Below are 72089 nucleotides of genomic sequence, written 5' to 3'. Positions count from 1 at the left end.
GTATACAACATGATTCCTGTGCAGAAACTCCATGGAGGAAGGAAATGAAGCTAGTCAAACAAATTTTTATTTTCATTTTGAGTCCTGAACTTCACTACTTCTTCTTCAACATGCTTCGTGATATATACTAGAACTTCCTAGGGATGAAAATCAAGCTGATGGGTCTATAATTGGAGAAATATTCTTTTTTTTTTCTCTTTTTCAAAAAGTGCACACTATCCCAAGTCTTCAAGGACTCCTCTTTTCTCAAATACATTTCAGCAGTAGCAGCATCACTGGCAATTTCCTTCAGCCCTCAGGATAATATTCATTTAGGACAAGAGACTCAAATTCTTTAAAACTGCAGCATGCTATTTTGTAGTTTCCATGCTCAACTTACTTCTAGATGATCTCTGATATGGTTTGGCTCCGTGTCCCTACCCAAATCTCATCTCAAATTGTAACCCCCACGTGTCAAGGGAGGGACCTGGTGGAAGGTAATCAGATCACAGGGGTGGTTTGCGCTCTCTTCCCTGCCACCATGTAACACGTGCCTTGCTTCCCCTTTACCTTCTGCCATGATTGTAAGTTTCCTGAGGCCTCCACAGCCATGCAGAACTGTGAGTCAATTAAACCTCTTCCCCTTATAAATTACCCAGTCTCAGGCAGTTCTTTATAGCAATGTGAAAATGGAGTAATACATTTTCCAAGATCCTTTGACAACTTCTTCTAAAATTCTACTGATCTCGATTCAAGGTGCTCAGAGTATAAAGTGGAGAAACTAGAACATGCTAGGCTTTCACCTGCATCACTGACTGGTGCAAGTCAGTTTCCCCAACCCATCCTGCCATATGCAAACATGGACATACATGTACATACGTGCACACAGGTACACACATGCACACATGCACTACATTTTTGTAACGGCCACATGATAACACACATAAGGAGCTTTCTGCAGGACTGCTAAAGAGGAGTTACTGTATATAAATTATTATTCTAAGAAAGTGCATTGGCTTGTCACCTACTTAAACTTGTCTAGGAAATCATCTGAGAGAGAATTAATAAAATCCAAGCAGTTGGGAAACTTTAAGCAGAGATAGACTAGGGAGGACAGGGATAGGAAGTGACACATGGTGAACATCTAGGCTGTGCCCAGCATTCTACATACATTGCTTCATTTACTCCCAAGATGGGTGGGTATTACACATGTCGGTATTACACATGGGGAGACCAAGACTCAGGTCAGAGGCAGAGTCAGCGTCCAAGCCACATATACCCTGGATTTTTTTTTCTTTAACATGCAAGTATTTGTTTCTACATACATGTTGAAAGAACAGACAAGAATAACTTTGATATTTCCTTGATTCCTTGCGGTTTGGGGCCAACTGTGCATTCTGGCCCCGAGGTGGTATGACTATGAGGAGAGAACGTGTGTAGATGGTGGTTGATTGTGCCCTGGCCTGGCACCAAGGTCACAGCAACATGGAAATTCACTTTTAGATCATTCCTTCCAGCCCCTACTGCTTTACTGGCCTCAGTGTGAGGGCTGGCATGGTGGAGTCACTGAGATGGTCTGCAGTGCAGGCCCTGGGTCTGTCTGCGGGAGAGACAGTGGCTTGGAGCTTCATCGCTTCCCATTCCCATCACTTTTTAGTGTGTGACCTTGATGAGTTACTTAGTGCCCTTGACCTTGTGAGGCAGGATGGTACTTCAGAGCACACTGGGTTTCTTGCAGATTCAATGAGATGTGTATGGGGCAAGCCTGGCATATAATAGAAACCACAGCATAAGGCAGTGATATGAAGACGTCCTGAGTTTTGATCTGGTTTCTGACTTTGACTTTGTACAAGTCAACCTCCCTGCCCCCCACATCCATACACACACCCCACAAACACACACACATACACACACTCACACACAGATACACACACACCACATATACACACAGAGATGCACACATACACACATGTGCACATAGACTCACACCCTTTACATATACACACACAGAAGCACACATACACACACACATACATACACACTTATACTCACACACCCTACATATACACAGAGAGTCACACACAGACATGCATGTGCACACACACATATACTCACACATGTACATATATACACATACACACATATGCATATACAGACATACACATTCATGTATTTATACTGACACATACACATATGCTCATGCATGCATACTAACACACACATGCATGTACACACACACACATACTCACAGAGTCAGTCACGCACATATATGCATACTCTCATCTCACTGCCACTAATGCCCTATGAGGACTTATACCAACACCATCCAATTAAAATACACACTACACATCATTGAAGTTTTTCTAGTACTCCCATTAAAAAAGGAAAGAGAAATAGGTGAGATTTATTTTAATAATATATTGTGTTTAACCCAATATATCTAAAATATTATCATTCTAACATGTAATATTTAAAAAATATGAATAAGATGCCATATACTCTTTTTTTGCACTAAGATCTTTGAAATTCAGTGTGCATTTTCCACTCACAGCACATCTCACTTCAGATTCGCCATGTTTCCAGTGCTCACTCACCACATGTGGCTCCTGGCAGCTCTGCAACAGACCGTGTTTTTCCCTCCCTCAGCTTTGGTTCCCCCAACCATGCAGTCATGGGGAACCACGTGATCCCCAGACCTCACCAGCTCGTCCTCCAGCTGCAGCCACCTCACCACTTTGCTCCTACCTTACTATCGGGGAGTCCCCACTGTCAGTAGAGAGGATAACGCACAGCCCTTGCTGGGAATTAATGAAGCAGAGCTGCATCAGGCTATGAAAATGTTGTTAGGCAACCCTCCAGCCACGGGGTTAACCAGGGAAGCACTGAGCATGCGCATTGGGGAGATAATCGGCTGTTAATTGCGGCGGAGGTGAAGGGACTGCCTTGAACGCTGACAACACCAGGAGCAGCCGCTGGAGGCTGCGGCTCCCTTGAGGAGGGACACAGGAGACAGGGATTACTCCTGTAACTTTAGTTTTAAAAGGGTAAGAAGAAACACCTCACCAATGGCCAATGAATATTGACAGAGCGGGAGCACCATCATCTCGGACAAACACCACCATGTTAAGTTCCAGCTCCCTTTCTAGCCTCATGCAGTTCAAGGAAATCACTTATCTTCTAACTACAATCAGCCAAAAACAGCAGACAGTAAAACACAAATAAAACAGCCAGAGCACAAAGGAAAGTAGGGAGAAAGTCTCTTGGGTAACTACAACATTTCACCCTCATACAACAGGCCCCAGTAAAACAGTGGGCCTTACTTAATAAGCACATTCCTTTCCCTTCAGGTTCATTAAAATAGGGAAGCTAAAAGCAAACTCGGGGGGTATGCCTGCAGCTGCAAAAACATGTATAGAAACAGACACATAACTCTCCCTCCCAAATAAGCACAACAACAACAATAACAACAACACACACACACAAAACAAAAAACACAGAAGCAGTCCAAGCTTCTAATAAACTCTCCCACCCTAAATCCTTAAAAACTCTTAGTCTGTAAAAAAGTGGGCCTCTAACCTAACTCGGCCAAAGGCTCCTCTCAAGTTTGTTTTCTCTAAAATAAACCTGTCTTAACTGGCAAGCCACCTTTCGTGTTTCTTTCCTCCTTAATTCTTACAAACATGAAAATAGGATTCAGCTCTGCAATAGTCAGAGAAATGCAAATTGAGCCTCAGCAATGCTTATGTGTTTCCACATAGCAAGCTGGCAAAAATGTTTTAGAATGCTAATACTCAGTATGGGTGAGGATGTAGTGAAATGAACAGTCTCATATATTGCCAGTAGGGGTATGTAGATACAGGCTTTCTAAAAAGTGACTGGCAGTATGTATTCACTGTTTTCTAAATATGCAGAAATCCTTCCCCTCTTTCCTAGAGTCTGTCCTTAGGAAATCATCAAAGAGGCTTTATCAGTTAGCCTGTGCTAAGAAATACAACATCCCAAAACTGAAGGGCCTAAGCACTACATTTATCTCACAATTCTCTGAATTGGCTGGGCAGTTCCTCTGGTCTTCGTGGCTTGACTAATCTTTCTTACACATCTGTAGTCAGCTGAAGGCTTGGTTCAACTCTGTTATCAAGGCCCCCACAGTGTGGACGCTAAGGCAAGCCCTCTCCCTGAGAGACACAGGACACCTCTGACAGCCAGCTTCAGCTTGGGGACTCCCTGATGCCTTTGCCAAGGCTTCCTTACTTTGTGCAGCAGTCTAGAATAATTCTTTCCAACCTTCTTTCTCTCCCCACTCCAAGCCAGACCTGCATGGCCATCTGACAGCTCACCCAACCTTTCCCCGCCTCTGCTCCATTTTCTCTCACACAGGCATTTCCCCTGATGCAATCCTTGCACACACTTAATTCTGCTTTTTGGAGGACCCAGATGAACACAGAAAACGCAACTCACGTGTCTGGTAGCTGCCTGGCTGTTCACCATGGTTCTCTCCCACTGGCCTTTCATCCACTCAAGGCTAGCTCAGCGCATTCTTCTGGTGATCTCAAGGAATACCACAGCTACACTTTCTCAAGTCAAATTTTCTATGTCCCTTTGGCCATGCCCAGAATCAGTGTGGTGGAAACAGACTCAAGGGCTGGGTACAGGATTGTGGCTGTGTTTGCAGGCAGCACCACAGAGACATCCAGAGATGAGTCTGCAAGGGCATCCAGTGTGCCATTCATTTACTCATCCAACATATGAGTACTGAACACCCACTATGGGCTGGGCGTCATCCAAGATGCTGGGAATTTAGTTGTGACCAAACCGGAAGGCTCTGCATCCCCCTGGAAACTGTATTCTAGTGGAGAGGGACAGGTGTACGAACAAGCAAGCAAACAAGCCAGAGAAAAATATCAGAGAGTGATAATAATTATTCAGAGAATGCAGAGAATCAAAGTGTGGTGACATGATGGTGAACCGAGGGGAAGGTGCAGGCCATGTAGGCAATCCAGGCAAGAGAACAGATTAGTCAAGGCCCAGAGGCAGGAAAGAGCACAACAGGCTGGAGGAAGAAAAGGAAGAGTGTCATGAGGCTCAGCCCCAGGAGGTGGGTGAGGAGGAGCATGTGACAAGGGCACTGAGGTAAGCCAGGCTGGGACGACAAAGGCCTTCATACACCGGGGAACAGGCTGGACAAATGGTGAGAAACCACTGGAAGGGGTGTGTATTAGTTCTCACACTGCTATGAAGAAATACCCAAGACTAAGTCATTCATAAAGAAAAGAGGTTTAATGGACTCACAGTTCCGCATGGCTAGGGAGGCCTCAGAAACACAATCATGGCAGAAGGGGAAGCAAACATGTTCTTTACACGATGGAGGAAGAGAGAAGAGTGGAGTAAAGGGAGGAAAGCCCCTTATAAAACCAGCAGATCTCATGAGAACTCACTCACTATCTGAAGAACAGCATGGAGGAAACCATCCCCATGATTAACTTGGCTCCCACCTGGTTCCTCCCATGACCTGTGGGGATTATGGGAACTAGAATTCAAGATGAGATTTGGGTGGGGACACAGTCAAACTGTATCAGTGTGTAATGGGGGCAGGGGACATGATCTAAGTTATGTTTTTAGAAGATCACTCTAGATGCTGGGTGGAGATGGGAGGATAGAGCAAGCGTGGAGGCAGGCAGAGCAGTGAAGAGGCAGCTGCAGCCATTCATTGAGACTAGATAAGGGCTTGGATGCAGAGCTGGGGGAGAAAACAGAGAAGTTGGTTGCTTGGGGATACATTTTGAAGGCAAGAGTTGATAAGGTCTTGGATGTGAGAGGTGGGTGAGGGAAAGGGAGGAATCAAGGCAGAGTCCTGGATTTGGGGGCTTCGTGATTCCAGAGGGAAGGAGAAGGAGGAGCTGGCCTCAAGGTGGCAGCTGGAATGGAAAGTTCTGTCAGACGCTTGTGGAATTTGAGTATTGTCAGGCTCCCAGGTGCAGCTGTCACTTATCCTGTTGGGTATACACGTCTACAGTTCCAAAGAGGGGGCAGAGCAGGGGATAGAGACTGAGGGGCTCTTGGTGCATGGTGGGGATATAACACCATTCAAGAGATGGACTCAAGAAGAGAGTGTCACCAAGGGACCCAGGACTCAGCACCAAGGGACTCCCCCACTGGGAGTCAAGCAGCAAAGGAGAAGCCATCCAAGGTGGATGAAAGGATCCAACAGTGAGGGGATGAGCCAGGAAAGCGTAGAAGCTGGGGAGAGAAAGAAAGTCCAGGGTATGCACCTGTGTGCCCAATGCTGCTAAGGTATGAACATCATGAAGACAGAGAAACGATGACTGGCTGTGGCAACTCAGAGATCGCTGCTGCCCTTGTCTAGTGCAGGCTCAGAGGAACGGACTGGAGACACGGGAATTGGCTAAGATAGGAACCCTGCAGGTGGACGTGGCAATTATAGGCCTCTCAGAAGTGCTGTTATGAGGGCAGCAGAGAAGTGAGACCCTGGCTGAAGGGGGAGGTAGTGTCACAGGAGGATTTCTTTTTTTCTTTATTTTTTTTTTTTTCAGAGCAGGTTTCTAACCTGATAGGTTTGACCGGCTGAGATAGAGAAGGTGATTATTCATGAGGTGCAGGAGTGCGCATGAAAGAAGCCCTTGGAAGTGTCTGTGAGGCAGGATGCAGAGCATGAGCCCAGCGCTTGGCCCCTGATGGAGCAGGAAGGGCCGTCGTAGTCGTGTGCAGTAAGACGATGGCATGGGCACACTCGGCAGGGGCTACTGCATTTCTCACCCTGCCTGAGAATCCTGTTTCACGTGTTCCGTCCATGAGACTGGAACTTATAACTTGGTGGGCACATGTCACCCCATTCCCAGCAGCTAGCCCAGCACAGGGTATACTGCACCTGCTCAAAGGATGTTTGCAGAATAAGCAATTTCCAAATCCATTTCCAACGTTGATGTTCCAAGGTAGGAGAATTTTGCTGTACAAATAAACAATATTGGAGATATAGGTAATTCTATTTTTTGCAGGGCCTTCTTCACCCCCAACATCTGCCTGTAAAAGTGCTTCCAGGCCCTTAGCCAGGGCTACCTCTTCCAGGAGTGTTTCCGATTCTTCCCGCTTCAGGGGCCAGCTCCTGTTCTCACACCTGCACCACAGTGTATTTAAATGTCTCTTCTGGCAACTCTTCCATTTGGCCTGAATTCGACTTGCTGTGTTTTTCTCTTGATGGGGTCCTAACCTAACGTTTGTGAATGAATGAAGAGTGGGGCCCCTAAGGATGGAGTCGTATCCTGTTGCTTAGTAGACCTCAATACATCTTCGCTGAATTGAGTTGGATATCTAAGACTTGGCATGGAGTCTTCCTTCTTCTTCCAAGAGCTTGAAACTATTCCACAGAGCTTGAAACTTTTTGCTCTGCAAAAAGAGAAGGAGGCTTAATCACCAGCTCTGTGCAAACAGCCAAGAGATGGGTTCTCAGTTTTCAGTGTATGTCTAATGGGGAAGCTAAGTTAAACAGGGCCCTGCTATAAACCCAGCTAACAAAGGCTGGGTTTCTATCTTATCATGCCTCAAGGTGCTTCCAGACAGGGTCAACCTGAAAGCCTGCTGTTCCTTCTTGCATCCCCCTCACCTGGCACACAGCCTGGCCCAGGGTAGGTCTTCCAAGTATTTGCAGAAGTGTCGAATCCTAGAGCCTGAATGTGGTATTTCCACCACTGTATTCCTTGCATATTAAGTAATCGATGTTTACTGAAAGATGTGCTTGAAAAGGACGTTTTAAAGACCTGACATGAACTCAACTCTGTACCGAAATGCAAGGCAAAAAACAGCTTGGTTAGGACTGACAACTGACTTGGCTGATTCAAGAGAACTTCATGTGGACAGAGATTAGATCAGTTCCATGTGGTTCCAGCAGGGAGAGGCAGGACCCAAGGATAGGGAGAGAACTTACTCAAAGGCAGATTTTGGCTCAGACCTGGGATGAACTCTTTAACAATCCAAGCTTTTCGGGATGGAGCAGGAAGCCTTACAGAGGAGCATCCTCTCTTTGGCCCTCCAGCCGAGCTGCCAAAAAGTGACTCCATGAGTCTTTTTGGCTTTGGAGAGAAAAGGTAGACACCTATGAGGGTCAGCAAGTGCACAGTCCCTGTGCTGAGGGGACCGAGGCCTCCTGCTGTGTGTATCCTCATCGTTATCAGGCTTTAAGGGAGCATGTACGGAATTACCTCTGAACCTCTGTGACATCAACACACTTTAATAAAATTCATGATATCCTCAAGCTTTATTTCATTTTTTATTTCTTTTTAATTTTCTTATTGAGACAGGGTCTCTCACTCTGTCACCCAGGCTGGAGTGCAGTGGCATAATCATAGCTCACTGCAGCCTCGAACTCCTGGGCTCAAGCTATCCTCTTGCCTCAGCCTCCCAAGTAGCTAGGACTACAGGCACATGCCACCATGCCTGGCTAATTATTTTTATTTTTAGTAGAGATGAGGTCTCACTATCTTGCCCATGCTGTTCTTGAACCCCCAAGCTTAAGTGACCCTCCTGCCTCGCCTCAGCCTCCCAAAATACTGAGATTGAAGGTATGAGCCACTGCACCTGGCCCTCTTGCACTTCTTTTTTATTATTATTATACTTTAAGTTCTGGGGTACATGTGCAGAATGTGCAGGTTTGTTACATAGGTATACGTGTGCCATGGTGGTTTGCTGTACCCGTCAACCTGTCATCTACATTAGGTATTTTTCCTAACGCTATCCCTCCCTTAACCCCTCACCCCGCAACAGGCCCCAGTGTGTGATGTTCCCCTCCCTGTGTCCATGTGTTCTCATTGTTCAACTCCCACTTATGAGTGAGAACATGTGGTGTTTGGTTATCTGTTCCTGTGTTAGTTTGCTGAGACTGATGGTTTCCAGATTCATCCATGCCCCTGCAAAGGGCATGAACTCATCCTTTTTTATGGCTGCATAGTATTCTATAGTGTGTATGTGCCACATTTTCTTTATCCAGTGTATCACTGATGGGCATTTGGGTTGGTTCCAAGTCTTTGCTATTGTGAATAGTGCTGCAATAAACATATGCGTGCATATGTCTTTATAGTAGAATGATTTATAATCCTTTGAGTATATATCCAGTAATGGGATTGCCGGGTCAAATGGTATTTCTGGTTCTAGATTGATCCTTGAGGAATCACCACACTGTCTTCTACAATAATTGAACTAATTTACATTCCCACCAACAGTGAAAAAGTGTTCCTATTTCTCCACATCCTCTCCAGCATCTGTTGTTTCCTGACTTTTTAATGATAGCTATTCTAACTGGCGTGAGATGGTATCTCATTGTGGTTTTGATTTGCATTTCTCTAATGACCAGTGATGATGTGTTTTGGCCGCATAAATGTCTTCTTTTGAGAAGTGTCTATTCATATCCTTTGCCCACTTTTTGGTGGAGTATTTTGGTTTTTTTCTTGTAAATTTGTTTAAGTTCTTTGTAGATTCTGGATATTAGCCCTTTGTCAGATGGACAGATTGCAAAAGTTTTCTCCCATTCTGTAGGTTGCCTGTTCACTCTGATGGGTTCTAATTAAACTAAAGAGCTTCTCCACCTCTTGCACTTCTTACACATTAAATAACCAGATCTAATCTAATAACTGGCATAATTTCAAACTAGTGATCAACATATATGATATTTTGAGATATCTATAACACTTTGAACGTAGCATGAAAACATCTGTGATTTCTACTTGTGACAAATTTAGTTATTGAAAATACTACTGTAGTTTTTTTGCCTATAGTCTTAATTGAAGTAAATGCTAAATTTTAATGAGAAATTAGAAAAAATGAACATGTAATTTTTTTCCCATTCAAGTTCATAGGACACTCTAAAGTCTGTCCATGAACCCCCCAGTGCCCACAGATGCCAGGTTAAAACCCTTGAACCTGAGCTTCTGTAGAACCTCTGACATTTTCCGAAGTGTATGTAACATTCTGAGCAGTTTGGTGTCAAAAGCCCTTCTGGTGCCCCTTTGGTAAGTTGTAGCATTTGTTTCTGAAAGCCTTGCCCCCAGCTGATAGTGCTCAGGAATGCTGGACAGTCCCTGGAATGGTCTATTTCTCTGTCAGGCAATAAACGGTAGTGGTCTGTGGGAGACATGGCTGGTGCTCACCCATATTCCCCACCTACTTGCAATTAGGTGGCCTGGAATGGAAGGAAGTAATAGGTGCTGCTTCCAGGATACGCACAGAGAAGCCCCTTCAGAACCCTGCTATCCCTTTCCAGCCAGGTAACACTGAAGTGACACATTGAGAGTCAGCTTCAGAAGAAGCTGGGCTCCTGAGTGACTACATGGAGCAGAGTCCCCTGCTGACTGTATTGCACGGGGAGTGCAGGTGAGATAGTAACCTTTGCAATGGTAAGCTGCTTATGGCGTGGGTTACTTATGGTAAGTGCACTTAGGCGACCGACACTTACAGACCTTCCTCCATGACGACTTTGATTCACAACCCCCATGGTCATTTTTCCTCCCTGCAGTCTTCAGCATCATCTAAGTGGTCTGGACACACACAGTGTATTCTGCCTGAATCTGACCTTTGAGTTTGCTGCAGGGTGCCTTAATCCCAGACTCCTCATTCTTCCACAGAGGGGAGGGAAAGTCTGCCCCACTCCCAGGAGGGAAAAACAGGGGAAGAAAACTTCCAGTCTCCCTGTCTCTTGCTCATTCCTGAAGAAAGAGGAAGAAAGGCTCCTTGGGTTGGTGAATTTGGGAGAAGGGACTGAGCACGTGCAGCCAGCCTGTTTCCCTTCCCTGCCCAGAGCAGCAGCGTCCTGTGCTCAGCCACCTACATCACTGCTGCAGGAGGCACAGATCAGCGCCTGTGTCCCCTGAAGAAGGAGGCCTGCAGAGTGTGAGTGGTGGGAAGTTCAATATAGGGATGAAGATGATGCCTGTGTCAGGAATCAAGTTGATAACTTGATCTCCTTTCACCTGCCTCTCATTTCCTATTTCTCTGCTGGCTCTGAAAGCAGGAAAGGAAAGGAGAATATTATTATTTAGTAGCCTCTGGCCCTGAAAAGTAGAAATCACAGATGTTTCCCTGCTATGTTATAGCTGTTACAGATATCCCAAAATATAATGTACATTGATCTCTAGTTTGAAATTAAGCTAGTTAATAGATTAGATATGGTTGTTTAGTGTGTAAGGAGCACAAAGGGGCCAGGCATGGTGGCTTATACCTGCAACTTCAGCACTCTGGGAGGCTGAGGCAGGAGGATGGCTTGAGGCCAGGAGTTTGAGATTAGCCTGGGAAATGTAGCAAGGCCTTGTCTCTACAAAAAAATTTTTAAAAATATTAGCTTTGTGTGGTGGTACATGCCTGTAGTCCTGGCTACTTGAGAGGCTGAGGGAGAAGGATCACTTAAGTTCAGGAGGTCAAGGCTGCAATGAGCCATGATTGCATCACTGCACTCCAGCTTGGGTGACAGAGTGAGACCCTGTCAAGAAAGAGAAAGGAAGGAAGGAAGGAAGGAAGGAAGGAAGGAAGGAAAGAAGGAAGAGAAGCATATAGTAGTTACTATGTTACATATTTTTGTATTTTGATAACTTTATTTTGATATAATTGGTTTATTTTTAAATTCAATACATTTTGCATTATGCAGGTAAAACCTTGATTCTGAAAAGTTACCATAGGCTTCACCGGATTGCCCTGAGGGCCCATGGGACAAGAACCCCAGGTTTAGATCAGGTTAGTTTACTTAACAGAGAAACCCAGAAAGAGTTTAAGAAAGTATCCATAATGTTTAAAGTCATGAAAAGGCACAAGATGCTGCCTATATGCTAATATTTCTTCAAAGATTTTATTGTTTTCATATTTATAAGGAGCAATTAGATACTATCTAATTACCACCAGTAATTAATTAAGTACATCTAATCAACACCAATAAATGTTTCCTTGTTCACATGTTTATAGAAAGCCTAGGGAGATAGGATTCCAACAAATCCTCATATACAGTGATGCTGGGAAATGTTTAACTGGCTCTTCTGAGGGAAGAGCCTACATTTGTCATGTTTGCCAATTGCCGTGGTGTAAGTGCTCCCACTATAGTTGATTTCAGGCTACCAACCAACATGACAGCCACTAAACACAGAGTTGGAAAGAGAGGTGTGCAGCAACACACTATTGTACAGTGTAGTATTTCCACCATATAGATACAATCGATGTAAATAACTCCAAAAGCACAGGTAATAGTGACATAAAATACAATAACTAGGAAGTGAGGTATTTTGGATATATACTACTTTGGAGGGCAGTAGTACAACCACAACTCACTACAGCCTCAGCTTCCCAGACTCAAGCAATCCTCCTGCCTTGGCCTCCCAAAGTGCTGGGATTACAGGTATAAGCCACCATGCCTGGCCTATATAACTTTGCTTTTAAAATAATCTATTTAATTGTAAATGTCTGTAATACATTTTTCATAATGACCATTTTAATAACCAGCTTGCAAAATACCTCAACATGTAACCATCCACTCTTATGAGCTGGTTGGGTTGGCTCCAACGTACCACTGTTAGAAACCTTTTCTACCACACTGAGAACAGCAACACCTGGGAAAAATTCAAAAGGTGAATTCAGCTGTGAGACAAATCCTAACAAACAACATCTGCTTCTGGCATGTGGCTGATTGGGGAGAGCCCAGGGTAAATGGGGAGCAGGAGGCCAATGCCCCCGCTGCTTTCAAGGGTTTGTTACCGGCACACTCCCATAATTCAGGTCATCCCATCCCCATCATGGGTGCTCAGCACTGCAGCCGGGGAGGCCTCGAGGGTCTGACTGTACCTGAATCAATTCTTGCGCAGACATCAGTCGCCCTGGGGATGGGTCTCCTGAACCAACAGCCACTTGGTGGGATGATCAGAGAGCCTAAAAGTCCAGTTTCCCTGCCCCTCACCCCACCAGAGTTCATCCCTGTCCTGCCCACTTGATCATCAAAGCGTTGCTCTCTGTTCACATGCAAAAACTCCGGGAAGCGGGGAACTTGTGCTCTCTGCCTGTCTCCTGAATGTTCAGGGCCCTCTGTGTTCTGCCCCCAGCTGCTTCTCCTGTCATGACCCACAGCTCTCCTCACTCAGTGACTCGGTTGTCCTCTGTGTGTTGATGTCAGCCAGATCCCCCTTCCAGGCTCTCTGATGCCCACCTGCCTGCCAGACAGCTCCACTTGAGTGCCCTGCAGGCCCTGCAGGTGTGTCCCAGACGGAGCTCACCACCTGGAGCTCACCACCCCTCCACATCCTCCTCCAGCCCCCAGGAAGGGCCCCAGCTTCCCTGAGGCTCAGCCAGAAATCTCACCCTCACCCCACCCTGTCCCCTCTCATCCTCACACCCTGTCCTCATCCTGGCCTCCCCTCATCCTTCCCCTGTCTTCATCCTCATCCCCTCCCCAGCTACCCCTTTTTCTCCTTGACCTGCCCTCGGTGCCTCAGCCACTCACTGCACCCAGGCCTGGACCTCCAGGGCACCCTGCCAGGTCATCCTACCCCCTATCATGGGTGTTCAGCATTGCAGCCAGGGAGGCTCCTTCATTCCCATTTCTCACACCCTGGCTCCGACCCTCCCCACTCCCGCGCTCACCACCCGTAGCCTTTACACTCTGCTCTCTCATTCCACCTTCCAGAGGATCTTCCCTCCACTCACCACCTCTTGCCTCCAGTCTCCTGGCCATCTCTTGCTCATCCTTTGCGGCTTCCACTCCTGCCATCTCCTCCAGGCAGCCTTCTGTGATCTGTCACTCTGGGTTAGGAGTCCTTTCTCCATGTTTCCATATCACCTGACCTGAGCAGCACCCACGGGATTATGTATCATAATTGCCCACTTTTTTTCTCTGCACCCTCCCCTAGACCATTAGTTCTGGCAGGCCAGGGACTTTGTCATGTTCATATGGGATCCTCATGCCTTGTACAGTGCCTGGTGGCTGTTAGGTGCTCATCAAATCCTTGTTGATAGAAGTCAAATTTTGCTAACAGTAAGAGGCAGAATCTTCACAGTTCTTTATCCTTGGCACCACTTCAGGCACTTCATAAATAAAAATTCATCGAGGGCCAGGCACAGTGGTTCACACCTGTAATCCCAGCACTTTGAGAGACTGAGGCGGGCGGATCACGAGGTCAGGAGATTGAAACCATCCTGGCTAACACAGTGAAACCCTATCTCTACTAAAAATACAAAAAATTAACGGGGAGTGGTGGCGGGCGCCTATAGTCCCAGCTACTTGGGAGGCTGAGGCAGGAGAATTGCTCGAACTCGGGAGGCAGAGGTTGAAGTGAGTGGAGATTGCGCCACGGCACCCCAGCCTGCGAGACAGAGTAAGACTCTGTCTCAAAAAAAAAAAAAAAAGGAAAGAAAGAAAAGAAAACTCATCGAGCTCTCACAACAGCCCCATGAGAGAGGCACAACTCTTATTCCCACTTCACAGATGAGAAGACAGAGGCGTAGAAAAATTAAGTGATTCACACAGGTCCACAGGGCTGTTAGTGGCACAGCTGAGATGTGAGTCACAGCAGCCTGACTCCACAATCTGTGCTGATCATAACCGCTGTAATGCCTGGCCACGTGGGGAGTGGGGAGAACACAAAGGCTAGGGTGTTTGCCAACTGAGGGGACAGCCCCTAGGGAGGAGGGAGCAGAACCTGCATCAAAACGAGGGCAGGCCAGGAGTTCCAGGCTGCAGTGGTGAGCTGTAATGGTGCCACTGCACTGGGCAACAGAGCAAGACCTTGTCTTTAAAAAAAAAAAAAAAAAAGGGTGGGGGTGGGAATGATAACAACTGACATGTGACATGTACATGTCCCTTCCATGACACGTGGAGATTATGGAAACTACAATTCAAGATGAGATTTGGATGAGGACACAGCCAAACCATATCATGTAGTTAATAACCATCTTATAGGCAGATATTTGGAGAGTATGTAAATATCTCGTTTCTCATCAAACTTTCACCCCCTTGTTTTTATCTGCCATTGGTAAGTCTTACCAGCATCCATTGTAACTACGATGGTTGTCAAATAGTGAGATGCAGTGTAATTAGTTTCCTGTTGCAGCTATAAAAAATTAGAACATGTTTATTGGCCTAAAACAGAAAAAACGTATAGTTTTTTCTGTTTTACAGAAACTTGAAGAAACTGTAAGAAAACTTACAGTTCTGGAGGTCACAGTCCCAAAACAAGTCTCGCTGGGTTATAATTAAAGTGTCTGCAGGGCTGTGTTCCTTCTGGGGCTCTAGGAAAGAACCCATCTCCTTGTCTTTTCTGGTTCTAGGGTTGGTGTTCCTTCCCCATCCTGTGACCACATCCCTCATCCCTCTGACCAGTGATTCCATCACTGCACAGCCTCTTCTCACTCTGACCCTCCTATATCCCTCTTATGTGGACTTCGGTGATTATGCTGGGCCCACCCAGATAATCCAGGATCATCTTTCCCTCTCAAGATTCTTAGTTTAATCACATCTGCAAAGCTCCTTCTGCCACGGAAAGTAACATCTTCACAGGTTCCAGAGATTAGGAGGTGGACATCTTTGCAGGCTGGGGGTGGCATTAGTTTGCCTACCACATATAGTAATTTCTTAAAAGAGTGCTTCGCTATTGTCTATGGTTCGCCCACACTCTGCAAGCATTGACGTGCTCAAGCAGGAATGAGTGCAACCAGCCAGTGACTGTAAGATGCATTGCAGTCTCAGAGGTATTGAAATGTGATGATAAGCGCCTCACCTACATAATGAGGACATGATGGGGTCCCTCCCATTGATGTCTTTCATGCCATGGTTGCTCACCCTTCAGCAAGGTGTCTGAGCACCTCCCGGGCATCAGCAATTGTACTATATGTGGGGTGTGCAGAGATGAGACACACAGCTCCTACTCTTGAGGGGGTTCTATCTTTCAGTGAGAGAGACAGAGAAGAAAGTCAAAGAAGTGATTTAGCAAAGAGGAGAGAAGTGGAAAGAATGAACATTTAATTTCCTTATTAAACTGGGGTGAGGGATTGCTTGGCTGGGAGGGGCTCTGCAAATGTCCATCCAGGCAGGTGGGCAGAGTCAGAGTAGCCCCAGTGAGGCCAGGGTTCAATCCAGCAGTCTGACTGCACAGCCTCAGGTATAACCCCTACCAAAGGGTCTTTTGTTTGGTGAAGCTGATGTGGAGGAGACTCTTGCAAATGTAAAGTGAACTTTCTGGGTGTGGTGGCTCAAACCTGCAATCTCAGCACTTTGGGAGGCCAAGGTGGGTGGATCACCTGAGGTCAGGAGTTTGAGACCAGCCTGGCCGACATGGTGAAACTTTGTCTCTACTAAAAATACAAAAATTAGCTGGGCATGGTGGCACATTGTACTCCCAGCTATTTGGGAGGCTTCATTTTAGATCCAAACCAAGAGGCTCACTGTGTGGGCTGATATGGTTTGGCTGTGTCCCCACCCAAATCTCAACTTGAATCGTATCTCCCAGAATCCCCACATATTGTGGGAGGGACCCAGGGGGAGGTAATTGAATCATGGGTGCTGCTCTTTCCCTCATTATTCTCATGATAGTGAATAAGTCTTATGAGATCTGATAGGTTTATCAGGGGTTTCCACTTTTTCTTCTTCCTCATTTTTTTTTGTCCTCCCACCATGATTCTGAGGCCTCCCCAGCCATGCAGAATCTGTAAGTCCAATTAAACCTCCTTTTCTTCCCAGTCTTGAATATGTCTCTATCAGCAATGTGAAAATGAACTAATACAGTAAATTGGTACCAGTAGAGTGGGGCATTGCTGAAAAGATACCCAAAAATGTGGAGGCAATTTTGGAACTGGGTAACAGGCAGAGGTTGGAAACATTTGGAGGGCTCAGAATAGGACAGGAAAATGTGGGAAAGTTTGAAACTTCCTAGAGACTTGTTGAATGGCTTAGGTAAAAATGCTGATAGTGATATGAACAATAAGGTCCAGGCTCAGGTGGTCTCAGAAGGAGATGAGGAACTTGTTGGGAACTGGAGCAAAGGTGACTCTTGTTATGTTTTAGCAAACAGACTGGTTTCATTTTGCCCCTGCCCTAGAGATTTGTGGAACTTTGAGCTTGAGAGAGATGATTAAGGGTATCTGGCAGAAGACATTTCTAAGCAGCAAAGCATTCAAGAGGTGACTTGGGTGCTGTTAAAGGCATTCAGTTTTATAAGGGAAGCAGAGCATAAAAGTTTGGAAAATTTGCAACCTGACAATGTGATAGAAAAGAAAAACCCATTTTCTGAGGAGAAATTCAAGCCAGTTGCAGAAATTTGCATGAGTAATGAGGAGCCGAATGTTAATTCCCAAGACAACGGGGAAAATGTCTCCAGGGCATGTCAGAGGTCTTCATGGCAGCCCCTCCCATCACAGGCCTGGAGGCCCAGGAGGAAAAAGTGTTTTCATGGGTTGGGCCCAGGGTCCCCATGCTGTTTGCAGCCTAGGGACTTGGTGCCCTGTATCACAGCCACTCCAGCCATGGCTGACAGGGGCCAATGTAGAGCTCAGACTGTGACTTCAGAAGGTGGAAGCCCGAAGCCTTGGGAGCTTCCACATGGCGTTGAGCCTGCTGGTGCACAGAAGTCAAGAATTGAGGTTTTGGAACCTCCGTCTAGGTTTCAGAAGATGTACGGAAACACCTGGGTGCCCAGGCAAAAGTTTGCTGCAGGGGCAGGGCCCTCATGGAGAACTTCTGCTAGAGCAGTGCAGAAGGGAAATGTGGGGTTGGAACCTCCACACAGGGTCCCTACTGGGGCACTGCACAGTGGAGCTGTGAGAAGAAGGCCACTGTCCTCCAGACCCCAGAATAGTAGATCCACCAACAGCTTGCACCATGCACCTGGACAAGCTGCAAACACTCAACACCAGCTAGTGAAAGCAGCCAGTAGGGAAGCTATACCCTGCAAAGACACAGGGGCGGAGCTGCTCAAGACCATAGGAACCCACCTCTTGCATCAGTGTGATGTAGATGTGACACCTGGAGTCAAAGGAGATCATTTTGGAGTTTTAAAATTGGACTGCCCTGCTGAATTGCAAACTTGCATGGGCCCTGTAACCCATTTGTTTTGGCCAATTTCTCCCATTTGGAATGGCTGTATTTACCCAATACCTGTACCCCCATTGTATCTAGGAAGTAACTAGCTTGCTTTTGATTTTATAGGCTCACAGGCAGAAGGAACTTGCCTTGTTTCAGATGAGACTTTGGACTGCAGACTTTTGGGTTAATGCTGAAATGAGTTAAGACTTTGGGTGACTGCTGGGAAGGTATGATTGGTTCTGAAATGTGAGGAGATGAGATTTGGGTGGGCCAGGGATAGAATGATATGGTTTGGCTCTGTGTCCCCCCTCCCCAAATCTCGACTTGAATTGTATCTCCCAGAATTCCCATAGGTTGTGGGAGGGACCCAGGGGGAGGTAATTGAATCATGGGGGCTGGTCTTCCCTGTACTATTCTCACAACAGTGAATATGTCTCATGAGATCTGAGGGTTTCTCAGTGGTCTCCTCTTTTGCTTCTTCCTCATTTTTCTCTTGCTGCTCCCATGTAAGAAATGCCTTTTGCCTCCTGCCACGATTCTGAGGTCTCTCCAGCTACATGGAGCTGTAAGTCCAATTAAACTTCTTTTTGTTTCCAGTTTCGGGTATGTCTTTATCAGCAGCGTGAAAAACAAACTAATACAGGGTGTGATGGTTAATACTGAGTGTCCACTTGATTGGATTGAAGGATACAAAGTATTAATCCTGGGTGTGTCTGTGAGAGTCTTGCCAAAAAAGACTAACATTTGAGTCAGTGGGCTGGGGAGGGCAGATCCACCCTTAACCTGGTGGGCACAATGTAATCAGCTGCCGGCAGATATAAAGCAGGCAGAAAAACGTGAAAAGGAGAGACTAGCCTAGACTGTCAGCCTGCATCTTTCTCCCTTGCTGGATCCTTCCTGCCCTCCAACATCAGACTCCAAGTTCTTCAGTTTTGGGACTCAGATTAGTTCTCCTTGCTCCTCAGCTTGCAGATGGCCTATTGTGGGACCTTAAGTTAATACTTAATAACTAATATATATATTAGTATATAGTTCTGTCTCTCTAGAGAACCCTGACTAATACACAGAGCTTCCCTCCTGGAGCAAGGACTCCACTCTAGAATGCAAACACAGCTTTGAGCTTTTGAAAGGAAAGTATAGCCTGCTATAAAAATTCTTCTAGAGACCAGTGTCCTCTGGACACCCCAACACACTTGTTGAATGTGTAGTGTGTATCAGGCACTTGCTGGAGAATGCAGAAATGATGATATCAAGAGGTCTAGTTATTCATGTTGGCATGGTACATCACATGCTGACCTCATTAACCCTCGTAGTACCCCTGTGGCTCATGTCATATTCCCATCCCATTTTACAGATGGCTTGGTGGCTGGGCTGTGGGCCCCTTGGCTCAAAATTCCAGACTGCTTTCTCTCCTTTCTCCTCTTGGACATCCTGGGAAGTTTTACAATCCATTCCTACTATGGGGAGCTGCAAGGAAAGCTGAGGTAGGAATATTTATATATATATATGTGTGTGTGTGTGTGTGTGTGTGTATGTGTATATATACGTGTGTGTGTGTGTATATATATTCACTCCTCCCAAATTTCAAGGGCCCACTGTGTGCCAGCCTCGATTCCACACATTTAGGGTATCAAAGCAGGAAAACATCTCTTGCCTTTGCTGAGCTCAAAGTGGGAAGTCAGACAGTTGAGGTGAGGACCCAGGGTGGGCACGGTTAGGGGTGGGTTGACATGATGGGTTGTGAAGTGACCAGTCTAAATAAAGACACAGGGGCCAAGTGCATACCAGAGGCACCACCCAAGGGCAGAGGGGACCAAGAGCCTTTGTCTTAATTGTCTCTGAAGTTCATCAGCTGAGACTGCACTTGGGTGCTTTTCAATGGACATCTGCTTTCATGAAGATGCCTCAGAGTGGAATGAGGGGTCATAGTGGGGTGCAGCCTGCTGCTCATAGAGGCCCAAGACCACCTGCCCAAATGATAGTCTCCAATGTTCAGTGAACAAGCTCCAGACTGAGGGTCACTGTGTCGGCCCTCCAAGGCCTTTGGTAGGCATCAGGCTTTCTCTGAGAGGAGGTGCAGATGTCCTCTTCTCTCCTTCCACAGCTAAGGTCCAGGGACTGGAGGCCAATCCCATTAGCATTCCACCTGGAGCCTGCTGCAGGAATGCTGAACACAGGCATTTAAAATCTGTGGGTGCAAGAATTGCTGGCTGTTCTCCCAAGGCAATCTAAATGTTGGTAGATTGAAGTCCTCAAGTGTTCTAGTCTGCTAACAAGGGACTAAATCACCTCTGAGAAACCAATTATGGTTCTGTAATAGCATCCCCAGGACTGAACCCCAAGTCAAATCCACCCACACGTAGCCTAACAGAGTTTGACACTTGATCCATTCCCGGAGTCATTGAACAAGCATTGGTGGAGTGCCCCTCACAGGCCGAGCGAGGTGTGGGCTCCCAGGCAGGGTGCTGGATAAGACCAAAGGGGGCTGGTACAAACCAGAAACGGCTTTATTTTCCCCAAACACTCTTTTGAATGTCCTTGTTCCTTTCCCAAAGTTCTCTCAGCAAACCCACAGCTTTCCAATCACTTTGTTATTATAAAGTCCAGCTCAGCCCAATTTAAAATTTCACTCTCACGTGTAGTCTACTTCTCATTTACGCCCAAGATACTTCAAAAGGGGCAGGGCATGGTCTGTTCCATAAACTCCAGAGGATAAATCTAGGAGGGTCCTGGTTCTTCTAGAACTAGTAACAGTCTTGGAGTGGGAAGCCCAGCCTTGGAACTTACCAGCTGTGTTACTTTGTGAAAGTAACTCAGCCTCTCAGATCTTCAACCCCTTCTTCTGTAAAAGAGGGAAAGTATTATTTCCTCTTTCCCCACCCTGGAGCTGTGGGGACGCCAAAGTTGATAAATGGAAGGGACCCGGTGGGAGGTAATTGAATCATGGGGGGCTGTTACCCCGATGCTGCTGTTCTCATGATAGGGAGTGAGTGCTCACAAGATCTGATGGTTTTCTAAAGGGCTTTTCCCCCTTTTGCTCAGCACTTCTTGATGCTGACATGTGAAGAAGGATGTGTTTGCTTCTCCTTCTGCCATGATTGTAAGTTTCCTGAGGCCTCCCCAGCCATGCTGAACTGTGAGTCAATTAAACCTCTTTCCTTTATAAATTACCCAGTCTCAAGTATGTCTTTAGTAGCAGCATCAGAACAGACTAATACACTACAAAAGGTAAAATAGTTACTTGACAGCAGTGAAATCTGGCAGTTACCACCTTAGCCAAGTGATCAAAATTAGCCTCCCCTGAATGGGACAAATTGACATCATGTGTCTCTTGACATAATAAGCTGAGAAGGCCATATACTCACCTTTGTGGTAACTGTGCCCCCAAAAATGCAAAACCTGAATCTACTCATAAAGAAATACCAGACAAATCTGAACTGAGAGACTTCATACAAAATGACTGATCTGTACTCTTGAAAAATATCAAGATTGTGAAGGACAAAAGAAGTCTGAGTAGCTGTTCCAGATTAAAAGAACCTGAAGAGACACAACAACTAAATGTAATGTATGATCCTGGATTGAATTCTGAACCAGAAAAAAATATATATGCATAATTATTTATTGTATAATAACATATAAATATTATATTTTAATGAATACATTTATTACATTTATTAAATAGATATATGCATTTATTTATTGTAATAGACATTATTGATAAAATGGTGAATCTGAATAAGATCTGTATGTTATGTAATAGTATTGTACCAATGTTAATTTCTTGGTTTTAATCATTGTTCTATGGTTAGATTAGAAAATGTCCTTTTTTTTGGAGACAGAGTCTCACTCTATCCCCAAGGCTGGAGTGCAGTGGCATGATCTTGGCTTGCTGAAACCTCTGCCTCCCAGGTTCAAGCGATTTTCATGCCTCAGCTTCCCGAGTAACTGGGATTATAGGCGCCTGCCACCACACCTGGCTAATTTTTTTTATATTTTTAGCAGAGACAGGGTTTTGCCATGTTGGCCAGGCTGGTTTTGAACTCCTGACCTCAGGTGATCTGCCCATCTCAGCCTCCCAAAGTGCTGGGATTACAGGCATAAGCCACTGTGCCTGGCCAGAAAATGTCCTTTTTTTCAAAACCAAGCTGAAGTATTTAGGAATAAAGGGACCCATATCTGCAGCTTACTCTGAACCGATTCAGAAAATAGTAATGTACATGGACACATACATGCACACATACACACACACAGATAATCAAAGGTGGTGTAATCAGATAAAAAATGTGGGAATCTGCTGAAGGGTATAAAGGAAATTTTTGTACTATTCTGGCAATTTTTCTCTAAATTTGAAATTGTTCCAAAATATAAAGTTTTTTTAAAAAAATATTGCATTGCCAACACACTTGATCATACAGAGGATACCTATAACTCTGAGTTGGAAAGTTATTTAAAAGAAGTAGGGTTTCTCTATTGAGATAAATATTTTAAAAAAGAAGTAGGGTTTGAATGTGAAGATATTTTCTAAATAATGAACCGATTTATTTCACTCATATTTTCTTTTCTATATATGCAGAAGCACAATAAATAATCAAAGTCTATGTCTAACTAAATTTAAAAGAGCTCTTTATAATGAGTTTACAACAAAAATTCTAAATGCGAAGGAAATACTATATTATAGTTTAATAGCTGTTTTTCTTTCTTTGTGGTACATAAAATAGTGATGCATCCTTGAATTATAAAAACAAAAAAAAAGTACATAAATATTTTTAACTCTAACTTTGCCACTGATTAAAATGTGTGACCTTGGGCAAGTCCTGTGAACACGTTTTCCTCATTAGTAAGACTGGATGACAATATCTTCTGTGCAGAGCTGTTGGTGTTATCAAACCCCAAATTTTAGGTTCATGTACCTGATACACAGCAAACCAAACACTGACACATCAGCACTTAGAAGCAGAGAAAGGTTTATTTGATTCGGCTAAAACAAGAAGGCAGGAGAAGCAGCCTCTCAAATCCAATCTGCCTTTTAACATAACTGGGGGCTTTTATGAGCAAAGTACGTATGCAGAAGATGGGTTCCCCCAACAATCAAAGCTGTTTGAGTTCCTTGGCCAAAACAAACTCCTAGATGCTATCAAGGAGGTCTGCATGACCTAAGGATCCTTGTTCTTTGAAAGAAAAACAGTTCGGCCGGGCGCGGTGGCTCACGCCTGTAATCCCAGCACTTTGGGAGGCCGAGGCGGGCGGATCACAAGGTCAGGAGATCGAGACCACGGTGAAACCCCGTCTCTACTAAAAATACAAAAAATTAGCCGGGCGCGGTTGTGGGCGCCTGTAGTACCAGCTACTCGGGAGGCTGAGGCAGGAGAATGGCGTGAACCCGGGAGGCGGAGCTTGCAGTGAGCCGAGATCGCGCCACTGCACTCCAGCCTGGGCGACAGAGCGAGACTCCGTCTCAAAAAAAAAAAAAAAAAAAAAAAAAAAGAAAGAAAAACAGTTCATCAATCTTGCAGGCAGCCCTGGGGGTTAGGATAGGAAGTTAATCAATTACTAGTGACTTCTCTTGTGCAATCAAGCATGCATGGAGGAAGAAAAGGACAAGGAAATAAGCAAAGTGAACATCTTATGATCTTTATAATAAAGGCTCAATTACATTGGGAGGATTAAAACATCATTGCAACAATAATACCAGTAACAACGACATTTAAACCATTGTGTCTACTTGTCAGGCACTGCACTGTCAAATACCAGCAGCAAGTCTGGCACAAAATAGATGCTCAGTAAATGGTAGCTATTGAATCAGGGCTACACATTTAATTGATATTATGATCAAGATGTTCAAGAAAAAAATACTATTATTTAATGTGGAATAAGTCTAGTCTTTCTCTTGAGCTCCTGCTGGTTAGGAGGCAAAAATGTTACTTGGATCCTGTTTAGAATATTCTCAGATTTGATCCCTCAAATTGTATCAGTCTTACTTATGCACCTGTCCTGTTGGCTGTCCTTGTGCTGCCCCTGACACCTGCCTGCTCCCTAAGGCAACGTGGGGAGAGGAACATATACATTCCAATGTGCTGTAAGGATAGAGATCCTGGCCCGTCCAGGAGAATAGGACCTGGAGGCCAGGAACATAAGGCTGATCCACGCTGACTTCCTAGAACAAAATCAAATGGAATATGAATGCCTTTGTAAACCGCACTTCATCCTCTCCATTTACACCATTTACACTTTGTAATTTCACATTTATCCTCTCCATTTACATCGACTGCACACCTGGTGATATCCTCTCCATTTACATAGACCACACACACCAAGGGATATCCTCTCCATTTACATAAACCGCACACACCAAATAACATCCTCTCCATTTACATAGGGCACATTCGGAGTAAATGACTTGTAACTTCTCTTCATTGTCTTCATTTACACAGAACATATAACAAGTAACCAGTGGAAAATGTCTAGAGAGTATTGAAACCCCAGAAAATTCTGTAACCGGGGCTCACGAGCCCCTATGCTCCGGCCTACTCCCACGCTGTGGGGTGTACTTTCGTTTTCAATAAATCTATGCTTTTGCTTTCCTCACCTTGTGCATTCTGTCCAATTCTTTGTTCAAGATGCCAAGAACCTGGACACCTTCCACCAATAACATCTGGATGTGCCGCTGGCATGCATGGGTCCCCACAGTCACCTCTCCCCCTGGAGCCCCTGGGGGCCAGGGTAACTCTCAGTCTGATCTTGGAGCTTGTTAGAGGTGCAGGATCCCTCCTGGATTGCCATTGCTGTCATCTCCAGCCAGCCCATTGGCCTGAGTGCCACCTTCCCTTGCCCAGGGAAGGCCCTTGGGCAGTTCATTCAGTCTCTGTACGACTCAGGAGAAAGCAAAAACTTAAGGTTCCTCAGCTGACTCTCCTGGCACCTTTCTGAAAGTGGGCTCCAGGACCAGAGGCAACAGCCCCCTCCTTGCCATGAATATCCTCATGGTTCCAACACCCTATCTTCCAGCCTTGGGCCCAGGAAGAAGAATCAGAAAACAAGCTTCTGCCTCATTGGCCTTCCAACCTCTAGCACCTCCTCCTTTCTCTCCCATGACTCTCCAGGTTCCCACGGGGCTGGCTGCTCTCCCAGAGCCTCCCTGACTCCACTCCCAGTGGTGGCCTGGCCTTCCCCAAGCAGACCACGGGGATCCCTAAGATCCTCTAGGCTTTGCCCTTTATGTGCTAATGCGGGAGACAAAGGAATCCCAGCACTTCTTCTCTTCTCAAAGCGTTCAAAACCAGGTCTCACACAGCCTCTCCTGCCTTGGGGCAATAAGCCTTCCGGCTCCCCTGGAGGGAGCAGCTGCAAGAAAACCTAATTCAAAGCAAGAAGTGAAAATGCAGTGGTTTAAATTTACAGAAAGATTCTCTCTGGTTCGTACCTTATCATAATTATGGCCCTGGGAATTGGGTGAGGTCTCCAGAGCTTCAGTACACACTTCAGGCAGAGCATTTGCAAATTCATGGTCTTAAATCCCTAGGACAGCAGGATATGAAGGAAAGTCAGGGAAGCAGAAGTCCTTAGCAGACCTGGGTCCTGAACTCTCCAGAGCTCATGGATCTTCTTGGATAATGAAATTCAGGGGTTGGAAGAGGCTATGTCTAAGGGAGGCTTTCAACTCCGAGAGTCTCTGGCCAAAGGTTCTAATTCCATGTACTTCCGATTTTTGATTAAAGCTGCCAAATACAATCACGATTTTAAAATTCAGGGTACTTAAGGAGTTTAGGATCCTAGGTTCTGCCAGAGTAACTCTCTGCAGGGATGTGGAATGGCTGCATCCATCTGCCCAGGAGAAAGAGGGATGGGTACCGGGGAGGGTACATTAGCAGGAAACTCTCCAGGGCAGATGAACACGAGGACAGAGCCCAGCTGAAGGGAACCAACGGGGAGTAGGAAAATCCAGAGCAAGATGGCAGATGTGAGAAACTGAGTGGGGTCAGCCAGAGAGTCTCACCAGCAAGTACAGAACCAGCTTTTGTCCCTTGCCATGCTCAGCAAGCCAGGAGCACATCGATCTGCTACAATAGCTGCCTACAGGATTTTCTGCCTCCATTCCTGGCCCCTCCAATCACTTCCCCACCCTACAGCCAGAGAACTCACCACCTTTTGGGATCTTCCCATTGATCAGGATAAAGACCATGGTTGACAAGGCCTTGCAGGGTCAACGCCCAGCAGTTCTCAACCCTGACTGCATATAGGAATCCTGCTGGTCCAATCCCAAGGATTCTGATTCAGTTAGTCTGGGATGAGGTCTCGGCATCAGTATATATGTGTGTGTCTGTATACCAGTATATATAATATACTAATACATATTTATATATACTGGTATATATACACACATATATACTGATATATTTTATCAGTAGTTTTATAATATAGTTATATTAATATATAAATATATATTAATAAAAATATATAAATATATCTATGTTATTTATATATGTATATGTTTATATATACTGATATATTAAATATATATTTATACTGATATATATTTATATCAGTATAAACATATTAAATATATTATATATAAATATATATAAACTATATGTTTTTATATATATTTAATCTCCTTGCATTAAGGACTTGCATTAAGGATTGAGAGCCCCCGGCTTTGGCCCTGCAAACTTCAACCTTATCTCATGACAGTCCCCCTCTCATTTTCTTTGTGGTGCAGCAACATTGCCCACTTTGCCCCAGTCTTTTTTTTTTTTTTTTTTTTTTGAGACAGAGTCTCGCTCTGTCACCCAGGCTGGAGTTCAGTGACGCAATCCCGGCTCACTGCAAGCTCTGCCTCCCAGGTTCATGCCGTTCTCCTGCCTCAGCCTCCCGAGTAGCTGAGACTACAGGCGCCCGCCACCGCGCCCGGCTAATTTTGTTTTTGTATTTTTAGTAGAGACGGGGTTTCACCGTGTTAGCCAGGATGGTCTCCATCTCCTGACCTTTTGATCTGCCCGCCTCGGCCTCCCAAAGTGCTGGGATGACAGGCGTGAGCCACGGCACCTGGCCTGCCCCCGTACTTCTAATATGTCAGTCTACCTTTCCCCTGGGCCACTGCACTTGTGTATCTCCTATGCCCGGAAAGCCTAGTCATTTCTCATACCTTGACTCAAACACCCCTTCTGGAGGGAAGCCTTCCCTGGCCTGCTGGACTAGACTATGTTATCCTCTTACACGCTGTATCCTCCAGGGTCCAGTTAGGAAAACAGAAGCAACTTTAGGTGTTTCAAGTAGAAAGAATTTAAATCCTAGAAGTTGGTTACACGGGTGAGGAAAATGGTGAGAAGCCCAATGGGATGCTGTAGCAATGACAGTGAACTGCTGTCACCCCTGAGGCTGGAAAGATAACAGACATTTGCCAGGAGCTAGAAGCTGGGGCAGCCTGGTAGGAGCGAGAATATAGAGAGAGCTGCCCCCTGGGGATGGAACCACAGAGGGAGGGTCTCTCTGACGAGACATAGAGCCAAGAACAGATACAGCCATTGTGGGAGATGGTAACCAAAGCAGAGAGAGAGAGAGAGCGAGAGAGAGAGAAAACACCCTGGTTTCTTCCTTCCTTCCACCTTTGAGTTTCCCACCAGTGCTTCCCATTAGCCCAAACTACCAAGAACCCAGAGGGCAAAGGAGCCCGGGAAATCTAATTCTACATGATACCGAGCAAAGCCGATGTTCCAGCTGGCTGCGTCTGTTACAGTAGGTAGTCAGGCAGACATAAGCAGGGCAGGAGAGGGCTCCTCCCAACCAGGAATGTCAGGTGACGGTCAGGTGATGGTCAGGTGGTCATTAACTGTCTCTCTAAAATAATAATTGGTTACAGCCAGCACCAGGGAAAGGCAGTCTCCCAACCGATAGAAACATCTGAAACTGATGATCAGTAGCTTCCCAATAAGGTCTCAGGAGTTGGACGCATGGGCTCAGCATGAACACTGAGAGGCAAAATGGTGGAGTTTAACTGGTATATGACCTTCCTCTAGAAACATTCAGCTGGTAAGGGAAGAACGCCTTAAGCGAACATGCACGCAACTCCAGTAAACACTGTGCATGTTCCTGTCCCAATGCTGGTAGACCACTGCGCATGCAAACAGCCCACCCCAGGGAAGAATCAGGAGAGAAGAGACCCCACAAGCATGCCAACACATAAAACCCCAAGTCAGGAGTCAAACCATGCACTTGAATCAAGTCACCCACTTAGCTCTCTTTCAAGTGTATTTTACTTTCTTTCATTCCTGCTCTAAAACTTTTATTTTTATTATTTTTATTTTATTTATTGATTGAGATGGAGTCTCCCTCTGTTGCCCAGGCTGGAGGGCAATGGTGCAATCTCTGCTCACTGCAGCCTCTGCCTACTGGATTCAAGCGATTCTCCTGTCTCAGTCTCCTGAGTAGCTGGGATTACAGGTGCCTACCACCACACCCAGATAATTTTTGTATTTTTAATAGAGATGGGGTTTCACCATGTTGGCCATGGTTGGCCAGGCTGGTCTGGAACACCTGACCTCAAGTGATCCGCCCACCTCGGCCTCCCCTAGGATTTCAGGTGTGAGCCACCTTGCCTGGCCTGCTCTAAAACGTTTAAATAAACTTTCACTCCTGCTCTAAAATTTGCCTCAGTCTCTCACTCTGCCTTATGCCCCTCAACTGAATTCTTTCTTTTGAGGAGGCAAGAATTGAGGTTGCTGCTGACCTGTATAATTTTACTGCTACTAACACATCAAACCACCCCAAAACTGAGTCACTTAAAACAATTTATGATTATCATTCATGGTTCTGTGGGTTGATGTGGCTCAGCTAGGAAGTAAGTTCTCACTTGGGCTCTCTCACATGGTTTCAGTCATATGGCGGCCGAGGTGCAGTCACCTGAAGGCTCAACTGGGCCTGCTGTCCAAGTTGGTGCAGACACAATGCTTTCAGTTGACACTGGCTGTCAGCTGGAAGCTCAGCTGGAGCTATAGGAACCAAAAGTCCCACACATGGCCTTTGTATGGGCTTGGGGCTGTCTCACAGCGTGGTGGCTGGATTCCCAAAGGGTGTATATCAACAGCAAGCTTTGCAGGAGACTCAGGTGGCAGTTATAAAGCTTCTTATGACCTAGCCTTGGATATCATCACTTGTATCTATTGGTCAAAGCTCAAATCGGATTCAAGGAGTTAGAAGAAGAGGCTTCACTTCTCGATGGGAAAGTAGCATGTGCGTACAGGTAAAATGATTAATAATGGTTATCTTTGGAGGCAAGCTAGCAACATCCAGCCTCTAGCCACTATTTATATTCTTTTCACATGCAAAATTGATTCACTGCCTCCAAAGACATCCAAACTTTCAGTCCACTACGGCAGAAGGTCAGGCTTATGGTCCAGGACCTCATGGTAGAGATGAAGTGCAGGTGTGGATGAGGCTCTTTGGGTACCACTTCTCAGGTGCAGTTCCTCTCAATCTAAAAACATGAAAATGACACAATCGTGTCTCCCCTCATGTACCACTGCTAGTACACAATGGGGAGAGAGTAAAAGGATAAATAAAATAGCATTCCCATCTAAGGGGTATAGTGGGGAATGAGAGGTACGTACGCAGCACCAGTGTGAACAGCACAGTGGAAGAAGGGATTATAAAACAAAACAAACAAAAGACCAAAAAACGAGAAAGGGGCTGTCTCTTGAGGAAGTCCTCCCAGAAACTAACATGACATCTTAGCTCAGATCCCGCTGGGTGGGACATATCACATGGCCTCACATAGCTACGAGGGAGCTGAGGAATGGAGTCTTTCTTCTGGACTGCCCTGTGCCTGGCAAAAACCTGTTACACAAAAAGGGGGAGGATGAATGTTGAGGGACTTCACCACAAAGAGGTTAAATAATTTACCTAAGCCTCCAGAGGCAAAAAGTGCCAGAGCTTGGACTCGAATCCAAGCAGTCTGGCTGAAGAGTCTCCCCTTTGAGCCATTCCTTTCTGGTAGGGTTGGCAATCTATGGGCCAAATTCAACACACTGAGTGTTTTTGTAAATATTTATTTGAACACAGCCATGCCCTTCTGTTTACATATTGGCTATGGCTGTTTTTGTACTATACAAGCAAAGTTGAGGCTGGACGTTAGTGACTCACGCCTGTAATCCCAGCACTTTGGGAGGCCAAGGTAGGAATAGCACTTGAGCTCAGGAGTTTGAGACCAGCTTAGACAACATAGCAAAACCCCATCTTTACTAAAAATACAAATATTAGTCAGGTGTGGTGGAACATACTTGTAATCCCAGCTACTTGGGTGGCTGAAGCAGGAGAGTTGCTTGAACCCAGGAGGCAGAGGCTGCAGTAAGCTGAGATCGCGCCACTGCACTCCAGCCTGGGTGAGATAGCAAGACTCTGTCTCCAAAAAAAGCAAAAGAAAAGAAAAGGAAAAAAAAAAAAAAGAAAGAAAAGAAAAAGAACATTGAGTAGTTGCAATAGAGAACATATGGCCAGCAAAACCAAAAATATTTATGCTTTTATGCTTTACAGAAAAAGCTTCCAACTCCTGTACCATATTGACTACATTAGAGGAGATAAAATATGTAAAATGATTGGCACAGTTTCTGACCCAGAACGAATACTAAAAAAATACTATTCATGTTGCCGTTGTTACATAACTGATAATATTGGCGTTGGCATTAGAATCAGCACCAGCATCCGATCGGCATCACTATCAGCATCTCACCAGACTGCCTTTCAAGGGAGAAGCAGACATCCCACTGCCAGGGTGAGGCTGACGGAGAGATGAGCAAATACTCCCAGAGTCCTCAGCAAACGCCTTTCCCTCTGCCAGGTGCCGGCGGAGAGGTGAGGTTGGTGACCACTGGCTCTCAGAAGGTGGAATCGGAAGCATCTCCTGCCAAACGGCCCCCATGTTTTGCAGGGCTGAGGACAGGCTGAAATTGCAGCTATTTTTCAATGCCTTGAATGTGTGTAGGTGATCATAAGTTAAAAAGAGAATCTGTAGACAAAATGATTCTAAAGTTCATCAGGAAGAGGAAGCTGGAAAGAGAACCAAGAAAAGTTAGAAAAAAGAAATGAAGGCTGGGTACGGTGGCTCACGCCTGTAATCCTGGCACTTCGGGAGGCCGAGGCGGGCAGATCACCTGAGGTCAGGAGGGCAAGACCAGCCTGGCCAACATAGCGAAACCCTGTCTCTACTAAAAATACAAAAATTAGTTGGGTGTGGTGGCATGCACCTGTAATCCCAGCACCTTGGGAGGCCAAGGCGGGCAGATCACCTGAGGTCAGGAGGGCAAGACCAGTCTGGCCAACATGGTGATACTCTGTCTCCACTAAAAATACAAAATTTAGCCAGGTGCGGTGGCAGGTGCCTGTAATCCCAGCTACGAGTTACTTGGGAGGCTGAGGGAGGGGAATGGCTTAAACTCAGGAGGTTGCACTGAGCTGAGATCGCGCCACTTCACTCCAGCCTGGGCAACACTACAAGACTCTGTCTCAAAAACAAACAAACTAACAAAAACAAAACAAAACAAAACAAAACTGTAAAACATGAAAGATGAAAGATACTCTGCCAGGATTTTTAGATTATGGTATCTCATTTAATCCTCACAGTAACTCCATCAGGGAGAGACTATTATTAAGCCCGCTTTAGAGATGAGAAGGCAAAAATTCAGAGATGACAAAGAATCTCCAAGGATTATAGATTTAGGTACATCTATATCTACACATATACCTATACCTATGCCTACGCCTAAATCTATGCCCATACCTGTACCTAGATAAATGGTTTGAGAATGCATTTGATTGCGGGTGTTTTTTTCAATCAGATCCTAGATCTCTGCCTTCCGCCTGATGCCTCCGGAAACGCTGGTCCCCTGGGAAATGCCATGAATGTGGTTAGTGTGATTAACTCATCACGCTGCCCGCACACTGTGATCTCTGTCTATCAAAAAAGGTTGATTTGAAGACACCTGTAGTTTTTGGGAAATGTTGATATTAAACAAATAACCCCCAGCCCCCTAAATGTTGATATTTAGAAAATAATTCCCCAAAATTATTTTACGCACATACAGCGAGAGAGAGAGGGAGAGAGAGAGAGAAAGAGAGAGAGAGAGAGAAAGGTTGTTTAATGCCCAGGATCAAGAAGGTCTGCATATATTCAGCAAGAAGCTTTATCATCCCAAACCTGAGGCTGAGCCATGATTAGTAAATTCTAAGCCTCTTCTTCTCCCTACTATTTATTACTAGGGCTTAGAACATCTCAAACTGTCGGGTCACTTATGTGATCCAAATGGCAGGACTGATCAAAGACTCTCACAACCTGTATGCTATATTAAAATATATTTCACACACCAGTGGTGATTAGAAACTGCAAGGGGCTTCCAAGCCCCTCTCACATGACTAGACTTGATGAATAATTCCTCACAGTGGCTGATAGCACTTGGCCCCCACAGTCTGCATACTAGATGGGTTTCATGTCAACTTAAAAAAAGATGCCAGGGTTTATCTCTCAGACTTTCTCTCCCCACTCTCCACTATGACCACACAAATGGAAACACCACTCCATTGCATGTACATTCGTACAGTGTTGGTGATCTCTGTCATTAGGCCAAGGAACCCCAGGCAATAGAAAAGTGTAAAACCCACCCGTGACTGGCCCAGGGAATGCCAGCTCCCAGGCCATGGTGCAGAAAGTTGGACTTTATACTCAGCTGCTGCTTCTCCCTTATCTCAACATCTCCAATTCTGTCTTTTAATTATGTCTCATACCCTTTGTCTCCACCACTACTGTCATCATTAAAGGTGATGAAAAACTCTTAATAACTTAAACGCATGGCAGAGTAGGAAAAGTAGAATAAGTAACATCTTAGGTATTCAATTTGTTTGATATCTCCTATGTGCTGGGCACATTATATATAAGCTCTCTTTTCATTCTTTTCACAACTCTATAGGCAGAAAGATATTATTACCACCATATTACATGAAGATGGTGAAACTGAGCCTCAGAGATGTGAAATAACAGTTCCATGGTCCCCAGAGCTAGAATCAAAACTTCAATCTGAGTTTTCTATTCAAAGTCCAATATTTGGATTCAATCCAATAAGTATTTTTGAGCATCCACTGTGTGCTAAATATTCTCCCAGGTACTGGGAAAATAGTCATGAATAACAACAACAAAATGGTTTGTCCAACTTTCACCTCTGTATAGAATGCAGTAGGTCATAGCAGCCTGGGTTCCTGCGGTAACAACTAGGAAAAAAAATGGAAAAGTTACCAAAATTTTACTCTACAGACATTGAAAAGCTGTGGAATCAGCAAAGGACAAGATGAACTAACGTTCATAGAGTTGAGGAAATAGAGAAAATTTATATTCAGGAGGGCCATGTTCAAAGACCAGATATAAACCAGAGGTGGACTGAACCTACATAAGGTCCACCCCAGCCATGATCCAGCCCAGTTGCTGGGGAAAGAGGAAAACTCTGGTGGAAAATAGCATCATCTACAGCCTTGATGGATCTTACACAAAACAGTCATCATACAATTTTTTTAAAATGTGACCTTCAAAGGAGAAGAAAAAGTAACCAGAAGGAAAAATGGACAATAGAGGCAGACCCAGAGATGCCATAAATTCTGAAGTTAGTCAAGAGGGATGTTGAAGTACTGATTATGAATACATTAAAAATAGAAGAAATGATGAACAAAAGATCAAAATGGAGAATTTAAGTCAAGAATTTGCAATTTACGAAAAAAGCGGCCAGGCGTGGTGGCTCATGCCTATAATCCCAGCGCTTTAGGAGGCCGAGGCAGGCGGATCACCTGAGGTCGGGAGTTCGAGACCAGCCTAACCAACACGGAGAAACCCCGTCTCTACTAAAAACACAAAATTAGCCGGTGCAGTGGTGCATGCCTGTAATCCCAGCTACTCGAGAGGCTGAGACAGGAGAATTGCTTGAACCCGGGAGGTGGAGGTTGCAGTGTGCCAAGATTGCGCGATTGTACTCCAGCCTGGGCAACGAGCAAAACTCCTTCTCAAAAAAAAAAAAAAAAAAAAAAAAAAAAAAGAAAGAAAGAAAGAAAAAAGAAAATAGCATTCTAGACCTGAAAAACATAATATCTAAAATTGAGGACTCATTAGATGGGTTTAATAGCAGAATGCACACCGCTAAATACAGAATTAATAAACTTGAAGATAGGTCAATAGAAAATATCCAAACTGAAGCATGCAGAAAACAAAAAGAGTGGAAAGAACAGAACAGAGTAAAAGAGACATGCAAGACATGAGAAAATGGCCTAACATTGTGTAACTAGAGTCCCATAAAACAGGAGAGAGATCGGGGCAGACCTAGAACTTGGAGAGATAATGGCTGAGAATTTTCCAAAACTGCTGAAAGATATCCACCTACAAGTTCACAAAGTTCTATGAGCTCGAGTGGAGCCTTGGGCGCTTGGCCAACAGCTGCCCACGTACCTATTCTTTCTCAGGTGACTGGTTTTCTGGTTGGCTCCTGCCAACTTTGTCTTTAGATTTTAATCACTTAACAAGCACAACTGAGCCTTTTTTTTTTTTTTTTTTTTTTTTAGGACAGATTCTTGCTCTGTCACCCAGGCTGGAGTGCAATGGTGTGATCTCAGCTCACTGCAACCTCCACCTCATGGGTTCAAGCAATTCTCCTATCCCAGCCTCCCTAGCAGCTTGGATTACAGGCATACACCACCACACCCAGCTAATTTTTGTATTTTCATAGAGATGAGTTTTTGCCATGTTGGCCAGCCAGGCTTGTGTCAAACTCTTGACCTTGGGTGATCTGCCCACCTGAGCCTCACAAAGTGCTGAGATTACAGGTGTGAGCCACCCTGCCCAGCCTCACCAAGCCTTTTATAGACCTGGCACTATGCTGGGTGGGGGACACAGACGATCAGACTGGCCACTGCCCTTGGAAGCTGCCTAGCTCCTGGTGGATGGCAGTAGGCCATGCAGAGCCAGAGTTGGACTCCCAGTTCGCTGGTTTCCAATCCAGTGCCCTTCCAGGGCCCATGAATGCATGTTAAGATGCACTGGGGAACGCTCACCAAGGCACCAAGTCAGAAGTGAGAAAAACAGGTCTTCTTTGCTGTGATCCTTATTTCTTGGACTCCCACAGCCTTGAGACAATATGAGCCAGAGTAGTGTTGGGCCTGGAGCTCCCTCTCCAGTTTTATTGCTGAAAATGCAGCCCCCATTCCATGTCCACAAGAGACGGTGTCTCCCATTCTGCTCTGTGGTCAAGGCTGATTTGGCTGCTATTAATGTCCCTGGTGTGAAACAGGTTCCTCTTCCAACATGCCCAGAGTCAAGAGCTGGAACCCCACCCCAGGGGGTTCCAGCTCTTGCAGGGCCCAGCCTTCCTCTCTCCCTCTTCCTCTTGTGTCCAAGTCCTTTCCACTCATCCCATGTGTCCTTCCAATTTCACCTGAAGTATAACTTCCTCCTGGAAGCCTTACTTGACCACCCCACACCCAGGTCTCCTTTCATGGAAATAGCCTCCCTCTCCTTCAGTGCCCTTCTATCATCAATGGGATGAGCTGATTAAGGCCTGGCTCCCACTAGCTACCTGTGCACAGCAGCCGAGCACAGTTTAGCTCTCTATTGTGTCGCTGATGCCTTGCACAGTACCTGGCATACAGTGTATATTATATATAAAAGTGCTTTGATGAATGAATGAATGGAGGGATCGATGAATGAATGAAGACACCTAGACCCATACTAGACAGGTGGGATTGTTGAGCAAAGGTGCCAGGGAATCCCTCTTTCATATTTCCTGATATAGCAACACCAATTAAAGGCCCCGGGTTAAACAGTAGCAGTTCCTGGCCATTTAACAAACATTCCAGCTCTGTGTTAGGAGCTACCACTGAGAAGGGCTTGGGGATAGGGTGGGGGCCAAATGTGTTTTCTAGAAAACTTCTTATAAACAATTGATATCAATTTCTCAACAATTGTTCCCACTTAATGATGATGATGATATAAGATAATATTTATTCAGAGCTTCCAATGCACCAGGTTCTGTTCTGGACATATTACATGCATTTTTTTTTCTTTAAAATTCACAAATACCCAATTAGGTATTACTCCTTTTTTTTTTTTTTTTTTGAGATGGAGTCTTGCTCTGTCGCCCAGGCTGTAGCACAGTGGCGCGATCTCGGCTCACTACAACCTCCCCCTCCCCAGTTCAAACGATTCTCCTGCCTCAGCCTCCTAAGTAGCTGGGATTACAGATGCACACCACACAGCTGGCTAATTTTTTTTTTTTTTTTTTGAGATGGAGTCTTACTCTGTCACCCAGGTTGGAGTCCAGTGGCGTGATCTTGGCTCACTGCAAGCTCCGCCTCCCGGGTTCACGCCATTCTCCTGCCTCAGTCTCCTGAGTAGCTGGGACTACAGGCACCCGCCACCACACCCGGCTAATTTTTTTGTATTTTTAGTAGAGATGAGGTTTCACCGTGTTAGCCAGGATGGTCTCGATCTCCTGACCTCGTGATCCACCTGCCTCAGTCTCCCAAAGTGCTGGGATTACAGGCGTGAGCCACTGCGCCTGGCCACACCTGGCTAATTTTTAAACATTTTTAGTTGAGATGGGTTTTCACCATGTTGGCCAGGCAGGTCTCGAACTCCTGACCTCAAGTGATCCACCCACCTTGGCCTCCCAAAGTGCTGGGATTACAGGTGTGAACCACTGCACTTGGCTTATTCTTTTATTTATTTATTGTTATTAGAGTCAAGGTCATATTATGTGGCCCGGGGTGGTCTTGAACTCCTGAGCTCGAGCAATCCACCCTCCTCAGCCTCCCACAGTGTCAGGATTACAGATGTGAGGCACTGTACCCAACCAGGTGTTACTCTTCTCCCCTCTGACAGGTGGAAAGGCCTGTGGAGTAGAGGGAAGGGGCAGGTTTGCCCAGGGTCTCACAGTAAGAGGCAGGCGCCATACTGGGTACTGCCTGATCCCAAACCCACAGCGAGGGGAACCCGTGACGCTCGATCCCCATGGCACACAGCAGTGAGCGTGGACCCTGGGGCTCAGACCGCACCCCCAGATGCAGTTTTTTGTGAGGCCAATAACGCCATCATCACTCTGACCCCACGAACGCAGCCCAACCCAACAGAAGCCAGTTAGCAAGACTGTTCTCAGCAAGCCACTCCCAGCAGGGACACAGCTGCAGCTGGCTACTTTTCTCCCCAAAACCCCTGTTTCGGGGCATTGACTCATTGACATTGCGAACTGCCAAGGCAGAAGGCAGCCATCCAGCATCCTTGTCTTTATTTTTCCTGACACCGGGACCTCTGAATCCTACACATTTACCAACATCTCGGAGGGTGTGTGGGCCAGGTCTTTGCAGCTGCCAGTGGATTTCCACGGGCATTTGGAGGGACTGGGATGGTCTACCCCCACCACTCCCTGCCCGTGAGATATCCCAGGTACCTTCTCAGCAAAGCTCAGCCTCATGGGTGTCCTTTCTGGGGTCATGGCAGCGCGGGGGGAACTAAGAGCAGGTGTGTAGCCACCGGCAGGTGTCAGCCCCTTTGGATTGGAACTAGCTCAAGGACTTTAGACAAGGCACTTCTTTTTCTAAGCTTAAGTTTTAAAAATTGGCCTGTTAAGAACTAAGTCACCACATAAAAGTGACGATTTGCTGTGATTTTCTTTTTATTCATTCACTCACTCATTCAGTATTTACTGCGTACCTATGCTAGGCTTCACACTCAGTTTGTTACCAGAAGGGTTTTTTTGTCTGTTTGTTTGTGTGTTTGTTTGTTTTTGAGATGGAGTCTTGCTCTGTCACCCAGGCTGGAGTGCAATGGCGCAATCTCAGCTCACTGCAACCTCTGCCTCTGGGTTCAAGCAATTCTTCTACCTCAGTCTCCTGAGTAGCTGGGATTATAGGCACCCACCATCTGGCTAATTTTTGTATTTTTAGTAGAGACGAGGTATCACCTTGTTGGCCAGGGTGGTCTTGAACTCCTGACCTCAGGTGATCTGCCCACCTCAGCCTCCTAACATGCTGGGATTACAGGAGTGAGCCACCATGCCTGGCCCAGTAAAGGATCTTGACTGCAAGTTGTCCAGGTTCTTGGTGTTTTGAGCAAAGAATTGGACAAAATGCACAGCAAAGCAAGGAAAGAATGAACACCTGAAAGCAGAGATTTATTGAAAATGAAAGTATACTCCACAGGGTGGGAGTGACCAGAGCAGCAGCTCAAGGGCCCTGTTAACAGAATCTTCTGAGGTCCAAGTACCCACCTGCTGGAGGTTTCCCACTGGCCACTTGGTGTTCACCCCATGCAAATGAAGTGGTGGCCAGTGATCAGTCTCATTGTTGCAGAAAGTGCCCACAGGGCTGGGCTTGATGTGTCACGTCCTTGGTCCTCACAACAGGTATTGAGTGCGTTTGTACCCTGACAGAACCTGGGGCTCTGAGGCCATGTGTAATTTGCCTGTGATCACTCAGCTAATAGGAGGGGTGCAGGACCCGAACCCAGGCTCACTGCTTCTAAGCCATTCTCCTAACCATTGTGCAATGGTGCTTTCCTAGAGCCCTTACAATTCAGTAGCGTTGACAACACTCGTACAGCTAAGCCTGATGTCGGGCTGGTCATACAGAGTGAGTAGGATTTCAGAGGAGGCAGGCAGCAGGTTTTATCTAGATGGACCAGGGAAGACTTGGAGGAAGACATCATATTGAGCCTGATTTTACAGCAGGGCAAAGCTTCCGCCTTCCCCCTCCACTCCTACTGCTTTGGCTACGCCACTACTCCGGGTACCTCTGGGAATTTACATTCTAGTGGAGGCAACAAGTGACCTCCCAAGGGCTGAGATAGTGAAGGGATGGGGACCCAGGAGACACGCATCGGGATAGAGGGACATGACCTACGCTCCCCGAAGACAGGTGTTTTCAGCTGAGCCCAATGGGATGAGTACTTTTATCTGGATGAGAGAAGGTTCAAAGAGAGAAAATGAGCTCCCGAAGAGGACAGCATTTTTTAGACCCAAGGGATGAGGGAGCCTGGAGCCTGCAGAATGAAAGCGGCTGAAGGTGAGGGAGCACAGACAGCCAAAGGAGACATCACCAGAGCGGGGCCAGAGCCACGGGGCCTCAGCAGCCACTGCCGGGGTCGTCCTGGGCTTTCTGGCACAAAGAGAACCACTGCATGGTTGAATCCAGGATGAGTTACAGGTGTGTGGTTTCTGAAGCCTGGGTAATGGACAGGTGGGGCTAGTTAGGCAATACGGGGTATGGTAAGGGGTTGGTGTGGAGAGAAGAAATGCAATTCAAGAGATATTTGGGGGCAGATACCAACAGGACTTGTTTGGATTGAAAGAAGGAGGCAAATGGGGTTCCCAGGTGTCTGGCTGGGGCAACTGATTTGACAGTAGCTTTCGACAGTGAACTACTTGGAAATTGCAATTCGTGTGTGACATGTCGCATTTTCCAGCACACCATCATGTGTATTCTTAGAGTCGTCATTCATGCGGGAGATGAAGGTGCTATCAAAGGACCCTGACAGACAGTGCAGGGATAATCTGTTCTGAATATGGCAGAGTCAAACCCCAAGGTCTTGGGGAGTCCTTAAACAACTGAGATTACCTTCTTTGATGACCATCCGAAGCTCAAGCAGAGAATATTTTGAATGTCACCTGCGCCGCATCCCAACTAAAGGAGAACAAAGTTGGCTACTACACCCAGCTCCACAGGGTGGGAGTGACCAGAGCAGCAGCTCAAGGGCTCTGTTATAGAATCTTCTGAGGTCCAAGTACCCACGTGCTGGAGGTGGGTAAAAAATCCCCAGCTGTCTGGGATTTTTCAATTTTTGCCTTTTTTCCTCTCTCTTCTGTCTCCTATATAAATCCTACCTATGTAGAAGTCAATCTATCATTTGTTTCCCTCATAGATAAGCAAATTAATTGGCTTATTATATTACCTATGTCTTTTATTTATTCTTTGATAAGAGGCACTATTGTTATCTCCTTTTTACAGTTGAGGAAACTGAGGCTCCGAGAGTTTGAGTGGTTTCTCCAAGGTAAGTGGGAGCCAGGGTTCTGATTCTGGTCTTCAGTGCCCAAATTCCTGCCCCTCTCCCTAGGACAGCTCGAAGCCTTATTCTGGCCTATTAAAGAGGGCATTTCTAGGGAGAAAAAAAATCGATGTGGACACACTAGACGTTTCTGATATGATTGTGTTGTCTGGAGCCCAAATGCTCTCCCGCGGTCCCTTGAAATGATGGGAGGGATGCAAGGCCAAAGAAAATGTGGAATGTACCGGACTCAGGCTCCACCTGGGGACGTAGAGAAATCTCCCTGATTTGCACTTCACAAAGAGAATTTACTTAGGGGAGAGTGCAGAACGCGGCCACACGTGGCTAAGGGTAAGTAGTGTACCTGCAGGCAGAAGGGAGCCAGATGGAGACCACCTGCAATAACGGGGCTCATTCCCGGAGAAGCAGCGCCATCTGCTGGTTTCTCATGATATGACTGTGTCAGACCAGAACAAAAGCATTTAGAACAGGCCATCTCAAATAAGTGAAATGCTAGCCTGATGTTTTACTGTTTGGAGTAAAATTTCAGACTATGCAAGGATTTGATCCATTTAGCATTGAAAACAAAATCAAAAGCAAGTTGCTATGGTCTGAATGTTTGTGTCTGCCCCAAATTCCTATGTTGAAATCCCAACTAACCCCAAGAGTGATGGTACTAGAAGATGGGACCAATGGGAGGTGATCAGGTCATAACGGTGCAGTCCTCAGCAGTGGGATTAGTACCCTTATAAAAGGGACCGCAAAGAGACCCTAACCCCTGCTACCATGCGAGGACATAGCAAGAAGCCGCTAGCTATGAGGAAGTGGGTCCTCACTAAACACCAAATCAACCGCTTTGATCTTGGACTTCCCAGCCTCCTGAACTGTGAGAAATATACATATATTACATATACATATGTACACATATATTACACATATTATATATAATACACATATTACATATGTATATACATATATTACATATAGTATATTATATATGTATAATATATATTACATATGTATATACATATACATATACTACATATAACAGAGCAAGACTACTGAATCTTGCTCTGTTGCCCAGACTGGAGTGCAGTAGCACAATCATGGCCTGTTGCAACCTCCACTTTCTGGGCTCAAGCAATCCCCTCACCTCAGCCTTCCAAGAAGCTGGGACTGCAGGCATGCACCACCACACCCTGATAATTTTTGTATTTTTTGTAGAAACAGGTTTTCACCATGTTATGCAAGCTAGTCTTGGGAGGTTGAGGCTTCAAGCAATCTGCCTGCCTCAACCTCCCAAAGTGTTGGGATTACAAGTGTGAGCCACCACACCCGGCCACAATTTCTGTTGTTTTAAAACCACCCAGCTTGCAGTATTTTGTTATGGCAGCCTAAACAGTCTAAGAAATGAGTTTTTGTTAATTATTCAATAAATAGTGTTGAGCCTTTAGGAAAATAAGACATAGTTTCTGCCCTTTTGGAAGTTGCATCCTGGCAAAAGGTAGACATGCTCTACCATCTCTCACACACACAAACACACACACTTAGTTATGTACATACATGCCTGTCTACATACATACATGCATGTGTATACAAGCTCGTTTTAGGTATCGGTAAATGTCATGAAGAAGGAAGAAGAAGAAAAGGTGATACTGGGCTGGGCGCGGTGGCTCACGCCTGTAATCCCAGCATTTGGGAGGCTGAGGCAGGCGGATCATGAGGTCAAGAGATCGAGACCATCCTGGCTAAAACGGTGGAACCCCCCGTCTCTACTAAAAATAAAAAAAAAAAAAAATTAGCTGGGCGTGATGACAGGCGCCTGTAGTTCCAGCTACCCAGGAGCTGAGGCCGGGGAATGGCGTGAACCTAGGAGATGGAGTTTGCAGTGAGCCGAGATCGCACCATTGCACTCTAGCCTGGGTGACAGAGCAAGACTCCATCTCAAAAAAAAAAAAAAAAATATATATACACACACACACACACACACACACACATTTTTATACTTATATATACATATATGTATATATTTTTATATTTATATACATATATGTATATATTTTTATATTTATATACATATATGTACATATTTTTATATTTATATACATATGTGTATTTTTATATATACATATATGTATATATTTTATATTTATATACATATATGTATATATGTATAGATTTTCATATTATATATAATTTCAACTTTTAGTTTAGACTGGGAGGGTACATATGCAGGTTTGTTACATGGATATATTGAATTACACTGAGGTTTGAGGTAGGAATGACCCCATCACCCAGGTAGTGAGCACAGTATCCAATAGGTAGTTTCTCAGCCCTTTCCCCACTCCCTCTCTCTCTGCTTCTAGTAGTCCCCGGTGTCTACTATTCCCATGTTTGCCTCCATATGTACCCAATGTTTAGTTTCCATTTGAGAGGACACGTGGTATTTGGTTTTCTGTTTCTGCATTAATTCTCTTAGTATAATGGCCTCCAGCTGCATCCAGGTTGCTGCAAAGGACATTATCTCATTCTTTTTTATGACTGCATAGTAGTCCAAGGTGTATATCTACCACATTTTCTTTATCCAATCCACCATTGATGGGCACCTAGGTTGATTCCATATCTTTGCTCTCGTGAATAGCGCTGTGATGAACATACAAATGCGTGTGTCTCTTTGGAGCAATGACTTATTTTCCTTTGGATATATGCCCAGTAATGGGATTGCTAGGTCGAATGGTAGTGCTGCTTTAATTGCTCTGAGAAATCTCCAAACTATTTTCCACAGTGGCTGAACTAATTTGCATTCTCACCAAACAATGTAAACTAACTTACATCCCCACCAATAAGGGTTTCCTTTTCTCTGCAGCCTGGCCAGTATCTGTTGTTTTTTGACTTTTTAACAATAACCATTCTGGCTGGTGTGAGATGATATCTCATTGTGCTTTTGATTTGCATTTCTCTGATGATTAGTGATGTTGAGCATTCTTTCATACAGTAAACAAGCCTTTTAAAGATCACTTTCAAAAGCAAATTGATGGGTGGTTACATTATAGAGACCATGGTTAAACACCTACAGGAAAAAAAAAAAAATGTCAGTGTCCTAATGTGCTTAAGATAAAATTCTCATGGAAGTGGTCATACATGGATTCAAAACTGCTCCAGCTCAGACAACTTAAAAAAACTAAAGGTAGTCTGAGTGCAATGGTTCACGCCTATAATCTCAGCACTTTGGGAGGCCAAGGCGAGTGGGTCCCTTCAGCTCAGGAGCAGCCTGGGCAGCCAAGACTAGCCTGGGCAGCATGACAATACCCTGTGTCTACCAAAAATACAAAAAATTACCCAGGCGTGGTGGTGTGCACCTGTAATCCCAGCTACTCGGGAGGCTGAGGCGGGAGGATCACTTGAGCCCAGAAGGCAGAGGTTGCAGTGAGCAGAGATCACGCCACTGCACTCCAGCCTGGGCAACAGAGCAAGACTCTGTCTCAAAAACAAAACAAAACAAACAACAACAACAACAAAAAAAAAAACAAAAAAAAAAAAACAAAGGAAAGGCACTCTTGGACTTGATTCTCACGCTGTGGTGTGTGGACCAGCAGCAGTAGTGGAGACACCTGGGAGCTTGTTAGACATGCGAGGTAAGGCTCTGCATTTTAATTAGATCCCCAGGTGAGTTATATGCACAATCACATTTGAGAAGCACTGCTCTTGGAAACCTGTGGCAGGGCTCCCAGAGTGCTCCAGTCATAAGAGACATTGATGCTGAAAATTCTGGCAGAGCGTTTTAGTAGTTGTTTCATAAGCTGAGAAAAAAGCAACATTTGTAAATAAATATATTACTTGATGATATATTACATGTAGCTAAATTAATAGATTGTGGGCTCTAGCGCCAAGTGTATGGCCTTATATTTTCTAGTCCTTCCACTTTTTCAGCTGTGTGTCCCTGGTCAAGTTAGACATCTTCTCTGTTCCTCAGTGCTCTCATTGGTAAAATGTGAAGCGTGTGTTAAAACACATTTAATATAGTTGGTGCACCATATATTTAATATAGTTGACTATGTCATCCACATCCATAAACGTTTTTATATTTAAACTATCGAAACGTTTTCAGAAGTCCTCCCACTGGGAAAAAATGGGAAACAGTGTTTTGCCTTATACTTAGAAACACAAAAAGTGGTTCCATTAGAGTTGGAGTTCAACTAGCTAGTATAAGTTCATTTCAGCTCTTAGTTCTCAGCTGGGTTCAGGCCAAGCTCCTGCTTTAAACGAGTATTTCTAGTGCCCAACTCTGCTAACATTAGTAAACAGTTGGGTAAAGTCTTCAAATGTAAGTATTAAATAAATAGGCCCAGTGCACTGGCTCATGCCTATAATCCTGACACTTTGGGAGGCCGAGATGGGTGGACCACTTGAGGTCAGGAGTTCGAGACCAGCCAGGCCAACATGGGGAAACCCCATGCTTACTAAAAATACAAAACTTAGCCGGGCATGGTGGCAACCTGCCTGTAATCCCAGCTACTCAGGAGGCTTAGGCAGGAGAATCGCTTGAACCTGGGAGACAGAGGTTGCAGTGAGCCAAGATCGCACCACTGCACTCCAGCCTGGTGGACAGAGTGAAACGGTATGTCAAAAATAAATAAGTAATAAAATAATACATGAAAATCCAGATGTCTTTGAAAGGCAGAGAAGAGAAGCAATTTGCTCAATGTCCTACTACAAAACAATCCCTCCACAGTCTCCCTGCTGTGTGTGGATGAGGGTTGGGGTTACCACGTGGCACAGAGGTTAGGCGTCTTTCCCAAGGACACTGGCCAAGGGAGGAGGCTGAAGCCTAGGCAAGAAATTCCCACTGAGAAACGCTCAGGTAGGTGGAAGAGAGGAGTTAGAAGTGTTTCTCTTAGCTTGGACCTTTAAAGGAGTAGAGAGAGATGCAGGTGTGAGCTTCTGGGGGTGGGAGTGAGGGGTCTGAGCTAGGAAACAAGTCCAACAAGTGGGCCGCAAGTCCAAGCTGAGTGAACCGTGTCTTGTAAGCCCATTTCTCTACTCTGTTCATTTCTCCATGGTCATTCCTGAGTCTTTAGAAAAGACTTTGCCTAGATGTTCCAGTCTTGACCAGCTGTGCCACCAGCAACAATGGGAAAGTTCATGGGTCCAAGTGTCACGAAGTCAGCCTGGTAGGGGTAGAGGTAATTCGTAAGAAGTTACCAAGAAATGATCCCTTGGGGGTTCCAAGCCCAGCCACCTGGAGATTCTCCCCCTGTGCTGGGGGCTCCCAAGACCACCTCAGACTTCATGATTCCCTAGAAGGACACACAGGACTCAGAACAGCTGCTATCTGGTTTAGTAGAGTGAAAGGATACAGATTTTTTTTAAGCAAGGTGCATATGGTGGAGTCCAGGAGAGACCAGGCACGAGCTTCCAGATGTGCTTCCCGATGGAGTCAGACGCGTGCGTTTCTTCCAGCAGCAATGTATGATGACACACTCAAAGTGTTGACGCCCACGGAAGCTCACCCAAGACAGAGATGTGAGACCCAGCCTTGGTATCCAAGGGTGTTACTGGAGTGCCCACATGACTGACTTAGGCCCCAGAGTTCACTTCTGACCCTTATTTTATTTTATTTTATTTTATTTTGAGACAGAGTCTCGCTCCATCGCCCAGGCTGGAGTGCAGGTATGTGATCTCAGCTCACTGCAGCCTCCGCCTCTTGGGTTCAAGTGATTCTTGTGCCTCAGCCTGCCAAAGAGCTGGGATTACAGACAGGCTCCACAATACCTGGCTAATTTTTGTATTGTTAGTGAACATGGGGTTTCACCGTGTTGGCCAGGCTGGTCTTGAACTTCTAACCTCAAGTGATCCACCCACCTTGGTCTCCCAAAGTGCAGGGATTACCAGTTTCCAGCCCCTCTGAGGTCAGACTAACCCAGTGGGGCCCAGGGCCTTGGGCACACAAAAGCACTCTTTCCAGGCAGGGTATTCCCAGGTCAGCCGGGTTATCTCCCAGAAGGAGGTAAAAAGCGGGTTCTTTCTTTGAAAGGGGCAGGGTTTTGGGAACTCCCAGCTTGTTCGGTTAGCCCTTTACTGCCTACTCTCAAATGTCTCGCTCTGAGGTTCCCACTGTGACTTCATGAAGGAAGGGGGCAGACTCCTTTACAGAAGCCCACACCACTGGTTTGTGGAAGCAGAAGGAGAAAAGAGACTGGTTAGCGTGATTGACACCCAATCCAATGCCCCAGTCCCAGTGTCCCTCTGGCTGCTGAATCCTGCAGATGCTTATGGCCAAGTTGAATCTACCTGCCTGTAGATACAAATAGCCAGTCCTATGGCCGTCCACTTCTCTTTCCAGAGCCCCCAGGCAGCCGTCCTGGTGGTGAGGCTTATTCTTGGCACAGAACCACCAAAAGAACATGTACCTAGAGACAGAACCAAAAGGAAGCCCACAGCTCAGCCCAGAATGCCCCAAGCCAGTGATCTCCCACCCCTCTGTGGGTTCCTCTCAAACAGTCTTAAATCCCATTGAGCTGTTCCTCAAATACCCTCCCCTGAAATGGCAAGAGAGACCCCAAGGTAGAAGCAAAAACAAGCATGAAAGTGAAGCAAGAGACACCCCAGTTCACATCCTTAAGCAGGTATAGGGTGAGCAACCATGTTTCCATGTGTAACTGGGCAGTTTAACTTCAAAATGCATTTCAAACTTTTTTCCCTTTCTCTTGGGTTTCAAGACACAATCTTGAGGCAAACTGCAAAAGCCTTTTTCCTTAGCCTTAAAATAGACTCCATGCTCCTCCCTTTCCCACCATCCATACTCTCTTTACATTTCTCTAACCGTATGCTAGTGTGCCTTCTTAGAATTGTGCCTTCTTAGAAGTTCCAGGGGCTCATCTTGAAACAGACCAAGTCTGGAGACCCAGTTGCAAAGTTTCAGGGATGACCTCAAGGTGGCTGCTGAACAGCCTGGCCATTGTTGAGATGACGTCAGCCCGAGGTCCAGGTGGACTGGGACCCGACACAGCCACCAAAACAAGACACACAGACAATCTGCTCAGCCCGATTCTTGCATGCCTTCCTATCAAGTTTTTCTTTTTAAACTCATACCTTCCTGCTAAAAATTGAAGTGGTTAATTTGGACAGGAATTCGGCTGCCTCCCCTCTACTAGCTTGGGTAATAAATTCACTTTCTATCTATCAGATGTCGCTCTTGTTAATTGGACTCAGCCACCAGTGAGCGTCTGGACCTGCTTTGTTGGGTCACTCATGCAGCACCCAGAGGGGCCTGAGTGTGAGCAACGGAGCTCTGAGTTCAGGCTCTGTCCACAACACCACACACTCTTCCTGCAGAGGGGTGTGTACACCCAGGACGGTGGTGCTGTCTTTCCTCAGGAGCATGGACTGGGTTAGAAGCTCGTGGGCCTGGATGCAGATCCTGAGCATTGGGGCAAGGAGTTCCTAGACCCTGTTACCCATATTAGGGTCTGGGGAGGAAGAGAGCAAGAGCTCAGGTGACCACAGCCCTTGGTCCCACTGACTCACTGTCCTTTGGGAAGGGGAGCAACCAGAGAGGGGCAAGGGTGCCTGAGTGCAGGGGTCTAAGTGTGGTGCTGGTGTCAGGGGTCCCGTGGCTACTTGCAACTCAGCCACACACACGTCTACAGTGCGACATGCCCAGGGCCTGCCACACACTCAGGGTCTGGCTCAATGTCAAGGTACAGGTTCTGCCAGCACAATCACTGCTGAGCATAACACATGATCTTGTGGGACCCTGTCCACTTGATGGGGCCACCACTGTGAGCTGCACACTATCTCCTTAGGGTGTGACAGCAAAGATGACCTACTGAGGTCATCTGGTGTTGTCTGGTGCTGCCTGGTAGTCCCAGGCGCATTGTCCTCTAAGACTTGTGCTGGCATCACTTTTCAATGGCCCCTAGCCCCAGGAGACCCGCACTCTGTGCCTCCCGATGCCCACGCAGACTCTGCTGTCATGGCAGAGCTTTGTGTGCTCTCAGCCACACCCCACTCGCCTATGAGGAGCCATGTCTGGCTGCAGCTGTGACCCTAACACCCGTCTATCCATTCAGTAAGTACATAGCGAGCTCCTACCTCTGTTGGGCGTGATTCTAAGCACTTGGAGTACACCAGGAAACAAAACAGGGCCCCCTGGTCCCATGAAGCTTCCAAAGGAAATTCGAGGCACCAGCTAGCTCTGAGAATTAAATAAGCAACTTGATGAATAAGAAGGCAATAGTAGCCTCAGCTAGTAGCCAGGAAGTTAGTCATGAGATGTTTGGTTCCCTATAGAAACTAAGATAACATCTTAACATATGTCTGAGTTTTTTAGAAACCCGGACCCCCACCCAACAAATCACTGGCACGTATATCTCAGGTCAGGGAACTGGGGACTGAAGTCTGACCTTCATTCTTTGTTCTAAGTTTCTTCCTCAGGGGCCTGAAGGGAGCCTCTCAGCTCACACCCATGAGCCTGAGATAATATTCTTTTCTGCTGACCCCAAAGTTGGAAACAAAGCTTCTCTTCCTTAACCAATTGCAAATCAGAATATCTTTGAACCTAACTGTAAGCCCCACCTCTCCTTCACAATATCCCACCCTTTTAGGCCAAAACCAATGTGTAATCTCTATGTATTGATTTATAATTTTGCCTGTAGCTTCTGCTTTCCTGAAATGCACCCCTGCCTCTAAAAACCCTTACCCACAAGTCATCGGGGGCGGGGGGGGGTGGTCAGGATTTCAGCATTCGCTTCCTGGTCCTCCCTGCGTGGTACCCTGCAAACAAATGGCTTCCTTTCTACTGCTGCAAAGCCTCAGTGTGGATATCTGGTCTTACGTGCTGAGCAGGCAGACCCGAGTTGTATAACAATATGGGTATAAGGAAACCTTTTCCAACGACCTGGTCTCAAAAAGTGAACCTCCCATGCATCTTCTTTAGGAAGCTTTTGCAAGATGTGCTCCAGCAGAGCAAAGGAATAAAACAAAAAGACCAAGACATGGGACACAGGGAACAGAAAATCCAACACCGGAAGAGCAAGGATGATGACAGACATCAGACAGCAGCTGGACAGTGGAGGATTCCAGGAGGGAGCTTGGTAGGGGTCAAGGGCGACCATGAGTTATGTGATGCTTCTGTTCAAACACTTTATTGACAGGTATTTGGCAGATGCCTGTGCACTGTATAAAAATCCAATACGAAATAATCAAATAGAAAATAAACAACTAAAAAAAAGACAATGTTTAACAAAGGGAGATAAAAGTTAAAAAAGGAATATAGCATTTGCTTATTTATATATATTTATTTCACTAACATATATACTGTCAATAATAATGTAAAGACTGATGATTGTGCTAATTGTATAGGGAACAGTGAGTAGGATAGATTGATGATCATATGAGAGCATTCTTATCTATCAAAATGGCAAAGAGGTTAGATAATATCTGATTGATTAGCAAATAAATAGCAATACAAGCACATTAAAAAACATTGGCAGTGTTTAAAAAACACATTAAAAAACATTGGCAGGTACAGTGGCTCACGCCTGTAATCCCAGCACTTTGGGAAGCCCAGGTGGGTGGATCTCTTGAGCCTAGGAGTTTGAGGCGAGCCTGGCAACACAGTGAGACCCCATCTCTTCTAAAAATACAAAAAAGTAGCTGAGCGTAGTGGCACGCACATGTAGTCCTAGCTACTTTAGAGGCTGAGGTGGGAAAATCGCCTGAGCCTGGGAAGTCGAGGCTGCAGTGAGTCGTGATTGTACCACTACACTCCAGCCTGGGCAACAAAGTGAGACCCAGTATCAAAAAACAAAACAAAACAAAGAAGGAAGGAAGGGAGGGAGGGAGGGAGGAAGGGAGGGAGGGAGGGAGGGGGGGAGGGAGGGAGGGAGGGAGGGAGGGAAGGAAGGAAATGAAATATGGAGGGGAACAAGAAACTGCTTAAGAAATGGAAATGTGTTGCCTATAGAGAACAGAACCCATGGATCAAAAGGGAAAAGGCAGGAGAGTGCTGTTTCTCATTATACTGTAGTTTTTAAAGTATCATTTGACTAATTATATACATGCATTATTTTATTTAAAAAAAGGTTAAAATTGCAAATGAATGGGATACTAAAAGCTTATACCCTATTTGACCATGTTTCTGACAACCACAGGGAACAAAAGGACAACTGTGACCAAGGAAAAGGCTGGGGGGTGGGGGGCAGACAGAGGAAGGTGGGGGCAGCAGCAAGGGCTGGCAGAGGGACACCGCCAGGAAGTGAGAACTTAGGGCAACAGGTGGCCCTGAGTATGGGTAGAAATATCTGAGCCTGCCCAGGGCTGTGACCGAGGTCGGACGGAAGTGCAGGGAAAGGCCAGCAGCCCGTGGGAGCTCACTTATAAAGCACTTTGTTTACTTCCTGCTGTCTGGCATTTCACAGTGAAGTCCAGCGGGACCTCTGGCCTGGCCACCTGTCCGCACAACACATGGGGCCCAGGAGACTTTCCCTGGCATCATTTGCAAGGAGGCATCATTTGCAAGGAGGCGTTATTTGCATTCACCTTCCATTTGTCTGACCTCAGAGGTGGGATCCTCTGCTTCCTTCACATACTTGATAGTGGATGGCCAGGGGCAACTTCCAAAATCCCTGGCCTCCCTGGCTCTTTCAATAGGAAACTGAAGCTCAAATTCAGTTATTCTCAGGGCTACAGGGCAAACACTCTGGACACCACGGCCACAGCTGCACTAAGCGGCTGCACTCACTGAGCTGGGCCTCCGAAGGGCGCTACAATATGGATTTGATCACAGCTCGAATTCCACCAGGTAGTGACCTTGGACAAGTGACCTGACCCCTCCCAGTCTCTGTGTCATCCTCTGAAAGGAAGAGTGAATATCCCACATTTGCAGATTTTTGGTGAGGACCAAATTACGGATGTAAATGCTCAATAATTGTTTGACCCTTCCCACTGTCTGCTCATACCAAGTAAGTGTCCACCATAAAATCCAGGCAGCCAGGTGTATTAGTCTCCTTTTGCCGCTGTAACAAATGACAAGCTTACTGGCTTAAAACAACACCAATTTTTAATCTTACAGGGCAGGAGGTCAGAAGTCTAAAATGACTTTCACTGGGCTAAACTCATGACCTGTGTTCTTTCTGGAGACTCCAGGGGAGGATCCGTCTCCTTGGCTTTTCCAGCTCTAGAGACTGCCTGCAGTCTTTGGCCCGCGGCCCCTTCCATCCTCTTCAGAGTACATCACTGGCACCTCTGCTTCCCTCCTGCCCAGGACACCTGTAATTACACTGGGCCCACCCAGGTGATCCAAGACAATCTCTCTATCTCAAGATCCTGAACTTAAACACGGCTTACACTTACCCCAGGTAACATAGTCACACACGCCGGGGATTAGGATATGGACATCCCACCACATTTTTTACGAAGTGCACCTGAAGTAACTTAGACAGGTGTAACTGACACCACCCCTTGTCCTCTGCTCTCCCAAGAATACTTTTAAGGAGACTTTACTAAGGAATCATGGACAAAAGTTAAAAAACAACTTAAAGGCCAGGCGCAGTGGCTCATGCCTGTAATCCCAGTGCTTTGGGAGGCTGAGGCTGGTGGATCATAAGATCAGGAGTTTGCCTGGCAAACATGGTGAAACCCCATCTCTACTGAAAATACAAACAATTAGCTGGGCATGGTAGCAGGCGCCTGTAATCCCAGCAACTCAGGAGGCTAAGGCAGGAGAATCGCTTGAACTTGGGAGGCAGAGGCTGCAGTGAGCCAAGAAGTACCATTGCACTCCAGCCTGGGTAACAGAGAGAGACTCCATCTCAAAAACAAACAAAAAACCAAACAATTCAAAAGGCCAAAATAACAGGAAGTGTGCGGCTAGTTTCCCAGGATTGCAATTTACTTTTAAACGTACTGAACAACTGTGAAGTTCTCCTTGAGATCTGAAATATTATGATACCTATGTGAGACTCTGACTGCACCCTAACACCCTCAAGTTCAGGGCAACGGGTGAGGGGTATCTGACACCCAGCTCAAGTCTCAGCCTCTGCCCAGCCTGGGTCCGGAGCCAGAAGAGGTCCCCACAGACTCGGGCTCAGCACGGCCTCCCCAGGAAGGTTTCTTCATCGGTGGTGGTGATGATCAAAGCTGATAGCTTGCTCAGTAATCGGGAAATACTTTCCACATTTGCTCACCAAATTTCCTAGGAACCGGAGAACATTTCTACCTCCTCCTTCTGGCAAAATGAATCCCTGTGAAAATGGCTAATGAGGTACAGTAGAACCCAGTGCCACAATCCTTGCTACTGCTAAATTAGAATTCACTCAAGGTTAAACTGCGTTCTTTGAAGCATAACTCAACACAGTAACTGTCTAACATATCCGTTCAGAAAAGACCCTCCACTTTGGTATGAAATAGAAGCAGTCTTTTTAAAAATAAAACTCGGTGGCAGTAAGTCAAACTGTAATCGTAGGAAAGATACTTTACAGGGAATTCTTTCTGGCTGAAGGCCCTGCCGTCCCCTAGGGCTGCTGGGCAGTCCGCTGACAGATGATCACAAGGATTAGATCTTGTCCTTTGCGTTCAACAATGAGTCTCTATGTTCCCGAGGCAACCAAACATGGACAATGTTCTGTTCATCAGCCTGTCCTTCTCTACTCCCTTAAACCCTCCAAACGGTGGTGGATACCACAGCACGGTACCAAGTCCAGGTGTAATCCAACATTAACTGTCAGGGTCAACTTACAGGAGAGCTCATTATGAGCCATGTTCTCGATAAGGTACTGTCATCTAAGCTTGTAACACGCCTGAGGTCGGTGGCATCTGCTATTTGCCCACTTAAGCAGGAAGGGAGGTACCTAAGTCGTCTGAGGTCAGTAGCACACCCGGCAAGGACTGGCATGCAAATCCGGGGAGGGTGACTTAAGTCCCGGCTCTTAGCTACTACTGTGTTGCGAACCTGTAACCTGTAATGGTGTGACTTGAGTCCCAGCCCTTAGCTCCTGTGGTGTTGTGAGGCTGTAACCTTTAACAGCCTAACATTTCTTGTGACTAATCCAAAAGGAATGAAGAAAGGAAATTCTTCGCTCTTTTCTAAATATATTTTTCGGGGCACTCTGTATGCTGGCCAGAGGGGATTTGAATAAAGCCAAGTAAAAGGTAGTTAGGTCCTGCGGTGATGAGCAAAGAACAGGGCTGTAGAGTGGATTAAGGGGTCTGTTCCGTCTGGGGTCAGGGAAGGCTTTCTGGGGCAGCAGAGACTTCACTGTGACACATCCAGGCGCCCCGGGAGGTTCACAAGGAGGGGAATAACATGGCTATTCTGGCCAATCTGGCATAGGGATCTTTGAGGTGAGGGGCACCTTCAGTGGCATCTATTGGCTTAGACTCCGCCCTCAGCTCAACTGCACTGGGCTCCCAGGGCAACTGCCAAGAAAACAATGCTCCCCTTACGCAAAATGCCCACATAGCTTTCAGACCTACAGTGACGCTACTCTCAGGAAATAAGACAGGAATGTGGCTTTACACGAGTCCTCCTGGGTCACCCCATGCGTCTCCGTAAGCCCCTGGACCTTAAAATGCCTTTTCTCTTCACCGTTCCTCTGCTCTGCTTCACAGTAGCTATTATATGCTTCTCAGGCACAATTTAAAGCTGTTTTCTAGATTTACTAAACAGTTCTTAAGTGGAATGTTAAATTTTTAAAACAATCAGTCTTCTGTGTGGCCATCCCCTAATATATATCTTTTCCTGTCGGTGACTCTCAGGAACCAACATGTAAGCTTTCTCACCTCACATTTCAATTTGTTTCTGCTGGGCACAGTGGCTCATGCCTGTAATCTTAACACTTTGGGAGGCCAGAGTGGGAGGATCACTTGAGCCAGGAGTTCAAGACCAGCTTGGGCAACATAGGGAGACCCTGTCTCTAAAAAAAAAAAATAATAATAAATTAAGCAGGTGTTGTGGTGCACATCTGAAGTCTCAGCTATTCAGGAGGCTGTGTGGGAAGGATCGCTTGAGCCCAGGAGGTCAAGGCTGCAGTGAGCCATAATCAGGCCACCGCACTCCAGCATGGGCAACAGGGCAAGACCCTTTTTCAATCAATCAATCAGTTTGCACCAATAAAACCTTGCCAACCCAAGTCACTCCTCTGCCCTTAGTACAGTCCCTCCTGTCACAAACAAGGGACCTGATTTCTCAAAATATAATTTATGTCAAAATATCTAAGTAAACCTAACGAATGTAACAAGAATTCTCTATTAAGCTGGCAGCTATGGCTTGTAAAAAAGAAACTCATCTTAAAAGTTATCTTCTGTCCTAAGATCTCTCTAAAACTCACAGCTTAAATGAAGCGTAATGACATTTATGTAACTACCAATCCATGAAAAAAAATTGAAACTACCTGAAATCATAAAATTTAATCTTCTAAAATAACGTGATCTACTTCTAAGGGTCTAATAACACAGACCCTGAAGCTATGACAAATAGACAATATAATCACACTAATACAGGCCTAATGGACTGTACTGAAAACCCGAGCAGTCCTTGCATTTTAAATAGGTGTGTGATACTGCTGTTTGCAGAGGAACCTCTGTGTCTCTTCTCTAATTCTCACAGCGAATTCTAATTACGCAGACCATCAAAATTATTCAGACTTACACTAGATAGCATCTTCAATTTTCTACTTGGTAAAGGCTTGTTAGGCATATAGAAAAACTTATTAATTAACTCTAAGAACACTTACATTCCTGGTAGAGCCCAGTGATTCCTTCAACTTATTAAGTTCCCTAGTGACTTCGATATGATCTCACTATGACTCGTAAGCATGGGTCAAATTATTCACTTGGCAGCCTTTTCCTAGCTCTAATCATATTCTAGAGAGGTTTCTCACGTTGATGCTTTCCATCAATAAGTTTCTCATCATTCCACTTTTCAGATGAAACCTAAGGGTACACAGGCAGATTTAAGGAAAAGCCAAAAGAAGCAAAATTGTGAATATGTACCACACTCCTCACTAGATGTGACAGCAAGGGACAATTTTGCAGACCCGGCCTCTGGTCCATGGCCTATATCCATCCAGAGGCAGTATGAAGTGATTCATGGTGACTCTGTCTACAGGACAAGGTGGATCCTTCTAGTGCTCCTGCTTCCCTCATTTCTAAACCAAATGGCTCCAATGGATGTGTTTTAACCTCCTCTAAGATCCTAAGGTCCCTTAGCTTACAGCAGACATAAAGGTATCATGGGATGTAGCAGACAATGAATGTAATAACCTTTTTTTCTGAGAATAATCTATTTTTCTTTCTCTGACACTGTGACGTGGGTGATCACTGAGGAGCAGTGCTCTCATCTGATGGGGCAGTCCCAGGGCGGGGGGCGGGGGGATACAGCTTTCCTTCCCCTTCCAAAACCTCTGGGGAAGGGGAGCAGGGGCAACTCCATCCAGTTCTAGCCTGACCTCGTGGAGGAAGTCTGTTTTCAGAGTATTCTCAAGAGGAACTCAGGGAGATTAAATAAGCAACGAAGAACAGCCTCTAGAACGGCTCTGGGGAAAAGGAGCCATCCTGTCCCTTTTTGCCCTTTCCATGAGAAAATGCATCCTTCTTCCCACCTCTGCCTCGTAAAGCCACATTTCTAGACAAGTGCTCTCTTTAAGTCCCTGAAGATGAACAAAGCCTCCACGCCGCACGAGGGTGGGCTTCCTTCCCACGGCCACTGCACAGCCCCAGGCTCTACCAGGCTCCAGTCTTGGGATGCAGAAATCATGGAAAAGTCTTATAAAGACACCAGACACTGGGAGAATCTCTGCCACAGTCCCAATTATGTCCTCTTTGAGAAAGGGCCCCATTTTTTAAGAAGTAAAATACTCATTAAATCCCCTAGCTCGGTGGACTGCTGCCGGTGTCTCCCTATCTAACTGTAGCAGTTTGCCAAGCACAGGACTCCAGAGATAGGCAGGTGGGGCCACCTCCTCCGGCCTCACCCACCTCTGCTCCCTCCAGCCCACCCACGCCTCCAGCTGCGTAGTTGACTCACCATCCAAACAGCAGCTTCCCCCAGAAAGTAGACCAGGGCTCAATGGCAATTCTTGTGGCAAATTTAATAGAAGAATATGAGAATCACCCTTACTTCCCACACACAAAACATTGCAGGCACTCCAAATCCTTACAGACACATGCACTTCAGAATTAACTCAGGCATGCACAGCATCCCTGTGCTGGAGTTTATTTTAAAAAACAATGCCAACGCCTCAGTGATCACAGTTTCTTTTTTTGTCCATCATTTTCCGTAACAAAAGAAGCTACACAAAATCTGGGGGGAGATACTGTCTTTGGAGACTGACACATTTGCAGAGGGGTCACGAATAATGATTCCAAAGCTCCTATTTAACTCCTGAATCAGGCAAAGAATAAGCGACAATACAAGAATGAATTTTGTTTACAGCAATCTCATAATACAGCATTGAATCGTTACAGTGCAGTGGTTGGAATTAAGTCCACAATAAAATATTCTTAGCCCAAACACCAGACAAACTAAAATCACCCAACTGCTCATGAACCAAAATGATCAGTGCAAGCAGCTGCGGTCTCAATAGTGAAAACCAAAATGGGTAAGGCTTTTCTGGCAGTGAGTCTCTGACGTGAACGGCTCCCTCTCTGCTCAGTGAGGACCTGGCCGCCCTCACTTGGAGTCTTGGTCTTTCTTTTCATCTAAAAGGGCGGAGTGGATCCCCAGCTTTTTCAGTTCTTCCACCAGGTCCCCATTCTGGTGCATCTGCAGAAGAATGTCACAGCCCCCCACAAACTCGCCATTGAGGTACACTTGCGGGATGGTGGGCCAGTTGGAATAGTCTTTAATGCCTATGGAGAAAGAACATTTATTTGTTATTTAAATGGTGAAAGCTGAACCTTTCGTGATTAAATATGTCATTCTGATCCACTAGTAGCAGACAACCCATTGTCCCTCCCTGGCTCCCCCCAATCTTAAGAGCACTGTGTTTGCTACTAAGAGCACGAGTTTTCGTGTCAAAGAGATCAGTGGTTAGGCCCTAACTTCCAATTACAAACCATCCACCCTCAGACAAGTCACCTGACTTCTCATCCTGTTTCCACCCTCATCTCGCAAGGTTTTTGTGAGAATTAGGTAAGTAAGATCCTCAATAAAATACCTGATATACTGCAGATTAATGGCAGAGGACTGGACTGGGTAATGCAAGTCACATAAGATACATAAGGCCGTAATTCTTCATCTACTAGTCAAGCTTCAGGTGAAGCAAACTTGAAGAAATGTCACAACCAACTTCATACCTAAATGGATCCATCACGGTAATTCACGGCCAATTCGGGCAATCCCACCTGTGCGCTTTTCATGACTGTGACTGTCTAGGTTGGTGCAGGCCATCAGTTACTTCTGCTCGAGATGATGAGTTGCTGAGTTTTTTTTTTTTTTAACAATTACTTTTACCCAGGGAAAAATTCCTGTCCCACGGCTATGGGTTGTCAGTTCCCCTCTATCCAGCCACTGTGATGGGCTCTCTGTGGAGTGGATGATCAGGCTCTGTGCAGAACCCAAAGAGACTGGTAAGTCTAATGAAGGCCCAGAGCTCAGCAAGGGCCCTGTCCAGGGCTAGGGGGTTCGGGGGCTGAGACCCGCTCTGCTCTCCAGAGCTCACAACAGCCAAGAAACCAACCAGCAAGCATGTGATCAGTCCTGTGTGCAAATGGCTCTGAGGACACAGAGGAGATGAGGGATGCTCTGTGACAGCGCAGCTGTGTGACTACTCTGTTCAATTCTGAGTCACAAGGACGACGACTGTAACAAAATGGTAAGAAAGAAATGTGGCTTCAATCTTAAGACATAAAAGATTACTCTTAACATTCCTCTTCATCATTCTACTTCCTTTTCTGCTTGTATGTTGAGATGACTGTCCTTTCAAAAACATAGCTGGCCATTAAAAAGCCTGTATTGGTCATGTTAAAAACGAAGATGGTCAAAGCATGGCATATAGGAACTAACTCTTATGTGACACTTTTATATTTACACAGATATTTTTAAATGGCCAAAATGAGCATATGGGTAAACAAAACAGAAAAGTCAATAGATTGTTCAAGTATAGTACAGTTTACACAAATTGATTTTTATGTAAACAAACTAAAAATACAAAAACTTGCTCTTGATACCCTATAATTTATTATCATTTTCCAAATAAAATTACTGATTTCAGTTATATCACAAGTCCCAATATACAATTTATTTTTTTCTTAAAAGTTATTGCCTTATAAAAAAAAACTGACTTTGCTCTAAATGACAGTCCTAGAGAAAGCCCCTGAACCAAGGGCTTTATCTTCCTTCTCCAGATGTCACATATTAAGAAAGGGTTACATTGCTCCAGGCCTCCAACAGCACACCTCTCAGCCACTCTGGGTGCTGGTAAAGAAACATCAGCTAGCTCTTTGGCAGCTGCTAATAAAGGGTAAATTCCATTAATCATCAAAATGTCTTTATAATGCCAAATATCTAGATATACTAGAATACCCTGATGAATTCAAGTTATTCATCACGCTGATGTTTGATGCCATGTCAACAAAAACAACTAGCATAATTTGTGTGTTTTTTACTTTCTTCAAACTCTGTCCTCAAATACAAAGTCTATCAAAACTTACTTTTTACAATGATGCCGATTACAAACTTTTACCTTTATGATGATTGAGAGCTGGGTGCGAGATTAAGAAATGTTTAAAGTAAACATGAGCTTCTTTTCGTTCTCTTAAACTTTCTTAAATACCTTTTATGCAAATGAATCATTTATGTGCATGAACGATCTGTTTTGTTTCAATGAGTAATATATTGCATGAAGCTTTCCATAATAATCAGTTTTTACTGATTTATTTTGGTGGGTGTCTATAATTTTTGAAACACACCAAAAATGGAAATAAGTTTGCTGCCTGAGAACTACCCAAAACTACGTTTTACCCTAAAAATACATGTTTCTAAAGTAAAATTGCTTTTCATCAATCATTTTTATAGTATCACACTCAAAGCATTGGGCTTGCCTCATTCATTAAACTTTATGTTGCTGCAGATTGTATGTCCTGACTATGAGAGAAGGGGAGACTCCCAGAATCCTCACCACCAAAACTACCAAAACCAGCAGGCTTTCAGACATTCTGAACACCCAACACACACAGCCACATGCAAGTGATACTAACTTCTCGTGAGCCACCTGCCTGTTCTTGACAGCAGCTGACAGTGCATCAAAATTAAATTTAGCTGTTTCTTTAATTTTTAGATGAATAGGTGTAACAAGCAGCTGACATCAAGGCCAAACGTTGGCACCCTTCTTCATGACTATGCTATTTTCCATTTTTAAGAAAACTGATTACCAGTTTAAATATTTAAGGAAATAGCCAATTGCTTCCTACGGAGTGAAGCTGAGAAACTCCTAATAATAAAAGACTACTCTTCATAAGTTGAATATTAAAATGAATCCTGCGGACTCACAAGTAACTGTTTAAACATGGTTAATCTCTCTCACACTTTAGTTTTCAAAAACTGCAATATGCAGTGGTAGTTCTTACAAATATCACTTGAAATAACTCAGAATCGGAGAGCTACTCTCGAAAATTAGAAAATCATATCCAAGAATGAATTTTAATGATAATCATTATTTCATACGTGATAGACAGTGGTGATTCCATCCGGGGCAGAAAATGCTGACTGCAAAGTTGTATGACAGAGTAACACTAGGAACTGGTAGTTCGGAGGCTATCTTACAAAGTCAGTTTACGCACATCTAATGCTCCACCAAAAAAACCCATACCAACAAATTTATATTCCAAAGTATCAACTCAGAAAGAGGACAGAAATGTACTTTAAAATTCCCTTCCAGAACTTTCAAAAGGTATTTTTCAAAATTCATCACATTCAGAACACTGGACAATACTCCTGGTTTGGACACTAAATTATAAGAGCAGCATAATCATAGTTTTCTTTCTTTTTATTTTTCCTGGTAGAACTTCACTACAGTAGCTTCAGAATCTAATGTGAGTTCCAACTCTGTCTCTTACCTACTAGGCTCTGTGACCTTGGGCAAGTTGCACCACCTCTGAGAGTCACAATTTCTTCATATTACCTAATTTAGAGAATGGCGTTAAGTCAAGATAAGATGATCAGAGCTGAAAGCATGGACATCAGTAGACCCTCACTAGAAGAAAAGCAAAGCACAGGGCAGAGTGGGCAAGGCACAGGCTTAAGGGTCAGTAGATCCAGTTTGCTAGCCTGTAAATGCAGCCTCAGACAAATCTGTTAATCTCTTAGCCTCAGTTTCCTCATCTGTAAAATGGGAATATACTCTACGCCTCGCAGATTTATTACGAAGATTCCATGATATCTAATGAATGAAATGAATTGAGCTCCTAGCATAGTACCAGGTACAGTGTGGACATTCTCTCCATACCAACATCCTCCACCACCCACCCTTCTGAGAAAAATAGGCAACAGAAAAAGCATAGGAAAATAATGCAGGAAAAAGTGATTAAGTATACCATAAAGTAATAAAAATACCATTCAGGCCAGGTGCGTTGGCTCACACCTGTAATCCCAGCACTTTGGGAGGCCAAGGCTGGTGCATCACCTGAGGTCAAGAGTTCAGACTAGCCTGGCCAACATGGTGAAACCCTGTCCCTACTAAAAATCAAAAAAAAATTAGCCAGGCATGGTGCCAGGCACCTGTAATCCCAGCTCCTTGGGAGGCTGAGGCAGGAGAATCGCTTGAACCCGGGAGGCAGGGGTGGCAGTGAGCCAAGATTGCCCACTGCACTTCAGCCTGGGCAGCAGAGTGACACTGTCTCAAAAAACAAAAAACAAACAAACAAAAAAACCATTTACTGAGTTAAGGATTACTGAGTTTCACACTCTTTAAGCGTTTTACAAAAATAATCTTATTTAATCTTTACAAAAATCTGACAAGGCAGGTACAATTATCACTACTTTACAGATGAAGAAAGTAAGGCTCAGAAGGGTTAAGTAACTTAACAAAACTCACAGTGACAGCATGCAGTGAAACCAGGATTTATATCCCTCACCAGAGGTGGCCTCTACCCTCTAGCTGCCATCTGTCACTCCTGCCCATGAGCTACAAGTGCATTGCACACATATCTGCAATATATGGGACTGTTTTATATCTTTAACATTTACATATACAAATGGTATTATGCCATAATTACATGTTTGCTACTTGCTTTTTGACTAAACATTGTATTTTTGAGCCATGTTAAATACCATGTTAAATGTATTTAGCCATGTTAAATACATTTTAACATGGCTATGTTAAATACATTCAGCCACGTTAAATACAACTAGATCTAGTTTATTTTAACTACCGTTTACCTTTCCATCATATGACTAAAGTTTATTTATCCGGTCTGCTACTAATAGACCAAGATCCCTTCCTGTCAGTTTTTCATTACTGCAAGCCACGCTACAGTGAACGCCCCGACACAGGTATCCTAACACAGAGCTCCCCAACCTTTTTGGCACCGGGGACTGGTTTTGTGGAAGACAATTTTTCCATGGACCGGGAAAGGGTGGGGATGGCTTCGGGATGAAACTGTTCCACCTCACATCATCAGGCATTAGTTACATTCTTATAAGGAATGCACAACCTGGATTCCTCGCATGTTTGTGCTCCTATGAGAACCTAATGCCGTCACTGATGTGACAGGAGGTGGAGCTCAGGCAGTAAAGCTTGCTTGCCCACCGCTTACCTCCTGCTGTACGGCCTGGATCCCTGGCCTGGGGGCTGGGGACCCATGTCCTAACACACCCATGCAGAAGTCAGTCTCTAGGCCAGGGGCAGATAAACTGTAGTCTTCAGGCCAATTCCAGTCTACTTCCTATTTTCGTAAATAAAGTTTTATGGAAACTCAGCCTGCTCATTCATCTACATATTGCCCATGACTGACTTCACGCTATCTAACAGCAGAGTTGAATAGATGCAACAAAGACCACCTGCCTACAAAGCCTGACATACTTACTCTCTGGCCCTTTACTAGGGTAAGTTTGCAGATCCCCTTCTCTAAATATATACCTAGGAGTCACGCAGCTGGGTCTTAGGCTCTGTTCACCCATAACTTGACTGGGTACTGACAGTTACTCCTCCAAAGTGTTGGTGCCATTTTATACTACCATCTGCAGCTTACTACATGTGCACCACACAAACACATACACACAACTTGTCATCCAACTTTTAAGGTTCACCAGCATGACACGTGTTTCACTACTGTCTTCAATTCCCTGATACTGAAAAGGTTGAGCGTATTTTCAAATGCTTAATAAAATTTCAACAATAGGATATGGTTATTTATTTCACAAATATTTGAGTCCCTATTCTGTCACTGTTCCAGATGCAAGGACTACAATGATGATCTAAATCGGCAGCAAATGTTTATAATGTATTTAAGGCCACAGAGCTTGCAATATAATGACAAATAAAAGCAGCATTTATTTATTTATTGAAATGCTCACTGAAAGCTTGCTTTGCATAAGCCGTACATGCAGTGCCACAGGCATCAGACATGTTCCCTGGAGGGCAAAATACTACGTATAGACAAGCATGGTCTCGATGTGTTTTAAAAAAAAGCTGTTAGGAACTAGATCCAAATGTTAATACAATGGTTTCCATAAAATTATAGGTGATTTTCCTTCTTAAACTTTTCAGTGTTTTCCAAGTTGCTTCCATGAGCATACGTTCCTTTATTAAGACTAGGATTAGGAAGCGATGTCAGTCTACTGGGACCTGATCCCTCTGTGACTGTCTTCTGTGTGCACTCCAGATAAAAAGAGAAGTACAGGAAGGTCGTGAGAAGGCCAGAACACAATGCTGCCTCATAGTCACCTTTGTTCCTTGGGTCACAGTCTTAAGATCTGTCTGCATCACACTCCTGGGAACCAAGTACCCAAAACTAGGAAAGAATGTTTTCCTCTGGTTTGGGCGCTTTGTAAAGTTCAGGTCTCCTTGGCATAAGAACCAACACAAGGCCAGTTTTGCAAGAGCTCTGTTCCTATTACTAGAAATGACCTTGGATCTGGTGTACACAGCTTTGGCTGGCAAAAGCAAGCATCAGACAGCCCATTAGTTGCTCTTGGTAAATAAAGCTGTATAGAGAAGAGGGGAAGAGTCTTATACCCTGGCTGAACTAATCCCCATTTTGGGAACGTGCTTTTACCACCCTGCCCCAGTCCAAATGTTAATACTTACACTAATCTTTACTTTTCTAATCAATAAAAGAGGTATATGTTATATTCAATATCTATACAACACATTTATTAACCAAAATAGCAATCTGATGAAACTCACTGGTCAAGGAATGTAAGGGTTAAATTCCTGTTGCTGCTGTTTGAATACTTAAGAAAGTAAACTCCGAAACCAGACACCAGACATGGATAAAAGACAGAAAAATAAAATGGTATCAGTACATATTCTTATTTTTGCTCCTACTTTCAGTTTATTAGCTATATTCCAGCATATCTCATTTCCAGTTATATTAAACAAGAGAAAATAAAATCACAAACCAAAGACCTCAAAACATTATACTAAGCGAGATAACAACACAACTTTTTTACTAGTGCCATATTGGCAATTTGCAGCGGACCCCCTGCAAGGTCTCTGTTAAAAGACTGCAAAACAGTTACTCCTCTTTTAAGCAGAGAAGCTGTCTTTGAAGGAAGACTGCAGGTCCTTTGCCTTGTACATGATAAAACTGAGCCCAGTAACTGGTGGCATTCTAGTTGACCAGGAAGACAAAAGGGTCATGAGAATAACACATGGCAACATTACATATACGTGGTAATTTGAACCTGCCCTGTCAACTCCTCAACTTAACATGCCTTCTAGGTCCCACCCACACCACTATCACCTACAGCAAATGGAAGATCACTCATCACCAAGAGTCTTTAAGGACTAGATAATCTGGGAAAAAATACGTTTGAAAACCATAAAGTGCTATATGAAGCCAGCTACCATTTACCGGGTGCTTTCTGTGACAGGTAAGATGACATACACTTTCTGTAATTTTCACTTTGTCTTCCTAACAAAAACTTTGCCAAATTGTCTCATTATCCTCAAATGCAGTTGAGTGACTTAAGTTTTTTTTTTTTTTTTTTTTTTTTTTTTTTTTTTTTTTTTGAGACGGAGTCTCGCTCTGTCGCCCAGGCTGGAGTGCAGTGGCCGGATCTCAGCTCACTGCAAGCTCCGCCTCCCGGGTTCACGCCATTCTCCTGCCTCAGCCTCCCGAGTAGCTGGGACTACAGGCGCCCACCACCTCGCCCGGCTAGTTTTTTGTATTTTTTTAGTAGAGACGGGGTTTCACCGTGTTAGCCAGGATGGTCTCGATCTCCCGACCTCGTGATCCGCCCGTCTCGGCCTCCCAAAGTGCTGGGATTACAGGCTTGAGCCACCGCGCCCGGCCGAGTGACTTAAGTTTTACACCTGATTAGCCACAAAAGAGGATTTCAACCCAAAGCTTTTCCAAACACCAGCCTGTCTCATCAATGTAAGGAATGACTATGGTTAGTAATTTCAAATTTAGAGTAACAGAGAACCTGGCACCTACTTTTAGCACACACCTGGCACCTCTTTTTAGCTAGGGACATGCAGGGACTCAGTCTCTGAAAGTCTCTAACTGGGATGCAGGTACCCTAAGTCACTCTCTAGAAGAACAGGTACAGCCTTCCCAGTTCTCCACCAACCCTGACCATCCTGGCCTCTTCCTCCTCCCCCACTCAGATAAGACTGGCGAATGCACGCGGGGTACTTGGAAAAGATGCTAATTAGCTGCAGCCTCCCTTCTCCTGGCCTGATCCATCTGGCCCCTGGTCCCCTGGGCTCCGAGGCTGAGCCAGTGAGTTAGTCCGGCGCCCAGGAGCCAGGGCTGCTTCTTTTCCCCACAAACCTCTCCAAGCCCTGGCCCACATACATTCAGCCCTGTGTTTGAGTATCTAAAGCCAAATGTCATGACTTTTCCCCGACAACACAGATCCCGACTAAGACCAGCCGACAGCAGTCCCAACCCTTTGCTTGTAGCAACCAGAGGATGGTGCTTGCCACCCTGAGCCGTGCGCCAAGAGAGATCAGCCTCCGACCTCACTAGCCTCAAAGACAACTTCAGTCCTCTCCCCACCATCGACAGCCCCAGACCGTTACCCACGAGCAGGCCAATGGCTTCCAACCTCCCCAGAGTGTCCGCGAAAGTACCTATCTCACAGCGGGTCCTTACTGAGTTTCCTAACCGTGCAGAGCAGTCAGGCTGCAGGCCGCCCTCCTCCGAGTCAGTCATTGACAAGCCGCCCCGAAACGCCTATATTAGCTCGAGGTGAGGATAACTGAACCCTCAGGACTTGACCTACTGCTCAAGTTGGCAACAGTAGAGAGCCCCAGATCCTCAAGACTCAGTCAAATCAACCACACCTGCAGCCCAAACTCTACTCCAGGACAGTACTCCTCGCCCTAACCCGGCTCGAACCTCCAGACAGACCCCAGCCGATGGAGCCCCGCTCTCCAGCCCGGCGCGGCAGAACCCCTCGGCCTCGTGCAGCGCTGCTCCTGGGCCCAGGGCGGAGGGTACCTGCCCGGCACACTGGCCTGACCTTGTCGGAGTTCGGGGTCGTCCAGCACGTTGTAGGCCGCGTAGTCGCGGACGCCGTGCAGCCGCAGGATCTGCACCACGGCGTTGCTGAAGCCGCACTGGGGCTGCTCCGGGGTCCCCTTGAGGAAGACCACCACCTTGTCCTTCTTCACCAGCGCGTCCAGCTGCTCCGCCGAGCCGCCGCCGCCCGCGCCCGAGCCCGCCGCCCGCACGCCCGGACCCCAAAGGCCACCGCCGCCCGTGCCGCGCCCCCAGCGGAGCAGAGCCGCCGCCGCTCGGCCGAGGGACCCGCTCATCTCCGCACGCTCGCCGGAACCCACGACAGCCCAGACACACAGCTGGCCACCCGGAGCGCTCCCCGGCCCGCGGCAGTTCGACCCACCCCCTAGAGACCCTCATTGGACCGGCTCTAAACTGCCCTCCGTGATTGGACAACACTGATCGGCAATTACTCGATTCTACCAATCACGTTGCTCGTCCCGTCCGGCAGGTAGGAGGTGGGCCTTATGCCTGAGTCGCATCCTACTGCCTTACTATTGGCCGTCGGCAACCGCTTTGCTAGTTAATTGGAGAGAATGGATGTCCATCGGGGTCGCGCTTGCAGGGCAACGAGAGGCAAAACAAGAGGGAAGACGACTTTCCTCCCGTGAGCCAATGAGGCCAGCTGGGATACCCTGAGACAACTGGGAGAGGCGCGGGACTTGCCCATTCCGCGGATGCCGGGAAGGGGTCACTTCCCAATGAAGTTTCCGGTTCCGGTGTCGGCGGTGGTTGAATTGCCATGGCAACGCGGTTGGTGGGCCCGTGGTTCCGGTCTCTTGGGAGGTAGCGGAGCTAGGCCGGGCCAGTATCCGCGTCTCCCAGCTTAGGTGGGCGTCCCTGGGCGCCTGCGGAGCGCCGCGGCCGAATGCGGTTCGTCGTGGCGGAGAGCGGGAGCCTGACCGGGGTTCCAGCGCTCGGGCTGTAGCCTCGGCTCCTGGACCCTCCCTCGGCTCCGCTGCCACGTGGGAGCTGAGGCTCTGGGGCTTCCGCCTCCGGCGCGCGATTATTTCTCTAGAACAATTTTCATTTTTAAAGTTTGTAAAGCGCTTTTGCCTGTGTGATTTCCTCTGGGTTTCGTTTTTCTTCCTTTCTTTTTGTAGAGACGGAAGTGGGGGGGGGGAGGGTGGTCTCACTTTGTTGCCCAGGCTGGTCTCGAACTCCTGGCTTCAAGGGATCCTCCTGCCTCGGCCTCTTAAAGTGCTGGGATTACAGGCGTGAGCCACCGCGTTCGGCCGCCTCTGAGTTTCCAGCCTCGTTGGTCCTCCAGCCTTTTAAGCTGTTGGGCCTAGGATCAGGAAAGGTTTGTTGAATGGGGAACTAAGAAGTGACTTCGTTCGTTCTACAAACGTCTCCTGAGCAGCCGCTGGGTGCTAGGTGCGGTGCCAGCGCGGAATGTCCAGGGAGACCTGGTGCCCAAAGCTTGGAGCCAGCGTGACAAATGAGAAGCAGATACAAAGCAGTGTGGGAGTGCAGAGGAGGGAAAGCAAGCCTCCTTAGGCCCATTGCTTGTGCTAGTCTCCCTTGTTCTTACCAGTGTTTGACAATATACAAGATTTACTAGCTTGGTTATTGACTTCTCTACCCGGCACTCAACTTTATTCACTGCTGTATCCTCAGTGCCTAGGACGGTGCTTGGAACGTGGTAAGTGCTCCTATTGGCGGGAAGAATAAATCCGGAAGAGCAGGACCAGTGGATTTATATAATCTGTAGTCTTGGAGCCGCATGGGGTTGGTAGTACCCTCTAGCACACCAGACTTGCAGAAAAAGCATACTCCAGAGGAAGCTGAGGCATGCCTGCTCGAGAGCCAGCTGTTCCATGTGCAATTTTCCTCTGATAGTTTCTGGTCACTGTTGCCACGGTGATAATGACTGGGCTATGTCATTATCTATCCGCCAACAGTAAGATAAGCTTTGCAGTCGAGATATTGTTTAGCAGATGGAGTGTTTTCTGTTGGACACTAAGTACTGCTACAAGTTACTCCTTTTTTTTAAACTTTGAGTATTTTTTTACAGTGTTGCTGGAGGTGATCTGTTTATGCTTTGGGAGTGTTCAAATTTAAAATCAGAAAATCAGCACATGTCAGTGAGTGAGTCTTTCAAATAATCCTTCGCCATGAAACCTGAGCCTAGTAAACTATGAAAGTAAACTCGGGACGTTACCTGGAAGTCTCAGTGTCATATTTTCACCTCCATCAATATTATTGATGCTTGCTCATTTTCTAATGTGGGACCTGAAATTTACCAGGTGCTTAAAGAATCTTTTTGTTTTTCAGATTCATTGATTCCGGGTAAATCAGAGGAACAAACAACATGAACAGAAATATGTAGAAAATGCTATTATGCTGAAGCATAATTGTTGTTTCAGAAGTCCAGCATCTGGTGCACTTAACAATAGAGAATATATTAAATTCTTCCCAAAATAACCTGTTGTTCATGCCTGTGTTTAAGTTTTTTGTTTGTTTTTAAGTAAATATTGGTGATTTGTTGCCAAAAACCTAAACTGTTTATTGCTGTCAACTTAACAAACAGGCTCCCTAAAAGAAAATGGCATTTATTCAGGAATAGAGCATTGCAATGAGAAAATGCATGCTATAGTTAACCGTGTGTATCCTGGGAGATTGAGGAAGACAAAGGTCTTTAAAGGAAAAATGAGGAGGGTTACATAATTGTTTTGAGGTAATTATTGTTGACTACAAGGATTAGTAACAAAGATGACGCCAGGCCCAGGTTGGACAGGCGGTTGCTCGGCAGGCATTGCAGATGTATTTTTTGTGTAAGGTTGAGATGGCCTTTGTGCAGGATTGTAGTTTTGCAATCTTTTGTGATTGTTTTTGCTATCAGGCATTTATGCTTGTGAACTCTTTGTGACTTTCCCTGTGTCTATTTTGATTCTGACATCTTTCTCATTGCCCACTCTAAACTAATTCTGCTTTTGTGTTGACTGACATTGGGAGAAGAATGTGCAAACGTATATCCTGAGACCGAGCAGTAATGAGGAGTGTCGTGTTCCTTACCTAATGTATAATATTGGGCTCAGAAGCACTTGTCTTTTTTGTTTGTTCAACGTTGTATTAAGTTGAGAACGCAGCTGCCATTAAAGATTAAGAGTAATCCTTGAGAAGGAAGAGTACAAAGCCTGTGTTTTGCTAAATCATAGTGAAGTTGCCGTGTTTTTGTAGAACATGATAAGAACATAGAGTGTGTGAAATGCTAAGGATATGGAAAAGCATGTTGGTGCTCTTTCAAGGAGCTGTTTTGATAGCATGACCAAGGGCAGGAAACAGATCGTGTATCCAAACCAAGGAAATTGAAACAATACATCTAAGTTTAAATTTTTAATAAAACAACCCAAAATATGGTGAAATACTTAGCACCAAACGTCAGTGATCAAAGAAAACAGTATTTGAAATATTTCGTCTAAAGTATCAACTTTTGCCTATATTTTGGCATTTTGGTTTTAAAATTCCTCTTTAGTCCTATGATGAAAACATGACAAAATATACAACTTAAATAAACAATTGTCATCAGTCTGCATCTATGGCCAAATGTTTTGGGTGTTTTGAGTAAATGGCCTTAGTTTGTGATCGTTTCCTGCCCCGTGGACATCAGTGAAGAGGTGAGGGTGGGAAGTACTCAGAAACTTCTGAGAATCCTGGGATTTGAGTCACAGGATGGATTAAACCCCAAACTAAATAATCATGCCATGTAAACATGCTGACTCAGGCATCCTAAAAATGTTTTTCTTGCGTTTATTTATAGATAAGGCTTTACTATATTTAGTAGAACTCCTGTTTTCTATCCACTTCTCCAAAAACAAATTAACCATTGAATTCATAGTGTAAACCTTCACATATCTGAGATAGCCCCTTTATCAGCCCCAAATGAAGAACTAGAGTTCAGATTATTAAACTGAAGGTGATGCTTTATCTGAGCACTCCACATGTCAGTGTTTCTGTACCTTTCCTTTTTAAAAAAATTATTTTTGAAGAGATGAGTTCTCAGTAGGTTGCCCAGACTGGTCTCCAACATCTGGTCTCAAATAGTCCTCCCGCCTTGCCCTCCCAAAATACTAGGGTTATAGGTGTGAGCTGCTGCACCGGCCCTGTTCCTTTTATACTCAGTGCTGCATTCTTGTTTGTTCTTAGAAAATGAGAGGGTGTGTTTGCATGAGAATGTGTGGTACAGAAGTGTCTATCTGAGCTGGCCAGAACATTCTGCAAATGTCATATTAAGGACAAGGTGGCTGCTTGGATTGTACAAGGAGCCAAACCACCACACATTCCTAAGCTAAAATAGCATTTGGGACCCAGAGTTCTGTTGACCTGAGCTAGAACCTGAAACCTTTCTCTGTGGTGCACTGAGCTAACATCTAACAGTTTTAGAGCATCACTGCAACCCTGGAATTAACTGGATTCCCTGACAATACCAAAAATAATGTGTAAGGAACTGAAGCAAAGTCCAGCCGTCAGAATTTTTCTAGTTCCTAATGTGGAGATAGAAATGCTTGTTGGATTTCCACTACCTCTATCTGACAAGGCAGCTGGTTTATTAATATTTCTTTGGCTGAGGCTTTGCTCATGACAGCCGCCCACATCTTGGAGACAGGAAGGCAGGCCAGCCTCCACTGTGTCACACAATTCCTGCTCCCTTCACCTGACCCGAGTCACTGGGTCACTGAAGAGAAAGGGCATGCTATAGATCTGGCTAGTTCAGTCTAGAATAGACTGTGGGAGATAGGTGAGCATTTATGAAAAGCCCAGATGCCATGACAACCCAGTTTTGTCCTGGAGTTTGGGGAGAGGTGTAGTACTGGGTTCTGGTCTTAAATGTTGCTGAGTACTTGAGTTCTTTTTGGTTTTCCTCAGATTTTTCCACATCTATTTTCCCCTTTCTGGATTTTGGACAAATCCAAATTGATGTCTGCTAAAGGTTGTATATAATTCAAGAATTTCTTCATATAAAGGCTGCAGGGTTGTAAGGAATCTGTGTGTACTTTCTCTGCTCCTAAATATTTACCCCCAAGTGTTATCATCTTGCATAGATTGTACTTTTTTTGTTAAATTTTTGTGTATATACGTGAATTCATTAGAACCATACATTAACCCTAGGATAACAGTTTTCAGACATTTTGGTCTCCAAATTATGTTTTTTTCCGAATATAATATGTTAGACATTAGCACTTGTGTCTCTAAGTTTTTTGCCTTCACATGCAATTTCTGTTCTCTTGCTGATTCATAGCATCGCCAATAAGTCCTGTAGAAAATCAACTATCTCAGTTATCTTTGCTGGTTCTGCATATATACTAGATACACAGATGATTTTTGTGCTTTGCAAATTAAAATGACAAAATGTTCAATCCAAAAATCTAATAGCTGGATGTGGTGGCTCACGCCTGTAATCCCAGCACTTTGGTAGGCCAAGGTGGGCAGATCACCTAAGGTCAGGAGTTCAAGACCAGCCTGACCAACATGGTGAAACCCCGTCTCTACTAGAAATACAAAAAATTAGCCAGGCGTGGTGGCGGGTGCCTGTAATCCCAGCTACTCGGGAGACTGAGGCAGGAGAATTGCTGGAACCCAGGAGGCAGAGGTTGCAGTGAGCTGAGATTGCGCCACTGCACTGCATACTCCAGCCTGGGCAACAGAGCGAGACTCTGTCTCAAATAAACAAACAGAAAACCAAAAATCTAATAAAAAAATCTAAGCTCATAGCCTGCTGTTTCTGAAAGCTGTGTACCTCTTGTCCCCATGCTACTTTCTCGCATTGAGGACCAAGCTCCTTGGCTGCATGCCTTGAAAGTCATACACCTGTTGGACTTCATTCTGTTGCCTTATTTAATAACAAGGACATGGGCCTGAATCATATCTCCCGGAAAGTGGTATTAAGAATTAAGTGGTAATCATAAAACTTGGTAAGCCTTTTGATTAAAGGTGATGAAAGAATTGTTTATTTTCCCCAACTGCCTGTTTAATGGCCATGTTTTGTAGTATTATGTGTTTCATTTTTTTAAAACCAGTAGTTTTTATAACTCATATTATTACATTCCAAAGACCTGAAAAGGTCCCTAGATCACAGAATAGAAAGCGTAAGGAGCCAGTGCTGCTGTTTCGTGTGTCAAACCTGTTAGGAAGATTTATCTGTTAGTTATGTCTCCCTCTGATAGACTGAGTTTGCAGCCAGAAGAACATTTAGGAAGTTTAATTGTTTTCTTTTGAATAATTGCTGAGAGGTATTGCCAAGGCCATAAATGCACTTTATGGTGAGTCAGAATTTCACTTTGTACTTCTTCAGTCTTTGAGCTTTAATAATTTCATGCCTTCACAATGCAGTCT

The 72089-nt window shown here is 45.3% G+C and overlaps 1 protein-coding gene, 2 long non-coding RNA genes and 1 other non-coding gene across 5 annotated transcripts; 2 read left to right on the top strand and 2 right to left on the bottom strand.

Moving 5' to 3' along the window:
* Positions 1-19679: 19679 nt before the first annotated feature.
* Positions 19680-28166, bottom strand: LOC123574396 (uncharacterized). The gene is made up of 3 exons (XR_006699244.2): positions 27924-28166; positions 20816-20870; positions 19680-20216 (listed from the first exon to the last, which is right to left on the bottom strand). It is a non-coding gene; the product is annotated as an uncharacterized lncRNA (long non-coding RNA).
* Positions 28167-56158: 27992 nt separating this feature from the next.
* GLRX5 (glutaredoxin 5) lies at positions 56159-66050 on the bottom strand. 2 transcript variants are annotated; one of them, XM_045396932.3, is made up of 2 exons: positions 65592-66050; positions 56159-56930 (listed from the first exon to the last, which is right to left on the bottom strand). In XM_045396932.3, exons 1-2 carry the CDS (start codon positions 66008-66010, stop codon positions 56924-56926), a joined length of 426 nt encoding a protein of 141 aa, XP_045252867.2. In that variant the 5' UTR covers positions 66011-66050; the 3' UTR covers positions 56159-56923. The 2 variants fall into 2 exon arrangements, with proteins under 2 accessions (XP_045252867.2, XP_005562206.1); XM_005562149.5 differs by having other exon boundaries at positions 65716-66050.
* A 415-nt stretch (positions 66051-66465) lies between these two features.
* On the top strand, positions 66466-68180 carry LOC135972047 (uncharacterized). Its single transcript, XR_010588620.1, has 2 exons — positions 66466-67398; positions 68031-68180. It is a non-coding gene; the product is annotated as an uncharacterized lncRNA (long non-coding RNA).
* LOC123574976 (small Cajal body-specific RNA 13) lies at positions 67459-67733 on the top strand. The gene has a single exon (XR_006700149.1).
* Positions 68181-72089: the final 3909 nt, after the last annotated feature.

The sequence above is a fragment of the Macaca fascicularis genome, chromosome 7 (assembly GCF_037993035.2).
Source record: "Macaca fascicularis isolate 582-1 chromosome 7, T2T-MFA8v1.1".
NCBI classification, from domain to species: Eukaryota; Metazoa; Chordata; class Mammalia; order Primates; family Cercopithecidae; genus Macaca; species Macaca fascicularis.
Note: the sequence above shows the minus strand (reverse complement) of the source record. Positions and strands in the feature narration are given on the sequence as shown.

Excerpts from the sequence above, each read along its gene's own strand:
- GLRX5 (XM_005562149.5), bottom strand. The coding sequence starts at position 66,010 with ATGAGCGGGTCCCTCGGCCGAGCGGCGGCGGCTCTGCTCCGCTGGGGG. Across the intron at positions 56,931-65,715 it reads CGACCCCGAACTCCGACAAG|GCATTAAAGACTATTCCAAC; the intron begins GTCAGGCCAGTG and ends CTTTCTCCATAG.